The 70,718-nt window shown below is 38.6% G+C and overlaps 5 protein-coding genes and 1 long non-coding RNA gene across 21 annotated transcripts; 2 read left to right on the top strand and 4 right to left on the bottom strand.

Annotated features, from left to right (window-relative positions):
- The first annotated feature begins 24,008 nt into the window (after positions 1–24,008).
- Positions 24,009–32,278, top strand: LOC112196509. The gene is made up of 9 exons (XM_024336870.2): positions 24,009–24,170; positions 24,249–24,370; positions 24,482–24,582; positions 25,530–25,725; positions 25,818–25,910; positions 29,797–29,856; positions 29,944–30,018; positions 30,595–30,675; positions 31,816–32,278. Exons 1-9 carry the CDS (start codon positions 24,020–24,022, stop codon positions 32,173–32,175), a joined length of 1,239 nt encoding a protein of 412 aa, XP_024192638.1. The 5' UTR covers positions 24,009–24,019; the 3' UTR covers positions 32,176–32,278.
- A 610-nt stretch (positions 32,279–32,888) lies between these two features.
- On the bottom strand, positions 32,889–35,370 carry LOC112200750 (L-type lectin-domain containing receptor kinase IV.1). Of its 4 annotated transcripts, none has more exons than XM_024341758.2 (3): positions 34,553–35,370; positions 33,970–34,453; positions 32,889–33,753 (listed from the first exon to the last, which is right to left on the bottom strand). In XM_024341758.2, the coding sequence occupies exons 1-3, from the start codon at positions 35,145–35,147 to the stop codon at positions 32,988–32,990; spliced, it is 1,845 nt and encodes a 614-aa protein (XP_024197526.1). In that variant the 5' UTR covers positions 35,148–35,370; the 3' UTR covers positions 32,889–32,987. The 4 variants fall into 4 exon arrangements, with proteins under 4 accessions (XP_024197526.1, XP_024197528.1, XP_024197525.1 ...); XM_024341760.2 differs by having other exon boundaries at positions 33,970–34,458; positions 34,553–34,691; XM_024341759.2 differs by having other exon boundaries at positions 32,988–33,179; positions 33,281–33,753; positions 33,970–35,370.
- Positions 35,371–41,312: 5,942 nt separating this feature from the next.
- On the bottom strand, positions 41,313–43,613 carry LOC112200365 (L-type lectin-domain containing receptor kinase S.4). Its single transcript, XM_024341390.2, has one exon. It carries the CDS (start codon positions 43,420–43,422, stop codon positions 41,512–41,514), a length of 1,911 nt encoding a protein of 636 aa, XP_024197158.1. The 5' UTR covers positions 43,423–43,613; the 3' UTR covers positions 41,313–41,511.
- Positions 43,614–44,162: 549 nt separating this feature from the next.
- On the bottom strand, positions 44,163–45,784 carry LOC112200366. The gene is made up of 3 exons (XM_040518694.1): positions 45,162–45,784; positions 44,529–44,948; positions 44,163–44,379 (listed from the first exon to the last, which is right to left on the bottom strand). Exons 1-3 carry the CDS (start codon positions 45,782–45,784, stop codon positions 44,163–44,165), a joined length of 1,260 nt encoding a protein of 419 aa, XP_040374628.1.
- A 706-nt stretch (positions 45,785–46,490) lies between these two features.
- On the top strand, positions 46,491–48,884 carry LOC112196831. The gene is made up of 3 exons (XR_002935401.2): positions 46,491–46,577; positions 46,668–46,742; positions 47,313–48,884. It is a non-coding gene; the product is annotated as an uncharacterized LOC112196831 (long non-coding RNA).
- A 5,431-nt stretch (positions 48,885–54,315) lies between these two features.
- On the bottom strand, positions 54,316–58,936 carry LOC112198320. Of its 13 annotated transcripts, none has more exons than XR_005810015.1 (8): positions 58,656–58,935; positions 57,922–58,442; positions 57,666–57,784; positions 56,007–56,057; positions 55,379–55,450; positions 55,024–55,083; positions 54,879–54,918; positions 54,316–54,774 (listed from the first exon to the last, which is right to left on the bottom strand). XR_005810015.1 is itself a non-coding variant. In XM_040518376.1 (8 exons), the coding sequence occupies exons 3-8, from the start codon at positions 57,725–57,727 to the stop codon at positions 54,708–54,710; spliced, it is 300 nt and encodes a 99-aa protein (XP_040374310.1). In that variant the 5' UTR covers positions 57,728–57,784; positions 57,922–58,442; positions 58,656–58,936; the 3' UTR covers positions 54,316–54,707. The 13 variants fall into 13 exon arrangements, 3 of the variants coding, with proteins under 3 accessions (XP_040374310.1, XP_040374309.1, XP_040374308.1); XR_005810017.1 differs by adding an exon at positions 55,278–55,300 and having other exon boundaries at positions 54,316–54,881; positions 55,431–55,450; XR_005810019.1 differs by lacking the exon at positions 54,879–54,918 and adding an exon at positions 55,278–55,300 and having other exon boundaries at positions 55,431–55,450.
- Between the last annotated feature and the right edge of the window lie 11,782 nt (positions 58,937–70,718).

Raw genomic sequence — 70,718 nt, 5'->3', positions numbered from 1 at the left:
TATTTCTATAAATGGCAGATCTGAGCTTTCCATTTCTGGAAAGTTCTCCAAACTGCCCAGAAAAAGGCAGATTCGCTACTAGACTTTCTCGGCCTCGTCAGTGATGATTCCGAGTACCTCAAGCAGTGAGACTGGTCCTATTCTCTTCGTCTTGGAATGAGCTTTCCAACCATATATGCCTTGCACCAATTATTCATTGTACACGACGAATCGAAGAAAAGATTGTACGACCTTTTTCAAATTCCGGCAAACTCCGGCCAAATTGGATGTTGAGACTAACTGAGATTTGTTCGTCTTGCAATGCTCTACAAACCCACCAAGTTTCACATCTCAATTCAACCTGAGGAAGACGAATTTCGAATTTGAACAATTCCGACCACCAAAGTTTTCGAGGTAAATTTCGGCTTCCTCTCTTAGAATTGGACTTTGTGGTAGTTACAAAAGTTGTTGGAAATGTTGTAAGGAAAAATTTGGCATAGGTCTTGGTACCTAATTTGGAAACCGGTTGGCGATGCGTGGGAGCGCGTTTGACTGTTTCTGGTGTTCTTTTTTGGTTTGTAGGGTAAAGCTCATTGTTATGAACATGTAAATATAGTGGTAACCATATGATGAACTTTAGATCGATAGAAATTTCTGAAGTTTCAAAAGTTCGGGTTTCGATTCTGGAGGATCCGACCGTTGGATCAACGCCATTTTTCGTTAGGATATTAGAATCATTGAGTTGACTAGACCCTAGAAGCTTGAACCGTTTCCGATGTGATTTTGGATTTTTGAGCTTTCAAAGAATTATCACTTTAGGGTTTCGTTTCCGATGTCATAGCCGCAAATCAGTGAGTGGACATTTGTTATGCATATTGTAGTATATTTTTCGAATATTAATTTATCGTATTGATTTTACCATTTATAAATAATTTATCTAGATTTCTTGAGTTGTGCTTCGATGATTTATTAATGATTAACGAAATTGTTAGTGATTTTCCTTTCCGCGAGTTTTCTTTAATTATCAAATCGTTTAAATTGTGAGTTATTGAGAGTTTTATTAATTATGTTTGCATAGGAGTAAATCATGGAGTATTTCCAGAGTTCCTGCCAATACTTAAATTATTGGATTCTTGAGAATTTCTTTTCAAAAAGTGGAGATTTAAATATTTGAGTTTGGATAAATTATCGAGATTTCATAAACCTTGTTTTTGAGGTTTTCTTTTGGTAAATTGAGATTTTAATATTATGAGTTGACAAGTTAAATATGAAATGAGAAATTTATAAGTTTGAGATTCAGAGTATATAATTGAGGAGCATGCATGCATTACCTGGTCAGGTAATAGTTTGGTTGGCAGTACCCTGCAGACAATATTCTGGTTGGCAGTACTCTCCAGAATATATATTCAGGTCGACAGTACCATTTGATGGGTCATTTGGTCGGTAGTACCCTCCATATGGCATGAGATAGTTAGTCGGCTGTGATGCCCCGGAAATTCGTATTTATTTTCGGAGGATTTTCTGGAATCTAAATTCTGATTATTGGATGATTTCGTGGCTCGCAGATGGAGCGGAAGTGTTTCGGGAGAATAATTATTCGAAGAATATGGTTTTAGGGGGGTTGCAAAGGTTGACTTTTTATTCGTTGGGATTCTCCAAAAATTTCATTCACGAAAGTTGTAGAGTGCGTCGATACGAGTTCGTGGACATATGGAACACGTCAATTGGAGTTCATATAAGAAAGTTATAAGCGTTTGAAAATTTGGAAAGTTCTATATATAGGGGTTTCCGTTTTCGGAAATTTCCATTTTTATTTTCGGAAGTTTCCAAAACCGGAAACTCAGAAACTCTCCGTTCTCTCTCCTCACCCCGTTTGACCTGACCCGAACCCTGAGATCTGACCCGGCTTTTCCGACCAACTCCGGCAACCTCTACCGGTGAAACTCTCCAGATCGGTTCGCCACCTTGCTCCGGTCGTCCCTCTGGCATCCTCTTGCGGCGATTCTCGGTGGTGGCGGCGATAGAAGGCGGCGAAGTTGGAGGATTTCGGACCCGATCGGTTCTCCTATCCCCGACGAAGGCGGGGCTTCAAGTTTCCTTGGGTGAGTTCAGAGGAGGCTCCTTGATCGATCCTTGGTGGTTGTTTGGATCGATTCACGTGAAACTTGGTTCAACTCGGATTGAACAGTAATCCACGGTTTGTGAGGTAGTTTTCGATCCTTTATGCTTGTTTTCTGACTTCGAGCTAGTTATGAAAATTCACAAGCATGCTTAGGTGAACAGCTTTGATGTTGGGAGTTTTGTGAAATATTGAGTTTTGGCTGGTGGCGGTGCGCCACCACCTATGGAGGCGTTCTAGTGGTTTTCCGGCCATGTAGGGAACTGTTTTTGGTATTAATATGTTCTACTCGTTGATACGAGCATTTCGATATATAATATGCAAATTTTAGAGTTCGAATGGATTTGTTATGATTTTTACGGTTTCATACCGGTTGATTTATTTGATCCGTGAGGATTCGAGCTTCCGATCGACTTGTGGTTTGGACACATCGATCATGGAAGTACTCTGGAGACTTAGGGAGGTCTCGGATGAGGTTTCGCCTCGATTGGCGTTACTCATGGGGATTTAGTTCAAAATGAGGGTTTCGAACTTTAATCACTTTGTGATTCGTACACTGAATCAAAACCCTATGTGTTCAGGTGCTTGTTGGACTTGTTGAACGGATTGCGGCGATTGTTCTTGTTTTGGTTCTCGTGTGAAGACGCAGCGGGATTTAAAGGTGAGTAAATCTCACGATATTTGTTATGAGCATGATCGATATTTGTTATGAGCAAGATTACCGTATTGTCTTGGAATTATTAGGTTAACTACGACTATAGTTGATATTAGTGGCATTCCTGAGTAAATGACTACGTATATATATATATATATATATATATATATATATATATATATTTACGTGAGGATTAATTTCAGTTTACCCCCCTGAGGTTTGGGGGTGTCATCATTTCACCCCCTCTATTTTCAATTTTGAATTTTTACCCCCTAAACTTTCCAATTTCAATAAGCCGTATCCAATTTCTACTATTCCGTCCAAATTGGACGTTAAGTTTGACTTTTGAGGGCTAAAATGGTCATTTCAACATAAAAAAATTAAAAAAATTAAAAAATAAAAAAAATTTCTTTCTGTTTTTTGGTTATTTATTTATTTATTTTTTTTTTTTTTCTGTTTCTTCATTTTTTTATTTATTTTGTCTTCAACCTATACACCACAAGTTATAATAGATTTATAAAAACAAAAAAAATACCCTGTGTGGTTGAAAGCCGCTCGCTGGTCTACGATATTTGTGATGTATCTCTGATAAAGTAAAGAATTTTAGGATATATCCCCAATAAAGTGAAGAAATATTTATAAAAAATAATTTTACACTTTATCTGTAAATAAATATCTGTATATCCCTAATAAAGTGAAGAAATATCTGTGTAAAATTATTTTTAGTCTACAATATTTGTTATATATCTCCAATAAATTGAAGAATTTTATGATATATCCCCAATAAATTGAAGAAATATCTGTAAAAAATGATTTTACACTTTATCTGTAAATATCTATATATCCCCAATAAAGTGAAGAAATATCTGTGTAAAATCATTTTTTACAGATATTTATTTACAGATAAAGTGTAAAATTATTTTTTACAGATATTTCTTCACTTCATTAGGAATATATCCTAAATTCTTCACTTTATCGGAGATATGTCACAAATATCGTAGACCAGCGAGCGGCTTTCAACTACCTAGAGTATGTTTTTGTTTTTATAAACCTATTATAACTTGTGGTGTATAGGTTGAAGACAAAATAAATAAATTTAAAAAAAAATTAGAAACAGAAAGAAAAAAAAAAAAACGAAGAAACTGAAGAAAAAAAAACTAAAAAACAGAAAAAAATAAAAAAAAAATTTATGTTGAAATGACCATTTTAACCCTCAAAAGTCAAACTTAAAGTCCAATTTGGACGGAATAGTAGAAATTGGACAAGGCTGATTGAAATTGGAAAGTTTAGGGGGTAAAAATTCAAAATTGAAAGTAGAGGGGGTGAAATGATGACACCCCCAAACCTCAGGGGGGTAAACTAAAATTAATCCATTACGTGAAATATATATGTATTGATGAATTTTTGTGATGATTGCCATGTAAAGCTTGTGTAGGAATATCTGTGTAATGAATCGTTGAAATCAGTATGATGAATTTTTGTGATGATTGCCATGTAAAGCTTGTGTAGGAATATCTGTATAATGAATTGTTGAAATCAGTATGATGAATCTTTGTGATGATTGCTATCTGTGTGATGACTGGTGAAATCTGTGTGATGATTCGCTGGATCATGGCTATCTGCGTGATGACCGGCAAAATCTATGTGATGATCAGCTGGACACTTGCTATCTATGTGATGATCCTTGAAATCTATGTGATGATCAGGAGGATAATGGCTATCTGCGTGATGACCAGAAAAATCTATGTGTTGATCAGCTGGACACTTGCTATCTATGTGATGATCAGTAGGATGATGAATAACTGCGTGATGACCGGTGAAATTTGTGCGATGATCAGTGTGATGATTGCTCAGTAGCGGAGCTGAATTGTTATTAAGTTAACAATAATTGAGAAGATTGCTGTGATGGCTGAGGCTACCTACAGACGTCAGAGTGTGGGATTACGATGACTACTTTGACTTGAATTGCTTGACTTAATGTGACCTCCTGAACTAAAGTATATGCAGGGTTTACTATGAATTGTTTTGCTTGTTTTGAAATGTGATTGCTTTGTTTCTTCTTGATTGTATTGATTGATAGTTTGATTTATCTTAAGAGCCATAGTGGTGACGAATTGTACTCTATGGTGAGGATAGGAAGGTGATTCATTGATTTTCACCTTTGATGTCATGTTGATGACAAAAGCTCCTGGGGGAATAAGTGTGATTTGGAATTCGCCGTAGTGTGTTAGGATGGCATCAAACATTACTTGAGGAAGTCTTGTTTGACTGAAATTTGTGTAATTGGATGCTAGGATTAAGGATCTGAGCATGAGGCTTTAGTCACCAGTTGACTTACGTAAACACGATATGGAATGATATGGAATTGATGGTCGTAGGTGTGAGATATGTGCATATCATTGTTTAGGTTGAGGTGACTTAAGAAATGTGTTTTGCTTTGTGGTTTTGAGTTTACTCATACAGGCTTGCAAAATCTTACCGGGTTTGTTGTGTGGCAACCCGGTATACTATTCAAACGGTGTAGGGGTAAATCTTGCAGGTCAGGATAATCGGGGCTGAAGCTGAGGTAGAGCCTTTGCAGCTTTACGGTAGAAAGCCATCATTGTGACTTTACCGTTGATAAGAACTTCTGTTGTATAGTTACTCTAAGCAGCATTTACGTTTTATTTTGTTGTTGACAATTTAATTCGTAAGCTTATGTAATATGTGACTCTATGGAGCGGGTCAATATTGTCACAGTGGGTTCATGGCATCAATATGTAATTGGTTTAAAAGGAAAAAAGTTTACAGGTATTTTGTATTGATGTCTGAACGTTCACGCATATATAATTATGGGATTGTATATCGATTTTTATTTGTGTTAAAAATCAGGGGCGTGACATCGGCAGTACTCTCTAACTATCGATTCCCGTTGGCAGTACCCTCTGGTGAATCATTTGGTCAGTAGTGCCCTCTAGATGGCATGGAATAGTTAGTTAGCAGTACCTTCTATCTATTCCAGTCGGCAACACCCTCTGATGCGTCATTTGGTCAGCAGTACCCTCTAAGTGGCATGAGATAGTTAGTCGACAGTACCATCTAACTATCTATTCCGGGATAGTACCTTTCGATGCGTCATTTGGTCGGCAGTACTCTCTAGATGGCATGACATGGTTAGTCGACAGTACTCTCTAGCCATCGCCTCCTCATATTCCAGTCGTAGTACCTTCAATGTGTCACCTGATCGGCAGTACCATCCAAGTGGCATGAGATGACTAGTCAGCAGTTCTCTCTTGTCATTTCATATTTTGTTATGAGAATATTTTAAAGCAAATTTCTGAGATATTTTATCGTGAGAGAGTTTTAGTTGAGATTTTTGAAATGGTTATGAGATATCGTTATCACATGTTTTGAACAAATTTTTAGATGATTTACAGATAATTTAAATTTATTTTGAGATATCAATATATTTTGAGATTTCAATACCAGAGAATATTTAAAAGTATTTTCTTGGATTCTTACTTCGTGGTTGGTTTTTATTTGAAATTAAATTTGGGAAAGCATTAAATTTTATTTGGTTTTCCTTGAAATTATTTATTTTTTCATCCACTCACTATAACGGTTTTTCTAAATATTTTTCACTAGGCTTTTCGGTTTCTCGCGCCCAGTCTGCAGATTGGTTAAGGTCGAGCGTGCGTAGGCATGGAGGCATAGTGGTCACCACCTTCATCTTTATTGTAGGTTACCTGTTTAACCTACTTGTACCTTATTTCATTATTTCATCTAGATAGCTCTGATTACCAACCATTTGTATAACATTGTATTTTGAGTATATTTAAATTTATTGGAATTGTTGGAGAGTTGGTTGTGAATTATGGGTAGCACTTAGTCTCGAGGAGATAAAGATGAATATGATTATTAAGGAGTGTTAAAATATAAGACCCCGAAAATTCGTTATTAATTTCTTGGAATCTCTTTGAATTAAAAAAGTTTTCGTTAGTGCGATTTTGTGGTTTGAGGGTGGAGCGGAAATTATTCCGAACAATTATTCGCTCGAAATGCTTCATCTCAAGGGTTGACGTTTTATATGTTAGGATTCTGTGGAAACTCCCTTTACGGAAATTGTAGAGTGTCACGTTACGAGTTCGTGGACATGCAGAACACGAAAATCGGAGTTCGTATGAAGAAGTTATGGCTATTGGAAAAAGTTTCCGTTTTAGTATGAAGGATGAAATTTTCTGAAATTTGCAAAAAAGGACAAGTTTCCATTTTGGGAAACCCGAGCTCTCTTCTCTCTCCTCCTACCAGAAATCGCCCGATTTCCTTCCACCGACAATATCTCCCTCCTCCGGCCACCTTTGGACGTGAAACCAAGTGCGTTGGCTTCGTCTCTTCCTTGCGCAGCTATTTGTGGTGGCCTTGCTGCCTATCTTCGCCGCTACACGGTGCAACAAATGTCACGCCCCAAAAATTGGAGGTGAAAACTGTACTTTTATTAAGTCGAATTGAAATAAAGAAAAGCTTCGAAATACACTTTAGTTCACTTGAAAAAAAAAAAAAAACTTAAATAATAATAATTAAATAAAAAGGTAACGGAAGCTCCATTCTAAAATTTAGAACAATCTTAATAAATAAACTTGAATTTTACTCTAGGGGACGCCGACCCAACCAGTAGCTGCTACCAAGTCTTCCAAGCATTCAATTCATCTTCGGTACCTGGAACCACAACAAATTACTAATGAGATATAAACTCAGTAAGTAATTATAACACACCACGTATAACAAATAGGAAGGCATTCCATACTTATATGTAATATAGTAAAATGCATGTGCACTCAAAACAAATCAAACTGAACTTTCTAGGTCCCTCTAGACACACCATACCAGTGAGACCCAAATTTATCAGAGGAGGGAGACAGACGTCACCCGTCGATGACAAACCCACTATGTGGGCCATATAACAGACAATGCAGAACCTACAAAGACAAAACAGTGCATAATTTGCACTTACAGAACATTTTTCTCCCTAGACAGCCTACTGGTATTGATATGCCAAGAGAGTACCTAGCAGAAATCTCTTTCAAAACTTATCAAATTTTGCATGATGCACATGTACTGGTATAAGACAAAGCATTCACAATGGAAACAAAAATGGTCCACTCAAAATCCTAAGTGTATAATAATATATATAGTAATGTATCATCAATAATATATTTATCATGGTTCCAGAGTAAACAAAAGTTACTTACCTCAACTAACCAAGCTATACAAGCAACTGGTACAGCGTCCTAAGTTGCGGTTTCTTAGCCTAAAGCAAACAAAAAACTCAAAATGAGACACGAACCAGAACCTTATAACCTGCGGTAAAAGCAATCTGGCAGGGCCTATGTCCTAAGGAAAAATCTCACTTACTACAGTCATTAATCAAATCTCTTGAAAATTTACAACATTAAACTAGACATGCTCATCTACTGTAAAAAATCAAGTCAAAAGAATACTAAAAACTTATCCAAATAATTTTCTAAAACCGACATATGTTGCTGCCAGGAAACGAAACCTTCACCAACAATGACTCTTCCAAAAATTCCACAGGATTCAAGGCTCAATATTTAGCATATAATAAAAATTGGGAGCGAAATCAGTTTTTTCCCAAACCCCAAAAGCTGTCTACAAAACAAAACCCACAATAAGCCTCTCCACCTAAACAGCTCGGTTCAGATGGTTAACGAATTTTATAAAAATAACTACGAAATGATAAATTCATTAAACTTTTACCCCAGAAAGAAGACACAAAGAGAAATGTTTTAGAAAAATATGACGGCTAAAAAAAAGCATTTGGCTCTTCAAACAATGACTGTAACACGTTCCTAACTTCTATCAGCAGAAAACCTGTTTCCTCTATGTCAACTTTGAAAAATCACCATAAATTCGATTCTTAATATTTTTTTGTGAAATCAACTCCAAAATGACCCTTGATAAGTCTAATTTCAAATAATGAAAGAACCATAATCGTTTAAATAAAAATACCTGGTCGAAATTGTAACAAAATCACCTGATCTCAGACTTGGTACTTCGTCTCAAGCCTTTGTGGTCAGCGCAGCCTAACCTATTTTCTTCTTTCTCTATCCTTGCACGCAGTCGTTGTTCTCTCTTCTTTTTCTACCTTAAACATGTCTGAAACACTTTTCTTCTCTCTCAAAACTTATAGGTTCAGTTAACTTATTAGAAAATATCTATTAAGTTTTAGACTAGTTTGAAATTCCTATTTTCCTTTTTACTAAAATAACTAATTAACCTTAAAACTAAGTGTACAAAAAAAAAATAATAATAAAGTCTCATAAAAATATTATATGATCCAACAACAAAATATTTCACAATATCAAAATAAATAAGGTCTGCAAACAACAAGGCCACAAAACAAACTAAGTAAATTGGTGGATATCACAGCAAAGCCAAAACCAATCATGCTTGCTTTTCAAGTCAACGTGATATCTTCCATTTTTGGCCACCATAGCTTGAGCCACTTGACTTTTTGGAATCCCCTGAGGATGGTGATCATGCTTCTCAAGTGGTTTAAACCGATTTGAAGTATGGAGGTTGAAATCAAGCAAATTGGATTCTTAGAGGATTTTCTGATCTACTTTCTTTCGGGGTACTTTCCGACCACTTATGCTTTGATTTAGACTTCATACTAGTTATGAAAGTTGATGTGTATGTTATGGGCAAAGTTTGGCATAGGTCTTGCCGCCAAACTCGGAGGTCGGCGTCGGCTCTGCCACGGTCTGTGGCGGCATTTTCTGGCGGCTTTCGGCCACGTCAGGGCAGTTTCTGCTCCTCATTGCGATCTACTTGTCGATACGAGTATTTTGATATATAGTTTGTAATTTTTGAAAATCGTATGGGCAAGTTATAATTTTTTAGGGTTTTAGGGTTTTCGGTTCAATCGGTGTTTGATCCGTGAGGATTCGGTCGTTCAATCAACATGTAGTTTTGATACATTGACCGTAGAAGTGTTCTGAAGACTTTGGGTGGTCTCAGATGAGGTTTTCCCTCGATTAGCGTCACTTTCGGGTTTTTGGATTGTTTCGAGAGTTTCAGAATTAATTGTTTTTTGTGATTCGTGTACTAAATCGAGGTTGTACTTTCTTTAGGTGATTGACAGTACGTCTGGTAATTTATCTTGACTGTTAGAGAAGATGCAGCAGAATTTAGAGGTGAGTAAATCTCACGTGGTTCATTTATGAACGGATTTACTTATTGTTCGGAATTATGTGATAAATTGTAAATCATTTTCATAAATGAACTTTGTTTTAAATGATATGAACTTGATTGACTACGGTTCATAGGTATGGAAAATGGATTTTTATTATAAAAATGAATTTCTCAGATTTTGGTGCATGTGAACTGTAGTTGGTATTAGTAGGCATTCCTGAGTGGATGACTCTGTGTGTGTGTGTGTGTTTACTTGAAATATATATATCTGGATGGTGTGGCATTGTGATATGTAGACTTTTGGTGATTTCATTCATGTTATTGAATTGAACATTTACTTATACCGGAGGTATATTTGATGATTTATATTGTTGAAAGAGTTATTTGGAGTTATGGTGTGATATTTGTGAGTCATGTGGGATTTCTTTAAATGTCTTGTTCCAAGGGCCAAAAGGTCTGAAGTCCAAAAGTTACAGTGGAAAGTTAGGTGCAAATATATCGCAAGGCTGAACCTCAGCCGAGGTGACAGGTTACGATTTAGTTAGAGCTCTAGTCTGTTGCAAGTGTGCGGTCAAGGTGGTAACTGGGCTACTGCATCATGAGTAAGTAATCTGTTGTATGTGTGTCGTCATGGTGGTAACTGTGTTACTGCATCATGAGTACGTAGTTTTCGGAGAATGTTTCTGATGTTCTTTCTTTAGTTTATACGTGAGATTTAGATTACTATGATTTCTTTTATTTGATTTTAAAGTAATCTCCTGAACTAAACTATATGCAGGGGTTACTGTGATATTTTAGAATGTGTGCTTTTCGGTGATCTCCTTAACTAACCGGTTTTCATTTAGAATGATTTGATTTGTCACGGTTGTGACATATGTGTTCCTAAAAAGAAAAACAAAAGGATTTTGTTGTTGAAATTAATCATTGTGTTGATTGTTATCCTCGAGTAGGAAAGACGTTTTTGTGGTTATTTAGGTTTACTCACATGAGCTTGCATAAGCTTACGGGGTTTGTTGTTTCAACCCGGTGCACTATTCCATGGTGTAGGGGTTATTGTGCAGGTCAGAGTAACAGTTATTGAAGCTGAGGATTGGTTGCTGTTGTAGCTTGGACGTTGTAGTGTACGTTAGTTTTATTCTTCCGTTGTGTAGTGAGTGTGTTTACTTATTAAATTGTTGTTCAGTTTAATTTGTAAACTCTTTGTTATTAATATGTGACTAAAGAACGAGTCCGTATTGATGTTGGTGAGCTTAGTTTGCTTTAGTGCTTAATTTTAATGAGGAATTTAAGTGTTTTTCTTGTGCTTATTAAGTTATCGCATTTTGAATTCAAATTTCTTTATTCAAAATTTGGGACGTGACATAAAATGTTTTTACAAGTTTTGGGTAGTCCACCTTTAGGGAAGTTCTGCCAAATTTTTGGTGGAATTTCTTCTAATTAAGGTGGGCCCTGCAAGCCCACTTCGGATTTCAGAGTGAAATTCAGGGCTAGTGCTATCAACTGTAGTATGCAATCTTTGTGTTTTAAGACTGAAAATACAATATCCTTATATGGAAGATGCAGCCATAGTTCTTAAAAACAACATACAAGCTTTGGTTTGTTCAAGCTTGATAACTTAACAAGAGTGCTAAAGGAAAGAAGTGTAGTGGGACTATATTCCTTAACCTTCCCCTTAAGTCTCAAACAAAAACAATTGATATTTCAAGGTCTTTCATTCAATTTTGTTTTTCGATGACACAAACAAACACAAAACAAAAAAAAAAAAAAAACCTCTATGTACTCCCCCTCCCAGCTAATCCAGATAGAACGCTGGGGACGCAGTTAGGGGTAAAAAAAGAACCAAACAGAATTGTTCTGAGTTGTATGAGCTAGTCAAGCTAAATAGCTTGCAACAAAATTAGTTTCCCAATATATATGCCTGAAGACAATGGAATTGAAATGTTGATATCCTGCACCAAGATTCGAATTCGCCAAGGAACCTCAGATTTACCGAGGAGAGAATCAATGAGTAATTTAGAGTCTCCTTCAACTATAACGTCTTGATACGGATTGATAGGAGCATTTTAATGCGACATTTTAATATTTTACTCCCCATACTTTGCTTAGTTATTTCCTTTACTTAATCATTTTTAATTTAGTTTCTATTTTCTAGGTACATTGGAGAAAAGAGGTAAAAAAAGCATAAATGAGCGTAAATGAAGGATAAGAAAACTTACATAAATAAGGAGGTATTCAAGGAGTTTTCATTTTCATAAATTCTTCTTATTTCATGGAAATAAAAGAGGAGTGTCTATATTCAATATTTATCATAATTATCTTATTTCCTATTGATTATAACTCTAATTAATTTCTGATTTTTCTTGATTATAGGAGTTCATTGTGTGCACAACTCTTGGAAGAAGAAATTACTGCAATTCAAAGGAGGGAAAGGTGGAGTTTGCCGTGCAAAATTCTAGGGAAGTTAAGAGGAAGGAATAAAATCAGAAAATACTATAGAGGAATAAGGGATGTATCGGGTCACTATTCAAGGGAAAAGTGATCAGAAAATTCAAGATTCTGTCATGAGAAAATCAAGGAAATTTGGAGGAGAAATCACCTCTAGATGATTGGCCATGATTGCATCACAAGAGATGAGGATTCCTCTATAAATAGCAGTCATTCTTGACACCACTTCACCGACCAATTCTTTCATTCTTTTCACACACCAAAAATTCTCTCCATTCTCTAGTCTTTAGAAGCTCTGCATCTTAACCAAGGAGGAGAAGAAGTCATGCAATATATCAAGATCCTAGCCGCCATCCACCCTTGTGTCATCCCTAGAAGATTGCATGCTTTCAAGGATCTTCAAGTTCTTCGTCTCAAGGCTTTGGCATTCATCTTTCACGGTGTATTTCGTACTTTCTTTTGTTTTCCTTTGTTTGATTCATAGAGTTATGAATTCTAGTTAACATGACGTTAAGGGCAAAGTTTAAAGCCCGTTTATATGTTTTAAAATAAAGTTGTGATTTCTTTATGTTGATTTCTATGTTGCTTATGTGAGATTGCTTAATTGATTTTGTTTTACAGAAAACTTTTATATGTATGTGTTCTTTGGTGGCCAACTTAGGATATATACATGTAATTGGAGCTAGATTTAGGTAAACAATTCACCTAATAGTTTTGTGAACCTATTTCATAAGTAGTAAACGCTTGGACAAAAGTCGAAATCAATTAAGGAAGATTGCAAATAGAAGAACATTTTCATACTAGGTTGTGCACTTTGGTTGACATCCTTTCTTTGTTCTTCATGCATTGAATGTGTTCTTGAGTAGCTAGCTTTCTAGACTATGATTGCATGCTCAATAAGATTGATTTAGGTGCTTTCACTTAGATTAATTATTCAAGGAAAGTAAAATATGAGAAATCATTTGCTTACTAACGTTTCACATGGTCAACATCTTTCTCATGACATAGAAAATCAACTATAGGAGTTCTGATTGGATTTCATTCATATGGATGTGGTTTTGATCTTTGTTCCTTGTGTTCTACCGTTGTATATATTTTTTACATTTTTATTTTATTTATTTTAATTTTCAATTTTATAATCTTAAAACCCCCTTATTTGTGTTTACTTGTATATATTTCTTTTCTTTGTTTTATTTTTTTAAATAATAGGTTTTTGTCCATTTACCCCATTTCTAGAGATTTTTTTCCCACTTACCCAATTAAGTTTTTTTAATTCCCTCTTACCCAAAAAACTCTAAGGAGGTCTTCCCTAATGCCCCAATAAGATTTTTTTTTTGTTTTTATTTTTTTTAATACCATTTTACCCTCACATTTGTTACTTAGAGAGAGAGAGAGAGAGAGAGAGAATGGAAGAGAGAGAAACCATAGGGGACTTCGCCGGAGCCCTATCGTCGGTTACTGGAATCCGGCCAACTTTCGCAGGATTCCGCCCACCGGACTTTTCTGAAAAACTCACCGGAAAGTTTTATTGCCCCCAATAGACATCTATTGCTCCCCAATAGACGTCTATTACCCCAATAGTCTATTGCCCCCCAATAGAAGATTATCAGCCGTGTATTGCCCCCCAATATACGACTATCAGCCGTGTATTGCTCCCCAATAGACGTTTATTGCCCCCCAATAGGACTTTCAGTCGCTAGAATGAAAACTAATCTCCCTAAATTTAGACAAATAAAACTTTGATTATAGAAAAAAAAACAATGATATTACATCAATTCAAAACAACTATTGCCTCCCAATAGACGTCTATTAGGAGGCAATAGACCTTTAACAGACCTATATTACCCCAATAGAGGTGTTTTCTTTTTTTCATTTTTCTCTCATTCTGGGCCTTGTACCCCATTTTACCAACAGGAAAAAAAATGATTTGGGCGCCCAGAGAAAAGCTCTAGCCACCCGGATTATCATTCTCCACTGCCACCGGCTTGAGTCGAGCGCCAGAGAGATGAGTTGAGCGTTGGAGACGTCCGGGCTCTCCAATCCCAAATGATGACGTTGACCCTGACGACGAATCGGGGACAGAGCTCTTGAGCATCGGCATCCGGTCACCAAAATCGTCTTCCAGCGACGTGGATCATCTTCCTCTGTTACCAGTCACCAAAATCATCTTCGGGTCCCGAATCAAGGCTGGGCCTTGTCAATTGGAATCGGAGGCGTCAAGTTGAGAAGGATGAGAGAGAGAGAGAGACGGCGTCTGGAGAGAGTCGAGTTCAGATAATTTCAGCAAGCCAATTCTTGCCACATGTTTCTCGAACGTGGATTTGGGCAATGACTTAGTAAACAAGTCTACCGCATTGTCCTCAAATCGAATCTGGTTCACTTTGATCTTGAGGAGTTTCTGTTGTTGCTGATTGTAGAAGAATTTGGGCGATATATGCTTGGTATTGTCACTGTTGATGTACCCTTGCTTCATTTGTTCAATGCAAACAGCATTATCCTCATAGATGCTTGTTGGCTCATCTATGGTAGACTTCAGACCACAATTGCTTCGAACATGCGTAACTATGGATCGAAGCCATATACATTCAAGAACTGCTTCGTGAAGAGCAATAATCTCTGCATGATTAGAAGAGGTAGCGACTAAGGTCTATTTTGTAGACCTCCAAGATATCGCGGTCTTTCCCATGTTGAAAACATAACCAGTTTGGGAGTGACATTTGTGTGGGTCAAAGAGGTACCCAGCATCAGCAAAACCTTCCAAAACACTTATATAGTTTTGGGATGGGGAGAGGGGACGTAGTCCACCATTTATGGCGTCTCTAGCATTTGATGGGTCCGAATCCATCTTCTCTCTGTAGGGATAGAACAAGCCCATATCAATCGCACCACTTAGGTATCGAAAGATATCTTTAACACCAGTCCAATGGCGTCGTGTTGGCGCAGAGCTATATCTAGCTAGCAAGTTCACAGCGAATGAGATGTTCGGTCTTGTGCATTGCGCTAAGTACAATAATGCGCCTATTACACTTAAGTATGGCACTTCTACCTCTAGCACTTCTTCATCGTCATCTTTTGGACGGAATGGATCCTTCTTTGGATCAAGACTACGGACGACTATTTGGGTGCTTGAAGGCTTAATCTTGTCAACATTGAAACACCTAAGCATCTTTTAGGTATAAGCTTATTGATGAATCAAGATACCATCTCTATGGTGCTCAAGTTCCAAACCGAGGCAAAGCTGTGTTTTCCCAAGATCTTTCATCTCAAACTTGGATTTCAAGTGTTCAATGGTTTCCCTTAGCTCTTTAAGGGTGCCAATTATATTCATGTCATCGACATAAACCGCTTCTATTGCAAATTCGGAACTTGTCCTTTTTATGAACACACATGGGCATAGTTCATTGTTGACATATCCCTTACCAATCAAGTAGTCACTTAGATGGTTATACCACATCCGTCCGGATTGTTTCAATCCATATAGTAAGCGTTTCAATCTAATTATAAACGCGCTCTGTGGTGTAGAGCCACTTGATTTGGGTAACTGAAGTCCATCTGAGACCTTCATGTATATTTTTGTATCTAGATCCCCATATAGATACGCAGTAACCACATCCATAAGCTGCATGTTCAGTTTTTCAAAAACTACCAAACTGACAAGGTAGCGGAACGTTATTACGTCCATTACGAGAGAATAAGTCTCCTCGTAGTTGATTCTAGGGCATTGTGAGAAGCCTTGCACCACAAGGCGAGCTTTGTACCTTACAATCTCGTTTCTCTCATTACGCTTTCTAACAAATACCCATTTGTGACCAACTGGTTTGGTGTTGGGCGGTATTGGCACAATGGTTCAAATACCTTTCTTTTCTCTAGAGAATCAAGTTATGCCTGGATCGCATCTTTCCATTTTGGCCAATCAGCTCTACATTGGCATTCATCAACAGAGCGTGGTTCGATATCATCGGTCTCAATAATCTCACGCGCCACTGAATACGCGAATACATCATCAATGACGATGGAACTTCTTTCCTACGTCCCATGTACACTAGTGTAATTCATAGAGATCTCTACATTCTCAGGGATAGGTTCTGACATTGAGACGCCCCCTAATGATATCTCTTGGACATAACCATAATCCGGAACATTCTCATGGGACAGATTTTGAGTATCGATGATCAAAGGATTTGTTTGTGCCTCATTTGCTGTCTTTCTAGGGCGAGTATACTTCGAACCAATCGGTCTATTGCGCTTCCTTGTGGGACCTGCGGCCATAGATGCCACATCATTGCCATACTGGGCAATAGCGTCATCTCCTGGTGTCACAGGAGTAGCGTGATGTCTAGTATTCAGGACATCGATCCTTGCAGGCACGTTTACAGCATGTATGTGTGATCTCGTCACTTTGGCAACATAAAAAAAAAAAGCATTAGGCAGAGTATTTGCTACGTTCTGGAGCTCGATTATTCATCACACTTCAAGTTTGGACTGTGCGGTACGGGGATCAAAATGAAACATAGTGGGGACAGACCACGACAATTCCTACCGTTTCTATTGAACATCTATGTTCTTATCTCCCCCTAATGACGGGAAGACTGTCTCATCAAAGTGATAATCTTTAAATCTAGCGGTAAAGAGATCGCATGTCAAGGGTTCAAGGTATCGGACGATAGTTAGAGATTCATAGCTAATATAGATGCTCATTCGTCGTTGTGGACCCATCTTGGTAAGTTGTGGTGGCATAATAGGCACATAAATAGCACATCCAAAAATGCGTAAGTGCAAGATATCAAGCTCGTACCCAGTCACTAGCTGTAACGCAGAGTAAGATTGGGTTGCAGTAGGTCATAGACGAATTAGCGTCACTGCATACAATATTGCATATCCCCAAGAAGAAACAGGGAGATTGGTGCGCATAACCAATGTCCTTGCTATCATCTGTAGTCGTTTGATAGCAGCTTCTGCGAGACCATTTTGGGTATGAACATGGGGAACTAGATGCTCTACATCAATCCCCAGCGACATGCTATATGTAACGTCCCGAACCTAAATTCACCGGTTGATAAGTCATTGGGACGGTAAACGACCTTTACTTTCACTTTTACTTTCGGTTTAGTACTTTTAGCGGCCCTAAAAGTTGACTTTTTGTTCGGGTCAAAATTTGAGGAAATGTTCTTCATGAAAGTTGTAGGGGACGTTAAACCGAGCGCATGCATATGTGGTACGTAAAAATCGGACTTCGTATGTGAGAGTTATGGCCAAAAATGTGAAGTTACTGTTCATGGTAATTTTTGATAAAAATAGGAAGTTACCCCGGGTAGGTTTCCGGAAACCCACCCTTCTTCTTTCTCTCTCCTCCCCCCCCGAGCTCTCTCTTCTCCGGTTCGGCGATTTTTCTCCTCCCATCGATTTCCGGCGATTCCGGCCACCAATCGGCGTGCCACCGGTCACCAGAGGAGCGCCTCCTCCCTCCGAGCACCCTAGCAACCTTGGTGTTCCACGATTTGGCAAGAAAACCACGGATCGAAGCCAAAACCCCTCCGGCTGCAGTTTGGGACTTTTGCCGATTTCCGGCGATTCCGGCCACCTCCGGTCCCCATCTCGCCGTCGAAGGTTCGGTTTTCATCACTGATCATTTTCCCTATGGCCTTGTATCACGATTTGTTGTGTAGATGCCGAATCGACGAATTGAAATTCTAGGGTTCTTGAGGATTTCTGGGTTTTTGTTCATTGATCGATTTCGGCCGTTTTTAATGGTTATTTGGGAATGTTGTAGTTGAGAAGTTGAATCAGTGTGTTGAGTAGGTGCCGCTGTCAAATTTTGGTGTCCATTGGAGTTGGTGGCAGTGGGCGGCGCCGCCACTGTGGGCGGCTGTAACGGCGGCTAGGGTAGCTTTTTAATTTCAATTTCTGGCTAGTTAAATTCTATAATTATCATAGAGCTTGTGTGTGAAGTTTGGTGAATTTTGGAGGAGTTTGGAATTGTTTGAGAATTTCCGAAATTTGGAGTTTTGTGATTTAATTGTGGGAAATCCGGCCGTTGGATCTCCCTCGTTTTTGTTGTGGAATATATAAATTGAGGAATTGGTGTTGTGGAAGAGGTTTGGGGTGAATTTGAGAAGTAATGGAGATAGAGATTTTCGGATTTCGTTTAAGTTCGTAATTATTTTATCGGATTGCCGTTTACGGAAATATAATTGTGTACAGGGCTATATCACGCGCTATGGCAAGGAACTCGTTTGCGTGGTCGCCCAATAGTACTGTGAGTGGACCTTTGATTTTAATTGATGCATGCAAATTATATTCCGCAAGTTTTGAGTTTATCGATTTATCAATTTATTTATCGAGCATTTTATTTTGGTTTTGATTATTGATTTATTTATTTGTTTGAACTTTTGAATTTAGATTCGTTATGCTCGATTTGAGGATTTTGTTTTATGCGGATTCGGAAAATTTATACCATTGATTTTGTATTTATATTCCGCTCTTGGAGCTTTTTAAGAGATTTACGAAATAAGAATTCGAGGAAGCAAAACTTTGTACTTCTTTATACCCTACTTATATTGGAACTTGAGATGATCTTGGCGTGCGGGGTCACGTCTTTATACACTTGGATTCTTATTTCGTGAGATATGTGGGGAAACTATACAGATTTATTGGCTTTCTACGATCTTCTTCCTCACCATACGCGGGTCATGTGAATAGGTCTCCTCCTCACTTACTTTGTGTTTGTGAGTGGCAGTGAGGTAGCTTTCTCCTCCTCACGTGCGTGGTAGTCGAGGTGATATTCTCCTCCTCACACAATCTATGTGTGAATGGAAGTTGAGGTTATTAGTTCTCCTCCTCGCACAATCTATGTGTGAGTGGCAGTCGAGGGTAGGTTGAGCCTGAGGGGCTCCATTCCCGTATGGTGAACCCATTTTCCCCATGTTCTTTTGTTGTTGTTCTTGACTAGCGGGGCTAGTCGGTCCTTTTTTCTTATTGCATGCATCGGGAGTTTTATTGAGATAAATGTGGGAAAGTATAAAACCCTTTTTCTTTCAATTATTTATTTTTGTCCACTCACGCTAACGTTTTTCGTCTACTTTCCCCTGGGCCTTTCGGTTTCTAATGCCCAGTTTGCAGGCGAATTAGTGGAGGTCGGGCGTACATGACATTTGAGGCATAGTTGTCACTACTTCCGCAGTGTAGGATCGCTTGATCCTTTACTCTTCTTTTATATCCCTGTGTATAGTAGTATTGCTCCGATTAACCTTTGGGATTAGTATTTCTGAGTTTTGTGTTTTGTGAAAGTGGAGTTGTTGGTAAATGGGAGCAGGGTGGCTCCAGGAGTATAAGGTTGGTTTGCTTGAAGTGTTTTGTGTGTTTTACAGGTTTTTGAGTAGTCCATTTTAGAGGTAACTCTGCCGAATTTTTGGTAGAGTTATCCCTAAGGTGGGCCCCACAGGGCCACCTCGGATTTCAGGGTGAAATTCGGGGCGGGTCCTGTCACTATAGTCATCGAACGTTTTCAATGTAAACTCCCCAGCATTATCAAGTCGAATTGACTTAATAGGATGGTCAGGGTAGTGAGCCCGTAGACGGATAATCTGGGCGAGGAGTTTAGCATAAGCAGCATTTTGAGTGGACAACAGCGCGACATGTGACCAGCGTGTCGACGCATCAACCAATACCATAAATATTTAAAAGGTCTGCATGATGGTTGAATCGGTCCACAGATATCTCCTTGGATTCTCTGTAAGAACGGAATGAGTATTTTAGGATCCTTTGCGTAGGACATTCTCGGTCCTAATTTCCCGAATGAACAAGCTTTGCAAAATGAGCGAGAGGCCTTAGAGGTAACCAATGAGGATTTTGGTTGGGCCTGAGCGTCTGTAGTGCTATTAGAAGCAAAGTGTGTGACTACATCTCCCATCATGGCGTTGGAGCCATGGGAATTAGGATGTATGGCGTCATGGCCATTGGGAAGAATAACCATGGCGTCATGCTCATGGTACTTGGGTGGCCCTATGGCGTCCCAAGACAGCTGCAGCACCAGATGCTGCGGTGGCTGCTTTCTTACTAAGTCCTGGAATCAATTTTCGATTCTTACTTCTTCTCACTCTGAAGAACGGATGTCCGCGTGAAGTCTTTAGTATACGGAGCATCATATCACAACTAGGATGTCCTAGTCGGTCATGCCAAAGCCAGTATGTGTCAGAATCCAAGAGATCTTCTCTTATTACATTATTGGATTCAATTGGTCGAATTGTAGTGACATAAAGTCCACTAGATTGACACATAAGCTTCTCTAAGATGCGCTTTCGTTCGCAATCATTAGAGGTAATGCAAAGGAACTCTTTTCCGTTTTCATTATGCATTTCAGCATGGAATCTGTTGGCTCTTATATCTTTAAAGCTCAATAAGGTTTGATTTGCCTTAGAAGTGTAGAAAGCTTCTGCGACTTTGATCAAGGTGTCATTTGGCAATAGGAATTGGGCCATTCCATGTCCTTGAACTAAACCTGATGGCCTAGCCATCGTAGTCACAGAGGATTATGTAGGCAACATCTCTAAGAATAATTGCCTATGTTATAGAATGGTGTGCGTAGTCGCACTATCTGCGAGACATTGTAGTTCATCCATTCCTAAAAGAAAAGCTCGTAATTAAAAGGAGTCATAAAGAAAAGAACTCGACTTTTATTAATAAGCCAAATGGAATTACATCATTGTTTCTTTTGACCAAAGAAAATCTAATCCAATAACGAACTAATGCGAAATAATGGTAGTCGTCTAACTCATTTCGGTAATTTCAATGCAAATGTGACCAGGTGAGTAGAGAGATGTCGGTGGAGCAAGGCTCGCTTAAGTACCACTTATCTCAAAACCTTCCTAAACATCACACTTACATTGAGTACGCCTACTTTGAAGAAAGACTAATACCATTGGCATCTACTACAAAAATAATATGGCAATTGCCTACATCTCTTGGAAAATAAAAAAGTCTTAATCAAAATCGCCAGTTTCTGGGTCTTGATTCTTGAAGTCTTCCACCCTTAGATCAAGATCGCCATCTTGATCTTCTTGTTCCATGTAGTTTGCCTCCCTTGCTTTGCGATACCTCCTGTATGCGTCTGCAACATTCTGGGATGTTTTACATGCTTTGGCCCAATGTCCAGTTGATCCACATTTGAGACAAGTATCATTATGGTCAGGTTCCCTTGATCGAGGCGCTTTGAGGATGGTTATTGCCTTTGGTGGCGTCACCACCATAACCGGAGGCTTGGCCTCTCTCTCTCTCTTCACACGTTTTCCTCCACAGTTCCATGTACGCCTATCTTGGCCGTTTCCTTCCTCTTTGGGGCGAGAATATGGACCAGAACGTCCAGAATTATCCCTATGTTTAGGGTTTCACTCCTTGCGTCCTCCCTTGGAGGCGCGACTATAATTAGACTCCGGAATTGACTTGGCTCCCACGGGTCTAGAGTTATAGTTCTTCACAAGTATGTTGTCGTGCTTTTCAGCTACGTTCATGGCACCAATTAGCTTATGAAATCTTGTGTTGCGTCTAGCATTGACATCAATCCGATAGTTTTTGGCTACCATCAATGCAGAGACAGGGAAGGTGGAGAGAGTTTTCTCGATCAACATCGTATCAGTGATTTTCTGTCCACAGAATTCCATCAAAGACTTGATACGAAGTGCTTCTGAATTGTAGTCAAGTACAGACTTGAAATCACAAAAGTGGAGGCTATGCCATCTTACTTCTAAGTCTAGAAGCAGGGAATCATGGACGTTGCCAAAACGCTGCTCGAGTTCTATCCATAGTTTTATTGGGTCTTCCTCATTGAGGTACTCATTTTAGAGTGTGTCATTCATGTGCCTTGTCATGGGAATGATGGCTTTTGCTTCATTAGCCTCTCTCGTAGCTCTATTTGCTTCAAAAGCAGCAGCTTGTTGAGGAGTAAGCACGTCCTAATTTGGCTCTTGGATCGTACTCAGGATCCCATCAGCCTTATCATGCTGGCGCACATCACGGACCCACTTGTGGTATCCTGCGCCTGTTGTCTCTAGTAGAGCGAAGCTCAACTTGTTCAGGTTACTCATCCTGGAAAACAACAAGAAAATAGGGTTAGTTTCGGAGCGAAAAGGGCTACCACTAAAAACTATTAAATTTCTGAACGTAGTCGCTTCCAAGAAATTAGAGATTTTCTGAGTGTAGTCGTTTCCAAGAGAATCTGTTTCCAAGAGGGGTTTTGGATTAAATCGAAACAATGACGTATGTGGTCGATCGTTTTTCTTCTCAACAAACTCTAAGTTTGGAGGACTCTACAAACTCTAAGCTTGGAGTGAGCCTGAACCCCCACAGTTCGGCTTTTGATCTCCCCTATGAAGAAGAAAGGGGGTAGAAGAAGGGAGATTGCAAGTCCCCGAGAAAAGAAGAAAAAGAATGAAAATCTTCAAAAACGGGAACTTTTAGAAAAGTTTACCTTGAAAGTTGCCGGAATCTAGTGGCCAAAAGTGGTGGCTGGGCTGTGCAGGGATGCTGCTAGGTTGCTGCAGGAGCTGTTGCGGGATCACTGTAGGGACGCTGCAGGGATGTCGAGAGGCCGCGAGGGCGGCCCTGGGGGTGTTCAAGTAGAGTAGCCGCACAAGGCCTCCAGTTTTTGAAGGCCTCAGAATTCAATTTTGTAATGGCTTTTGATAAAATATATTCATCAAGAATGTTGAAAGCTATTGAACAGCTGTTCAGTTCAGTTGGCAACTCTACCTTAAGGTAATTGGCTTGGTTGGTCTTAGGTTCAAAACCCATTGGTGCGTAGCTCTGGTTAATTTTTTGTTTGCCTTTTTTCTGATCTTCTCTCTTCTTTTATTACTTTTTTCCTTTTTTCTTTTCATTCCTAAGGCCTCTATACTTTCTTCTTTGATCTTGTGTTATGTTTCTTGACTTTTTTTTTTCTTTCAATTTTTCCTTCCTTGTTTATGTTTTTAGGCCTCCATTATTTTTTTCTTCTATTTATACCAAATTTTTTTTTTTAACTCTTCTAATTGAGATCATGATTAATAAGGTATCATTTAAATTTTCGCACTAGGCCTCTTAATTTTCAAGACCGGCCCTGATCTTATCTATAAAATTTCCGTTAAAACATTAATTCTCAATGTTATCAACCTTATCACATGAACAATTATCGTTTGGTTTTTCGCTCTTCGAGTCTATGGAGTCTCTGTTGGGGTTTTGTTGTGGGTTTTTGAAAACACATTGACCAGAACAGACTTTCCAAAGAATCATCACATGAGTATAATCCATCACTTACTCGGGCAATATCATCACATAATTTTTTAACAGTACTTGGCCGTTCTTAAATGTGCTTGGATCATGTCGGGCCGACCATGTCTTCTTTCAATCACATGAGTATAATCCATCAATTACTCGGGCAATATCATCACATAACTTTTTAACAGTACTTGGCCATTCTTAAATGTGCTTGGATCATGTCGGGCCGACCATGTCTTCTTTCAATCGTGTTTGGATTTGGTCGGGCCGGCATCGTCTATCTTTATTATTTAAAGGAATCGGGCCTGGCTGACCATGCCGGGCTCGGTCCAACCCGGTCCAATTTTGATGTGACCGTGCGACTAGGAACTCTGTTCTGGTCAATGTGTTTTCAAAAACCCACAACAAAACCCCAACAGAGACTCCATAGACTCGACGAGCGAGAAGCCATGGGTTTCGCTACAGAATCCAAATGGTTAAGAGCCACCATAGCCGTCGCACTCGCAGCTCTCTCCGCCTCCACTGCTCTTTCTCGTGTGTTTCTTTCTCACCCTCTCTCACTCTCTTGTTGTGTTTGATTCGTTCCTTATTTGTGTTTTGGGTCTTTAACAGTGTATTTCTTGAAAAGAAAGTCCAAGGATGTGGACTCCAAGATCAGGGAGCTCGAGAAATCCCTCAAGGACTCCTTAAAGCACTGTGCTTCCGAAAGGCAAGGTCGAATTCGGGCTCAGCAGGTAACTCAAACATTCACCATTAACCCTTTTGTGTATGGTAGGTATCTCATCATATGGCATTTGCACATTTCTACTCTAGTTGCTAAATTCTTGACATTTTTATCTATCAAGGCTTTGAGGAAATCGCTGACGGAACCAAAGGTTGATGATTTGGAGCTGACTTCTTACCCCATGGCACCTATTGGTGTCATCCAGTCATGCTTCTCCACCAGGTAGTTATGATGAGCATTGTTTACTATTTCAATGTAAGCATCTTTTGTTTTTCATTCCTTGTCTGCATTGTCATGTATCACCACCCATCATTAAGCGGTAGAAAAAATCTATTCATGCTTGAGGACTTGGAAGTATATAGAGCAGCAGACAGATACTGATGTCACTTGAATATTAGTTTCCAGAGTTGAGAATTTATATAGCTGGAAAAGGCTTAAGGTAGTCTCTTTTTATTTTAAACTTTTTTTTCAGTAGTGTTCAAAAGCTAGCATCTTTCGTTGTTGCATTATATTGTTCAAAAAATCAAATATTTATATTGGTAATATAGGATGGTTTTTAAGCATAGTCGCACCTCCTCCCTATTGATTATAAGGGTGGAGGTTAAGCCCAAAATTCAGTCTTGGTGGGTATGGTTGATGTGCTTCTATGATTTTTCCTCAAAAGAGAATAAAAGTAAAAGCATCGAAGATGTCATATAGATAAACTAAATATCTTGTTTAAATTTAACATAAGAAGGTTCATATTAGAGTTCGGGACGTTAAGTAGTATGCCACACGCTCTTTATATCATTGCATGAATGGGATACCTAGAAAACTTTCTGTTTGCACGTCTTGTTTGGGAATGGTAATAGGCCTTCAAAATTTCCTAGTTTCTCTGTCGTCATCTGTGATTCCTTAAATAAAAAAAATAAAAAAATATTTCCCCACCTTCCTTTGTCAGCATAACCTCTATGGAGACATAAAGGCACCAATGGCGGTCCTTGGTGGGTGAGTCTCTCGATATACCATCATGTGGAACAAATAAATTTCTAAGCTATCCCTTAATTTAATTGACGGTAGTTGTTGCCTTTGTTAAATGTTCAGAACATATCTTTTTTAGTTTCTGAGTGTGTGCATGCATAGTAGTTTATCTATTGCCCATTGTTGATCCTTTACTTATTGATGAACAGGAATGGGACACCCAGGCAACCATTAATTGTACCTCTTTCCAGGGCATGCTTGATCTTTAATTCAGCCCGTGTTCCTCCAGCTTCGCTTGAGGGTCTTGGAGACTACACGCACTGTTGGGTTATCTATGTTTTCCATCTAAATACAAATCTAGAGAAGCTTTGGAAGGATCCAGCAAAATCGAAGTTTAAGGCCAAGGTGCTTGCCTCTACTCATTGGTATAGTGCTTAGTCTTTTCAGTTATTGTGTTATTCTTTTTAACTTTAAAAAATAGGTTGGCTGGATGGTAGGTGAGAGTGCCAAGACTAAAAGGTGAACGCATGGGAGTCTTTGCCACCCGATCACCTCACAGGCCATGCCCCATTGGGCTCACTGTTGCAAAGGTAAGATTATACTAAATAGGTGCATCTTTTACAGTGGCTTGAGAGCAAGCTCAACAACATTCTGCATTAGACTAGTATTGAAGTCTTGGTTATGGGAGTTGAGAAGTGCTTGAGATATCAGAGCTTATCAATTGTGCAGCCCAAATCCATCTAGCTGTTTTTTTTTCTTGCTTTCCTTTTTAATCGCTTTGAATATAATCCTCCATATTTGTTTTCCAAGTCTGAATTAACAATCTCAATTAATTACTTTTGTAAATGAAGGATTCAAAAACGCCTATAGCTTTTTCTGAAGGGAATGTAAACCTCCTGCAATCTTTTTTTATTTGTTGATCTCTTGATCAGCCTTGAATAGTTTGTCAACCTGGTTGAGGAAGATGGCAGAGATCTTTGAATTAAAATGGATTTAGGATTGTTCAGATGGAAACAATATAATCTTTGTTGTTTCCTACATTTATTTGCGTCTTATATTATAAACATTCATTTGTCCCTAAAAGATAGTTGAGTTCCAATTAAGTTCGCATATTAAAATTGGAACATTTCCTATATTCGAATATCTTCCTTAAATAAAAATTGATTAAAGGACAAAGATTAATTTTACTTCATTATTATTAGTATTATTTTCTTACCTCTAGCTGGCTAGCCAGATATTGCGAGCACCAGCAGCTCTAGCCAAAAGCATAATTATATGAGTTGTATATAGGAAATCTGGAGGTTTTTGGGAACAAAATTTAGATTTCAAGTTCTTATAGAGTTATAATTGGTGTGCTAAGGAAACAGGGGAATTGATGGATGCAAATAGAATTACAAAAGAAAGATTGGTCTATGACATCTTTTTTTCACCTATATAATATTTTTTTTTTCTCAGCCTCTTAACTCCCAACACTACTATAATTACCACCACTCTTGTGATGGAAAATGTAAAAAAGAATAATATAAAGGTAAAGAACAGAAAACTTTGCGAATTTTTGTGTGGTTTCTCTAGGGTTATGCATAAATTGACATACCTTATTTGCCAAGCAAACATCTCAGGCCTTGTCCATGTTAGGTATTGGAGGGTACCAACAATGGACCTGGGAGATGACAGACTTAGGAAGTCACCACCTTGCCCATCAGGATATAAAGTTGAGGCAGGGTATGGGAAAGATCTAGCTTCAACAATTGTCGCTTTGCAGAGCAAGTCAAAATACTATTTGGATTAAGAAGAAAGGTTAAGGTCATTTGAGATGGAAATTTCTATGCCAAGAAAGAATCTAAGAGGACCAAGGTCTTCCATTTTAAATTTGGTGCTCAACTGAGCAATGAGAGAGTTACAGTGTACGAGAGCTGCCCGTGAGAATGATATCATCTACGTCGAGATGTATCTATCTGATAAAGAGGGAGGTATTCGAAATGAAGGCTATGAATCCAAGAGAGAGGAGATAATGATAAGGTCATCATATCGACCTGTTTCAGACCAAAATTGATTTATGCATCTCCAGAACCAGGTGGTTGTACCATATACACATTAGCCTGACCATGAAGTTTAGCATTTGAAACATCTAGTTTCTTTGAGGCACGTCGGAGTGCAATAGAGAGAATGAATCTGATTGTTGTTGGTTTAGAGTTTTATAGAAGTATTGCCTGTGTTTTGCTGAAAGCCATTGGCAACAAATCTTGCTTTGTATCTTTCCACAGAACCATCTTGTTTTTGGTTGATTCTGAAGACCCACTTACATCCAATAAGTTGAAATGAGGCTGCTAGTAGGGTACTAAAGACCAGGTTTGGGTATCGTAGTTTGCTCGAACCATTTAGGATCTTTGAGAGTGAAGGTTTTGGAAAAGGTTGTGTTGATGTGGCTGTCGAGAGAGTGAAAGGGATGTTAAATTTGGTATGCCAATTTGCGTTTGAAGATTCCATCTTTTGACCTTGTAGTCATTGGATTAGGTGGAGGGGTGGTTTGTTTATTCTGGTTATTTATTTAGGTGGTTGTGCTGGAAGTGATAGGGAGGTTGGTTGTTGTGGTGGGTCTAAATGATTGATGTCTTGTGGTTCTGTGAGTATATATATCAGGTATACTGGTTCAAGTGGAGGTGGTGAGTTAGGAGGTGGGGAAAGGTGTGGTAGAGGCATGGGATTGTGTATATGTAGGGAAGTAGGTAATTTTGTGGTTCACTCTTCTCTTGCGTGTGAGGCATGAGATTCTGATGGTTAAGTTGGAAAGAGGAGTAAAGAAGTAGGTATTTTTGTGTGGTTTACAGTTTGGTCTTGTGTGTGAGGCTTGGGCATTTTGAACGTGAATGTTGTCTCATCAAACACCACATGTTTAGAAATGTAGACTCTTCCTGTTTGAGGGTAAGGGCATCTACAGCCTTTGTATTTTATGCACATGTTTTACTCCTAAAATCATGTTTATTGGTAATCAGGGTATCAATGAGAAAATTTTGAAGAAGGCTAATGTTTTGAATGGCCTCTGAAGGTAACTTATTGACTAATATTAAGCAGATAGCAGTGTGCACTATTAAGCAGTGTGCACTAATGTTTTGAATGGTCTCTGAGGGTAACTTATTGACTAATATTAAGCAGATAGCAGTGTGCACTATTTAGCCCAACATTGATGAGGGAGGCCCAGTTGAGAGAACAAGACTCTAGAGAGTTTAATGATGTGTGTGCTTTCTTCAAGCTAGACCATTTTGCTCTAGAGTGTGGACAAGAGAATTGGTGAAAATTGCCATTGGAAACAAGAACATTGGTAAATTCATTGTTGGTGTATTCAATTCCATTGTCAGTTCTAGAGATTTTGTGGATAGATCATATTGTTTCTCTACTTTTGTTTTTGATGTGTTTAAAAACAATAAACACAGTAGCTTTGAAGTAAATGGGGACATGCAAGTGTACTGTGACAAATCATCCATGAAAGCGACAAACTGTTCTTAGAGATTTTGTAGATAGATCATATTGTTTCTCTACTTTTGTTTTTGATGTGTTTGAAAACAATAAACACGGTAGCTTTGAAGTAAATGGGGAAATCCAAGTGTACCGTGACAAATCATCCATGAAAGCGACAAATTACTTAAACTTACTTTTAGACATTGCGGGTCCCCCAAAGATCCGTGCATTAGTTGAAGGGAGCAGTTTTGTTAAATGGCAACCTAGATCTCTTAGCTAATTAACGACCAGAAAAAAGGGGGGCAAGGGAAGTGAAGAAATGGTGGTGGATAAGAGGAGAAGGTTATCTGGAAGAAAATTGCTGAACTTGTGATAGTAATAAAGATGAATGCTTTAGAAAAATGATTCCAGATTTTTCAGAGGTTGAATTTAAACAAAGGACTATGAAGACAGGGGGCCATTAGACTATGGCTGTGGGTATATTGATGAAAAATATAAAAAGAAAGAAACATAATGTAAAAATATGACTGAGAGAGAAATTTTTCTGTGTTTTTCTGTATGTCATTCAATCAGTAACATTGCTCATGTAGATGTGTACTGCTATTGAACCGTAACGTCTGCTATACAGCTAAAGGGGAACTTCTACAGTGATCTCTATACGGTAGTGATCAAGATGTTGTCTTGGTACATGGACTCCTGTGGAAGGACTAACTTAGCCTAATCTTTATCATGTCTTAAGTGCCGCTGTATTCACAACACCTAGAGAACTAGTACAAACAATGATATGCATATTTTGAAGTTTTGCCTTGTGAAGTACAATATTTATCACTTCTCCTTTTTGTTGTCAATTATCGCAACCATTCTTTGTCCAAAAGTCTTCAGATTTCTCTCGCTACATTAAACCTAATACATGCTATTCTGTATTTGTTTATATCTGAAGTTAGATTTTGATCTTGAACAAACAATATATGCCAATGAAAATGGAAGTGTTGAGTCTTATATATATTCTGTTTACTGTAGGTGGAGGCTGTAAAAGGGAATATACTTCTACTCTCTGGTGTGGATTTGGTTGATGGGACGGTAAGTTTTACATTTTTTTTCTCCCACATGTCTTGTGTTTTTTTTTTTTTAATTTAGAAATCACACTTATTTAAATTTTATCAACAGCCTGTACTTGATGTCAAACCGTATCTTCCTTACTGTGACAGCATCCAAGAAGCAGGAGTGCCAAAGTGGTTAACGGTATTATTTCCATGGTCTTTCAGGAAGTTGTTAATACCTCTATTTCTCCATGATATAAAAGATTTAACTTTTAATGATAAGAGGATCATCTTCCTTTATAATCCAATAACTTTGGGCTTTCAAGGTGGAGGTTGAAAGCCACATGGGTCTAGTCATGACCTGGTGATTAGACTACACATACTGCTGATACAAATTCTTAACTTCATTGGAGAATATACTATGCAGTATGGATTCTGTTTGGGGATTAAAGGTGCTCAGTGAAAGTAGATGACGAATACATGTGTTTAGTCATGACCTGGTGATTAGACTACATATACTGGTGATACAAATTCTTTACTTCATTGGCGAATATAGTATGCACTATGCAGTATGGATTGTGTGAAAGTAGATGATCAATACATGTGTGTGTGTGTTGGTCGTAGTCTTGTGGATAGTTTTGTCCTTGATTATTGCATTTCAGAGATTGCGAAAATTGGTCTACAATATTGTGCTGAACAAAGAAAATTTTGCATTGTGATTTTAAACGAAGCATTATCATGCCTCCTTGTTTTGAAATGATATCTGTCTTTGCTGCAGGTAGACAGGTCATTTTCAGTGGCTTCTATTAGTTTCTCTGAGGGCTTCACTTCAACACTTGCTCAATGTTGGGCCATAACAGTGAGTGATCTATCTTTTTGAAAATAACACGTGCCATTCTTAAGGGGATTTTTTTCAATTTTATTTCTCTTTCCAAGTGTTCGTTTGTGGTTACAAATTTCTTAATACCTTGGTTTCTACCATTTTATTGTAAAAGCCAAACTCTTCATCACAGAAACAACAATGAGGCTTTTATGGATGCAATGATTAAGCGCAGAAACAAAATTGGGCTTGTCTCAAAAGTAAATAAATAAACAAATAGCAAGGACGATATAATTGTTCACCTATAGATCATTCTTTTCAGAAACAGGAAACTTAAACATCAAATTATGAACCTGAGGAATTTGAGATACACTATGAAACTGACTCCTGTTGACTTTTACATGTGCCCCAGAGTCAATGAGTTTATCTTAAAATTACTGTACATTTTGTTGTTTTATGTGCAAGTCCATTGACAACTATTAGGTCTAATCTTTCTTAGTTATCAAACAAACCATTTAGGTTTTGTAGAGCCTGGGTTCTCTACTCTCAATCTGACGGAGGATAACTTATTCAACAAATTATGGTCCACTGTGATCTGCAGTTTGGCCTTTGTCTGTTGTACTTTTGATTAGAAAGCCCGACAACTTGGTAAATGCTATACCATTTGTCAGATCTCATTCTGTAGAATAGGGCAGCCAGGGGACCTGGGGTTAATCATTAAGACTGTTTATAGTCACCAATGTATTTGCTGAACCTGCAGGTTTCCTCCCAAAATCCCCAGGTCAGTTTAGCAGAGCATACATAAATGGGTTGTTATCTGTCACTTAATTCGCTCACTCTATAGTATCCTATCTTCTCTGTTTTAGTTCTCCAAAATTGTCAATGGTATGCATGAACAATGACACACAATGGTGGATTGATGTATGCATAGCTAAACTTGCAAGTTTCAGTTAGTTTATGAAGACAGAATAACTACCCCAGGAAGAAATATATCAACCATGGAAAACATGTACTTTTCCACTAACATGCTTGAAAACTCAACCACATTAACTGGAGATAGTGTTATACTCTCATTGTGAAGCACCAATCGCTGTGTTTGTGTTGTGTTCCAATAAGATTGCATTCTTGAACAAAAATCCATTTTTAGACTGATTTCATCTTATGATTTGGTTATTTCAGGGTAAGAATTCACTGTACGCATCACCAGATGAGTTCCAAAACTTGTTAGAGCAGGTGCTGTCATGGGATATTCGATCAGTATCTCAGCGAACACGTCCTCATGAGTCCTTCATCACATCCCAAAATGGTAACCACTCGAATGATCTCTCAGATGACAACCAAGACGAAGAAGCTTCTAGCCCCGGAAACGAGCAGCCTCCGCAATCATCTGGCGACATAATTTATCACCTAATTCTAGAAGGATTGGATGTTTGGTACAGGCTCTGTGATGGGAATGTTGTTGTTGAGAAAGTGACAGAAGCATCAACCGTCATTAAAAGTGATCAAAAGCGGTGTAATTATTCTATATGGAGAGACTGACTTGTGTTCTTTGTGACCTGATATTGTTTTTTTTTATTTAATTGTTGTGACCTGATATTGTTGTGTTTTTTGTTTTGTTATAAATTTTGTTTCTATTGGATTAGTAATATGAGTTAATTACTTGAATTTAATTTTGTTTATTGCTGTGTATTTCGATCGATCGAGGACTAAAAAAAACATGTGAAATATGAAGCATAGAACTATTATTCCCTAGCCGAAATAAGAAGCATGTGGAAGTTGGGTTGGAATTGAATACTCGTCTTTTTCTCATTTGGCTTTTCGTCTTTGACTCTTTGTTTCCTTGCCCGCCAGTACCTTTCCCTCGTTTGTCATTTCCCATATTTGCCCCTATCCTTTTGTTTATCAACGAAATTGCCACTGTTTTTAACGTAGCAAGTAGACTTTGACTAAAGAAGAAACTGCAGTCTAGTTGCCTAGAAGGTCAGGAGTAAAGTAGAGCAGACCAGATTGGCCATTTTCCTACATATACAAAATAAATAGAGAGCATCAGATGCTCTTATGCTCTTATAAATAAATAAGACAAAATATAGTCAAATTTTGACCAAGACAAAAGATTCGCTCCGTATGGCCCTATATTTTAGTGATAGGTTTTATAGGAATTAGACATACGTTGCTTTTGTACAAAACCATATAAATAACGTGTTTAGGTACTGGTGCACGCTCATAAGTACTTTCCAAAAAGAAAAAAAAAATGAAAATTGAGTAGTACATACAGTCAAATGATTCAAAGGTGCACAAGCAATAAGCATAAGTTGTGTTCGGCTGTGAACGTTAATATACTTGATTTGGATTCAGCGACCACCTGATAGGAGAGTCGACTCTGGAACATATGAACACTGATACGCCAGTTCAACATCATCAGAACCTTCATCATTCACAAATGCTAAACCACTTGAATAGAGCCGAAGAAGTGACAACTCCGGAAGAGCAATATCACCCTCCAAATACTGCATCACTTGTCGCATGCTTGGCCTGGTTGCTGGCTGCGAACAAGAGCACAACAATGCAAGCTTCAGCACCAATTCCACTTCCTCAACAACAAAATCGTTACCCAAGTTTTGATCTCTTGCCTCTAGAATATTACCTCTATTCCAACACGAAAAAACCCGATGAGCCAAAACAATATCCTCCTCTGGTCCTTGTGTCTCTATTGGCCTTCTTCCACAAGCAACTTCGAGCAAAAATGCCCCAAAAGCAAACACGTCTGTGCTCATGGTGGCCCGACCTGTTCTTGCATGCTCCGGGGCTAAATACCCAAGTGTACCAGCTACATGAGTAGTTTGAGGGTCTGTTCCATGGGCACATAATCTTGCAAGTCCAAAATCTCCCAGTCTTCCATTCAAATCCTGGTCTAGTAGCACATTGCTAGCCTTCACATCTCTGTGAATTACTACTTGTTCCCACTCCTCATGAAGATAACACAACCCTGAAGCCACACCTTTGATGACTTTAAATCTCTGACTCCAGTTGAGAGTCACCTTCGGTTGGTTGTAGAGGTACTTGTCCAAGCTACCATTAGGCATGTAGTAATACACCAAAAGTAGTTCACCATTTCGCCTGCAAGCAAAGTAATAAATTTGATGTTAAAATAAAATATACAAATATATAAATATCAAAAGAACTTGGGGATTGAAAAATTGACACATTTTTTTAACAAACCGCACATGTGCATAGAGCGGGGCGTGACATGAACTCTTCCCTGAAAAGTTAAAAAGAAAACGCTCTAACCATGCTTCCTACTACACTCCTAAAATGTTATGTGAGCCTTATTACCTGCAATAGCCCAAGAGTTGTACTAAATTCCGGTGACGGAGCCGGCCAAGGCTAACAATTTCTGCAACAAATTCCTTCATTCCCTGCCTTGATTTATGCGAAACCCTCTTCACAGCAATGTCAAGCTTAGAGCTGGGTAATATACCTCTATAGACCTCACCAAATCCCCCAACACCCAAGAGCGCTTGCTTTCCAAACCCTTTAGTGGCTCTATACAATTCTTCGTATTTAAACCTTTGAGGCCCATACTCGAGCTCCCAATCTTCAAGTAGTTCTGCGTACTTCTTCCTTCTCATGACAAAAACCACAAGAGAAATCGCTAGCATAACTAAACTCACAGCCATCACAGGCACACCAAAGGTCAGAAGTTTAGACACTTCTTTGTCTCCTATCCTAGGCAATTTGGGAAGCAGTGAAGGAACAAGTTCTTGAGCTTGGCGATTCATCTGAAAGCTCCAGCCCAAAATATAATGGAATGTAATGACTGAGCTGGAGGATGCGGAGAAGCCAATATACATAGTTTCGTTAAAGACTGGGGAAAGGTCATATTTCAAAGACAAGAGTGGAATTTGTGGTTTCTTACCAACATCAATTGGAGCCAAAAAAACATTAATTCGCTTCCGGCCACCATCATACTCCACCCAAACTGTCATTGGATTACCACTGGTGAGGTTCAATTTCCTTCGGTGCCTTGGGTCGTTGTTAACGTAGTATCCTGCTGTTGCTGACTTCAAAGAGTCGAATCCATTGATGTCGATCCCAACATGATTGTCATCGATGTCAACGGAATCTTTGCTGTGAATCGTGTCGAGCTCCACAGCAAAAACATGATTGCTCATATTCCGATTGTCGGAGCCACTGAAAAGGATGTGCTGGTCTGGAAAGATAACAAAGGCGAGTCCATGGTCTCTGAGAGTTTTGTATTCTGATCTGATAGCGAAGACGAAAGTGGTAGAGAAGGAGGAAACTTCTGAACCGGATGATGAGTCCTTTTTGAAGGTTACTGGCTCGGGGTAGAAGATATCCCCTTGATCTAATCTCAATAAACCATCAACCATGACTCCGCTCCATGAGTCGTTTTGGAAGGTTACTGACTCGAAACCATTGTAGGTGAAGCCGAAACCTTCAGCTGCTTCTACGACAAGTACTAGGAGAATTATTACAAGCTTGAAATACATGGCTATACTGATAATGTTCTTGAATCCATCTCACTGCCGTCTTTTTGAAGTTTCAGAACTTTCATTTCAAGTCTTTGCATTTGCTGATCGAGTCATCAGATTCAATACCCACCACCCAAAAACAGTAATGCAGCCAACATTACTTCGAGAAGAACTTATCGAGTAGATACGATTAACACTTGGAGTCAACCGTTGACCGTCGTTGTCACCCCCTACTAAAGTTACCTAAGAGCACATGGAGCGGAGTATCTATTGGAGGACCAATTGGAGAATTATAGGTTTCCTTAGCTAATGTTGCCGACTGATTGGAGGGGGCCACATGCCCAAGCAGTTCGATGACTGATGATTGGCAATCGTGTTACACGACCGCTGGTGGTGGGTCCATGGGCTTGATTGGAGGGGGCCACATGTCCGGGCAGTTCAATGACTGATACTTAGTAATCGTTTTGCACGACCGCTGGTGGCGGGTCCATGGCAGGGCATGCTGCCGACAGGCTTTTTTTTTTTTTTTTGCCCTTTTTCGACTGATCTTATTTGATAACAGTCACTTAATTTCAACCACCGGATCGAATGATCTAACGGCTGCAATTAAATGATAATGGTAATTTTTTTGTACTAAAAATTAATCCATTAAAAAAAAAATCTCAAATTTATTTTCAAAAATTCTATAAATTCCAATTCCCTCACGTTAATTTCTCACACCAAAATTTCTAAAAATTTTACCTCTTTATTTTCTTCCTCCATCAATTCATGAATAGTGGATTATTCAAATTTGAAGTGGGAATAGTGGATTGGCAAGCAAATTGTCTTTCATTGGTGCATTGTGTAAGCTAGTGGCAATTGTCAATTTGGAATGAATAGTGGATTGGCAATACCTTTTTAGTTGGCAAATTAGCAATTGTCTTTGATTCATGGATGCATTTGCTCTAAGAAAATTGACTGAGATAAAACTCCAGAATAGCACATTTCAAAGAAATAAAAAAAACAAGATGCGCATTCAGAAATATCAATCAACTTAAACTAAATTCCTTAATCACGGATGACCTTCATTCAAAACCCGAATTCCCTAAACAATTACTATTGCAATTCCCATATTAAAAGTTTAAAACTAATGAAAAATAAATTGATGACGTGGTTGATGTTATGTTAAGTTCGGTCATTTGTCATTAACATGTTAGAAATGTTGTAAATATGTGAAAAGTATTATAGTATCATGTGAAGTCTGCACATAATAAGCACATCCATGTGTTACATACTCAAGTCCAAAAAGAGACTGATTTATCAAATGTTAGTATGCAAAATAATTATGTTTCTATTAAGTTTTAACAATCAAGTGTTAGTGACAGGACCTGCCCCGAATTTCCCCTTGAAATCCGAAGTGGCCCTGCGGGGCCCACCTTAGAGGAAAATTCTACCAAAAATTTAACAGAACTTCCCATAAAAATGGACTACCCAAAACCTGTAGAAATGAAATTTACACTTCTAAATCACTCATCCTTATTCTCCTGGAGCCACCCTGCTCCCCAAATCACAAAATCGTCCAATTCAAATAACACAAAACACAACTTGAATAACATTAATCCCACAGGTAATCAGAGCAATTCTAATAGAAAGGTAAACAAGGAAAACCTTATTCTCCTGGAGCCACCCTGCTCCCTAAATCACAAAATCGTCCAATTCAAATAACACAAAACACAACTTGAATAACATTAATCCCACAGGTAATCAGAGCAATTCTAATAGAAAGGTAAACAAGGAAAACCTAATTCAAAGGCAAACGCGGAAGCCATGCTGTTGACTATGCCTCAACTCCATGTACACCCGACCTCAACTAATTTCGCCTGCAAAATGGGCATTTAAAACCGAAGGGCCTAGGGGAAAGTACATAAAAATTTTAGCGTGAGTGGACAAAAATAAATAATTGAAAAGAAAAAGGATTTTATACTTTCTCACATTTATTTCTTTAAAAACCCGATACATGCAACAATTAAGGAAAAAAAATAAACTGACTGATGTTCAGCTCAAAAAATCGGACTAGCCCTGCTAGTCAAAAATAATATAAAAATAGGGGAAGAAGATAGTCATACGAATGAGCCTCCCAGGCTCGGGTGATAGCATCCCAGGCTAAAGTACTCCCCTATACTCTCGTTATATACCCACACGCCACTAAGTGTAGCGATTAGGATACTGGGCTTCAGCATTACTGTCACAAAGACGATAACCAGTGCCACAAAGGCGGACGGGCTTCGGTGATCCCATCACCTCACCACAAAGGCGGACATCAATGCTAGCATAATAATAGTCACCCAAAGTATGACAAAAGAAAATCCGTAAACCACATAAATCCATAAAGCTTCCCCAAATTCTCACAGTAAGTCAAAAATATCATCGACATGTCCCACACACCAAAAGTATCTCAAATCAATAGCAGAAAGGCGAGATCAAATTATAAATTGTAAATCAGAAACAAAACCAAATCCAAAATCATCACTAAGGCATTCCCAATGCAAAAACCAAAAGTCGATAAATAAATAAGAATAACAATAAATCAACGGCGTGTCCCACACGCCAAAATATTCTCGGGTCAATGATGAATAAGCAAGGAAGTTCAATAATGAACTAATATTCCATTTTGGAAAAATATCATGGAAAATACTTTGTTGAAAAACAACATAAATCAAAGTTTTGAATCCCAGCATAACAAAATTAATATCCGAAATTCACAACCGGAATAAATCATAATCACTTCATGAAAATCATCATTGAAAGTAATTCCACGAGATGAATCGAAATCAAAATCCGAAAACAATCATATGCTCGAAAGGTAATATGATAATTAAATAAAGCACTAATTCAAGAATTAAATGCATGCATCATTGTTTAAAACAAAAGTCCACTCACAGTACTATTTAGGCGATCACGCGTACGAGTTCTTTCGTCGAGCAATAGCTCGGTACGTCGCCCTGTAAACAATTATATTCCGTAAATAACAATCCGGCAATTAAATACGATTCCAAAATCCTACCCTCATAAATTAATATCTGAGAAAAATTCAGGTACCGTTCCCAAACTATTATGCCAAGTCCAAAATGATATCCGAACTCTCAAAAGTATCAATGTGATACCCAAAGACTTATATTGGCATCAACGTGATACCTCCGTCAAAAATCTCTAACGTCTCCGTTTGTTTAGTAACTTGGCAAGCACGTGGACCCCAAAGAGAAGGGCATAATGGACTTTTTACGTAATAGTGAACCCTAATCGAACAAAACCACATTTCCGTCATTTTCGATACTTTCCTCTTCTCAGTCTTCTGAACTTGATCCAAAACATACCCAATCCCTCCCAAAATAAAGATTTGACCTTTATCTCCAAAAAATTTGAAAAGTGAGAATTCCACAGTAACAGTCTGATCAAAGCAGGTCACGGACTTGATTCTCGAATCTACGATAGTGGAGGATCACTATCATGGCAAAGATGTGGGGCATATTTAGGGAGTATGGACCACCAGCCGAAAGTGAGTCCTCCAATCTATATCTTCTGTTCTATATTCGTACCCTATGTAAACGCACTTTGTCCAAAAGTTGAAAACGAGTTTGTCTCTATTCTGGCTTTCACTGATGAACATATTAAAATTGGTTTCATTGTGCTAGTTTAATAAAGAAAAGAGAAGATTTGTCTGTTCTTAGTTTTTAAACAGTGCTTTGGACTGTAGTTGAATCATCATTGAACATAAACTGTTGAAATCCCCATCTGTTTTCCAGAAAATTAAATGTTGAATATTTTAAGTTATCTGAAATTTGAGTTGAAAGCACATGAAATTGCATCTCCATAGTCTGTTTTGTTGCGTGATGAAGTCATCCTTGAACATGTGACTGATGATTGAACAATGGGTTTCGAAAACTGAAGATAGGTGATGACTTTTGTTCTTGTTTTTTTTTTTTTTTTTTTTTTCCAGTTCCAGAAAACTTGTATACAATGGAGATTTTTCATGGTGGTTATTTTGACAAGAAGTCGGATGGCACATGGAAGTATAAGGTTCCCAGGTTTAACAAGTTGGAGGGGAAGACATGGAAGAAAATCAAGCAAACTGTGGAGAGTACTTCGGGTCCTAATGTTGGTGCCTCAACATCACAATCAAATCCGCAGCCTCCCACTCAAAGTAGCCAGAATTCGGCAGCTGGGAGTGCTCAATGGAAAGCATCAGAGCCTATGTAACCAAGCCAAGCTTCATCTGAATATGCAGCATTTTAATCCAATTTGAACTATCTGTTTTTGTTATTGCTTAACGCTTACATTTTGCTAAACTACCAGTGAACATTAAGCACTTGTTGCTTATGCATTTTGCTAGACAAATTATGTATGAGTCATTTGTCAATGGATGATTCAATTCTTATGATCTTTTTCATATTAAAGTGATTGATTGAATTAGCTTTTATGTTCATATTTGTTGTTGCTTGTTCAATTTGAATTTATGTATACTGATCTTGATGGACATGGAAATAGATGGTGTGAAATGAGTTTGTTATAATGATCAACATCGAGTCAAATTAGGTATAGTCATTTTGCTTCAATTTGGAGGCAAAACTGTTAAGGAACAGAAAAAAATAGAGGGAAGAGGCATGGGACCGGTCAAATAGGGAGGCAAAGGTACAGTTGACCGAACTGAGGCTTGTTTCTGGTATTTGCCCTTTTCTTTGGGGCCCACGTGCTTGCCACGTCAGTAAACAAACGGAGATGTCAGAGATTTTTGACGGAAATATCACGTTGATGCCAATATAAGTCTTTGGGTATCACATTGATACTTTTGAGAGTTCGGGTATCATTTTGGCCTTGGCAGAACAGTTTGGGGACGGTACATGAATTTTTCTCTTAATATTTCTATTTCTTCTCCGATTTAACCCAAACTTCACAATTAACACCAATTTATTACTTTAAAGGTTCTAGGGCAGAACCGAGAGAAATCCGATGTTCCGATTCTAGTAATTCAATAACCGAAATCCCCAAACTCCGAAATTTCACAATCGATAACCAAAACAACTCCAAACTTCACCAAACTTTATATATATATATATATATATATATATAAGCTCTAGATCAAACATAGGATTAACTAGCTAAAAACCGAAGCCAAAAACCTGCTCTACACGCCTCCACGCGCTACCTACAGTAGCGGCGCGTGGGGTTCACGCGCCACCGGCCACCACCTCCGATGGCCACCAAATTTTGGTAGCAGCACCTACTCAACAGACCCAACAACTTTCTCAACTGAGACAAAGTCAGAAAATGAGTAAAAGTACCTCAACAATTAAGAAGAAGGTTGAACCCGGTTCGTGAATAGTGACCCAAAATTTCAAACCTTTGATTCTTCCTCCACACTTCAAATCGCTGCAAAATACTTGGGGAGCATCATCTACGTCTCAAGGCGCTTCCAAAGGACTAAGGTTTGTCGTCTGTGGTGGCCGGAATCGGGAGAAACCGGCGTTGACCTCAATATGCTACAATGACCGTCCTCTTCTTCTCGTTGCTGCACCTTCCACAGTTCAAATTAAGCTACCAAACAAACCCGGAAATGAAGAGAAGGAAGAAAGCTTTCCAATGACACCTTATGCGTCAAAATCCATCGCCGGATGGAGGAGTTATGGCCGGAAGAAGGTGAAGAGGTCGGAGGGGAAGAGAGAATCAGGGAGAGAGAAAGAGGGAGACTCGGTAAATTTCCGAGCACAGTAACTAGGCCTTTTATAGAAAATTATCATGAACAGTAATTTTAGTATTTTGACCATAATTTTCGTATACGAACTCCGATATTTACGTGCCACATATGTACAGACTCGGTTTAACGTCCTCTACGACTTTCCAGAAGAAAATTTTCTCAAATTTTGACCCGAACAAAAAGTCAACTTTTAGGACCACTAAAAGTATCGAAACAAAGTGAAAAGTGAAAATAATTGTCGTTTACCGTCCAAACCAAATGATTAGTAAACCGGTAAAGTGAGATACGGGACTTAACAGTTAGGGTCCTAATCCTAGGAGAAATGGAAAAACTAAGGATATAGAAAAGCAATAGGAAATGCAATTCAATTCTCAGATCATTCTTTACAATGCGACTAGACTCCAGCTATATAGTCGAAATAAACGACAACGTTTACATATTTGGACCTAATATGAGCTTACACAACCAAAAAATCTATTCTGAGCCTGGATACAAGTTTGAGCTTGGAGGGAAATCTGAATTCTATCTAGTTTGCCCATGAAGAAGATAGAGAGGAGAAGTAGAAACTAGAAAGAGAAGCAAAACTAGCATCCATCTCTCTATTAGAGTAGCAACTCATCCTATCAAACGAAGACGACGACACAAACGAGCTCACAAGTCATCAAACCCGGTCACATGGGACCCAGTTGGTGGTCTCAGTTCCTCCGGAATCTCAACCTCCCCATCCAAACACCTCACCACCAGCCTCATATTGGGCCTGGCTCTCGGCCCATGGGCCGAGCACATCAACCCCAACTTCACCACCATCACCACTTCCCGCTCATCATAAACCCCATCAAGCCTCCGATCCACCACCCCAAGTATCTTCCCCTCTTTATACCTATTCCAAACCCAGTCCACCAAAACCAACTCCTCGGGCATCACTTTGGGCTCAATGGGCCTCCGCCCGCATACCACCTCCAGCAAAAGCGCGCCGAACGCATACACATCCGAACCTGTACTCGCCTTCCCGGTTGTGGGCAACTCCGGAGCCAAATACCCGAGCGTACCCGCGACCCTAGTCGTATTCGAGTTCGACCCATGTTCATGCAGCCTCGCCAACCCAAAATCCCCAAGCCTTCCATTCATTTCGCTATCCAGCAACACATTGCTGGCCTTGACATCTCTGTGAAGCACAACCTGCTCAAACCCGTCGTGTAGGTAATGAAGCGCGGAAGCAATCCCCTTTATGATCTGAAATCTCTGTTCCCAACTCAACACCGATTTCGGCTCATCAAACAAATAAGTATCCAAGCTTCCATTTTCCATGTAATCATAGACCAGCATTAGGTCGCCTCTTCGGCGACACCATCCCAATAATTGGACTAGATTTCTATGCCGGAGCCTACCTATGCTTGCGATTTCAGCCACGAATTCCCTTAGACCCTGTTTCGAATCGTTCGAGATTCGCTTGACGGCTACTTGGGTTTTGGAACTGGGGAGTGTTCCTTTGAACACTTGGCCGAACCCGCCTTCGCCGAGGAGCTCTTTTCCTCTGAACCTTTTTGTGGCTTTTTTCAGTTCTTGGTAGGAGTATCTGTGTGGGCCGAGCTCGAGCTCCCATGACTCGATTGGCTCGGCGTTCTTGAGCTTCCTGATGAATATGTAGATGGATATGGAGATTACAGATAGAGCAAGAATAACGGCGGCCACTGAGACTCCGATTTTCAGAGCTGAGTGATCTTTTCTGGGTATTGGAATTTTAGGAAGAGAGGCCAGATGAAGGGGTTGGGGCTGTCCATCAATCTTGAAGCTCCAGCCCAGAATGTAGTGGGAGCTGGTAATCAGACCTGTTGAAGCCGAGAACCCAACATACATGAACTCTTCGAAAATCAGGGAGAGATCTACATGGAAAGAAATAAGTGGGGTTTTGGGTTTGGAAGAGAGTGGTGAGATTGTGACATTGATTACATTTTGAGCTGAATCATAGTCTATCCAGGCTTGAATTGCTTTCCCACTCTTGAGTTTTAAGTTTTGTTTGGTTGTAGCATCTGTGTAATATGCAGCTTCAGCTGAGGCATTTGATATCAAGCTGTTCAGGTCGATCCCTACATGATTGTCATTGATATCTCCAAATTCAAAGTCTTGAACAGTGTCGAATTCGATTGCAAAGATGTGTGTGGAGGAGTTGCCAATATCACTGCTATTGAAGAGACCTAGATATCGACCAGGCAGAGAAATGAGATCCTTAGATGGGGCGATTGTGAAAGCAAAGCCATGGCCGCCGAGCTTTGGATACTCAGGAACTATAGTGAAAGCAAATGAGGTGGAGAAAGAGAAGGCCTTGCCATTTGTGGAGTTTTTGAATCGAATTGGTGAAGTGTAAAAGGCACTACCCTGCCATCTAATGTTGTCATGGGTCAATTTGAGAATGCCAAGATCTTTTGCGATATCTGCTATTCCTTTCAAGGTTATGTTAGTGCCCACATGTTTAAAACCAGGAAAGAAGAGCTCACTGACCTGAGATGAAACTGGTATTGAGAGCAGAAGAAGAGCAGAAAACAATATCAGAGGATCTGCCATGTTAGGTGCAATCTTCAAAGCATTTGGATCCACACAAACTAAGGAAGGGTTTGAATGAGATTGGTGGGATTGGAATTCTGGGCTGTCCTATGAGAAGTCTAAGGTTTAGATGGTTTTGTTGAATCTGAAAGAGGCAAATGAAGAAAGAGGTCCGGTCGAGCTTCTTTCTCCTGCAGGCCAGAATTTATAGTTCTCTAAGAGCATCTCCCATGGTAGGCTATAATCCTATTTATAGCCTACCCCTTACTCCCACCGTAAGCCATATCCCAAAGACCAAGAAAATTTTTTAGCCTTCTCAAATTTGCTAGGCCAAATTTGGCTGCAGATTTGGTAAGCCAAATTGTGGGCTCCGCTGCTTTTTTTTTTTTTTTCATTAAGAACATAAATTTTACATTTAAGAAAAATCATGTTTCCTATATACATGGGTTATTTATAATGTTACTAAATATTAAAATTACATCATTGTAAATATCTTGTTGAGATCTTTAATATGAGCCCAATATTTGATATGTTTAGAATTTTTAAAATAAATGTGTAACCATTAATTTTTATGATATACTTATTTTCATTTAACCAAATCGACTAGTTTTATTGATAGCCTCGTCAAAACCATACTCGGAAATATATTCTGAGCTGGGAAAAAGAGTACTAGAATGTGAAATACTAAAACATAAACAACAACATAAAGTAAAACAACGAAACTAACAATTATTGAATTACACATAAAAAACTAAAATTAGCTAGTATTCCGGTAGATTAGCATCACTTCCTCCATAACCATCGCTTGTTCCGAATCCACCACTTTCATTGTACTGAGGCACTCCTCCACCGCTACTTGTTCCAAACCCACTACTTCCTCCAGCATGTGGTACTCCTCCACTCCCACCACTTCCTCCGAATCCACTTGAAAATTGTAAAGGACTACCAAATGTAAGTAATAAATGTAACACACGAGAACTAAGAGAAATAGACAACATTAAAAGAAAATTAACGCAAAAGAAAACATTAATCAACTACTTCAAGCTTCATCTCTGCCATGACGATCCCATAGATGATCAATCAATGCATCCCGAAGTTCAAAATGAGCCGTCTTGTCTTTGATTTGCCTATTTCGAGCAAGAAACTGATTAAATCGTGCATCTTCATCAACGACCATCTCAACAGTAGGGGCTGGCGCCTGATTAAATTCTCTAATCGGAGCTGTCAAATCACGCTCATCCTCAATGATCATATTGTGCATAATGATGCATGTAGTCATTATATCATGTAAAACACGTTTATCCCAAAAACGTGCTGCACCCTTAACAATTGCCCAACGTGATTGAAGTACTCCAAAAGCACGTTCAACATCTTTCCTACATGATTCTTGCTTTGTGGCAAAAAATTGTTTTTTTCGTCCTTGAGGATCATGAATTGTTTGAACAAGTGTGGACCACTTGGGATATATGCCATCAGCTAAGTAATAACCGACATCATAAGCCTTATCCTTAATAAAATAATGACATGGAGGTGATTTACCTGCAGCAAGCTCCGCAAATAAGTAGGATGCTTCCAAAACAATGATGTCATTGTTGGAGCCTGGTAAACCAAAATATGCATGCCATATCCAAAGATCATAATCAGCAACTGCTTCTAAAATAATTGTTGGCGATCCACTACGCCCTGCATACGCACCTGCCCAAGCTGCTGGACAATTTTTCCACCTCCAGTGCATGCAGTCTAAGCTTCCTAACATTCCTGGAAACCCACGTTCTTCACCAATATGAAGGAGTCTTGCAACATCAATAGCTGTTGGTTTTCTGAGATATTGCTCTCCAAATATTTCTACAATAGCCCGACAAAACTTTTTCATGCATCTAATTGCTGTGGACTCACCAATTTTTAAGTATTCATCGAGAGAATCAGCTGGTACACCATATGCAAGCATTCGAAAAACAGCTGTGATTTTTACAAAGGATGACAATCCGAGCCTACCAATTCCATCGCGTTGTTGCATAAAGAAATTGTCATGATTTTTGACCGCATCAGCAATCCGATAAAATAAACTTTTACTCATTCGAAAACGTCTGCGAAATTTTTGCTCACCAAATCGGGGGACCTCCGCAAAATAATCTGTAAACAAATTGTGTGCAGCAGCTTCTCGATCACGATAAACAACTATGTGACCAGGAATTGCACCTCTCCGGCATGATTGAGCATCATCTTCTTCGCCGTCGAGATTTTCTGCTAAGAGGAGATTGTTGTTAGCACACATACGAAGTAACAAATCTTGTTCCAGATCAAATGCGGCCAAGACAGAATTGCAATACTCAACGGTTCCATTTGAAGAAAGAGAGGATGATGATATTTGGGATGAATCCATTGTAGTGACTAATTTGAGAGAGAGAGAGAGAGATTGAAGAAAGTTGAGTGAAAACTGTTGTGATGAAAACAATAATAATGTCCAAGTTTTTATAGAAATTTTTGTTGGTAGGCTAAAAAAGCATATTATAGGGAATATTCTGTTTTTGGTAGGCTAAAACCATTTGGCTTATAGCCTACCATGGGAGATGCTCTAATGGAGTTTAAACGATTAGGGACAGGAAGATTATAAAATCATACTCACAAGAAGATTCCAAGAGGGAGAAGTATTCTATGCACCGACGGTGTACTATACACTGCGTTTTGACCGTTGACTGGTGGGCCATGGAGGGCCCCGCTGGTTTGTCCGTCACAAAGCCGTGAAGCTTCTGTTTGTTGTAAATTTAAATGCAGAAGGTAGAAAAGGATGAGTTAAGGTGAATTGAGTTTAGGGTTGGGTAAATACTAATCTTTATGCCGCGGTGTTCACGACACCTAGAGAACTAGTACAAACAATGATATGCATATTTTGAAGTTTTACCTTGTGAAGTACAATATTTATCACTTCTCCATTTTGTTGTCATTATCGCAGCCATTCTTTGTCCAAAAGTCTTCAGATTTCTCTCGCTACATTAAACCTAATACATGCTATTCTGTATTTGCTTCTATCTGAAGTTAGATTTTGATCTTGAACAAACAATATATGCCAATGAAAATGGAATTGTTGAGTCTTATATATATTCTGTTTACTGTAGGTGGAGGCTGTAAAAGGGAATATACTTCTACTCTCTGGTGTGGATTTGGTTGATGGGACGGTAAGTTTTACATTTTTTTCTCCCACATGTCTTGTGTTTTTTTTAAAATTTTTAATTTAGAAATCACACTTATTTAAATTTTATCAACAGCCTGTACTTGATGTCAAACCGTATCTTCCTTACTGTGACAGCATCCAAGAAGCAGGAGTGCCAAAGTGGTTAACGGTATTATTTCCATGGTCTTTCAGGAAGTTGTTAATACCTTTATTTCTCCATGATATAAAAGATTTAACTTTTAATGATAGGAGGATCATCTTCCTTTATAATCCAAGAACCAAAACGTTCAAGGTGGAGGTTGAAAGCCACATGGGTCTAGTCATGACCTGGTGATTAGACTACACATACTGCTGATACAAATTCTTAACTTCGTTGGAGAATATGCTATGCAGTATGGATTCTGTTTGGGGATTAAAGGTGCTCAGTGAAAGTAGATTACGAATACATGTGTTTAGTCATGACCTGGTGATTAGACTACATATACTGCTGATACAAATTCTTTACTTCATTGGAGAATATAGTATGCAGTATGGATTCTGTGTGAAAGTAGATGATCAATACATGTGTGTGTGTGTTGGTCGTAGTCTTGTGGATAGTTTTGTCCTTGATTATTGCATTTCAGAGATTGCGAAAATTGGTCTACAGTATTGTGCTGAACAAAGACAATTTTGCATTGTGATTTTAAACGAAGCATTATCATGCCTCCTTGTGTTGAAATGATATCCGTCTTTGCTGCAGGTAGACAGGTCATTTTCAGTGGCTTCTTTTAGTTTCTCTGAGGGCTTCACTTCAACACTTGCTCAATGCTGGGCCATAACAGTGAGTGATCTATCTTTTTGAAAATAACACGTGCCATTCTTAAGGGGATTTTTTTCAATTTTATTTCTCTTTCCAAGTGTTCGTTTGTGGTTACAAATTTCTTAATACCTTGGTTTCTACCATTTTATTGTAAAAGCCAAACTCTTCATCAAAGAAACAGCAATGAGGCTTTTATGGATGCAATGATTAAGCGCAGAAACAAAATTGGGCTTGTCTCAAAAGTAAATAAATAAACAAATAGCAAGGACGATATAATTGTTCACATATAGATCATTCTTTTCAGAAACAGGAAACTTAAACATCAAATTATGCGAAGATTCTGCTATCCACCTAGGTGAGGGTCACCTGGTGACGTGGCAGAACGACAGCCGCCGATCGGTTGGTCCAGGCCATATGTCAGGCTGGTCAGACCCAATTTGACTAACGTGGAACTCTCCGTTACCGTCTTCTTAGAAACGGGTTTGAAGAAAAAAAAAATTGCAACTTTGATTCAGAGACAGAGAGAGAGAGAACGGGTAAAAAGTGGGTAAAATCCCAATAATAAAGAATGACATCTCTGGAGCTATTGTTCTTCTTCTTCTTCTTCACCGCCCCCGTGCTCGGATACAAGCTCCCCAAACCCGAAAATTCATCTCTATGATTGAGGTAGAAACGAGGGGGCAAAAGCCTCAGTTCATTGAGGTAGAAAGAAGGCGAGGTACCTCCCTCTGGTACCCTCCCCAAAGCCATATCACCGATCATGGGATCGGTTAATCCCATTCTCGCCTCCGCCGAAAAACCAAGAATTTCGAAGAAGAACTGGTGCAGATTAAAGAATCAGCCCCTCCGACTTATCATTCAAGGCATTCGACGATCCCTCTCCCTTTGCATGTTGAAGACCGCTTCCAAGCTTGGAGCTGATTCCAAGCAGAAATCTGTTCAAACTGTCACAAAAACTGAGGTACCCATCTTAAATTTTGATTGCTTTTTACCTTGAATTTGTGTTCTTTGATTGGTTTTCCAATTGGGTCAATCGGGTTTCTGAGTTGCTGCAATAAACAAGATTAGTTGATATAGGATTAGGGATATCTCGAAAAAGTTGGTGTATTTGATTTTGGTTCTGGTTCTGGATGAACAGAATCGTGTGTAGCACGGGAAAATCCATACAGGTTGAATGGTTGGTTGACTGGGTTGAGATGTATTGCTTGTCGGCAAGGTTTCGTGGCCATAGGAGGTTAATATGCAGATACTTGATGTGAGGTGAAAGATCGGATCGGAGTTGGATGACAGGTGGTGGTTTGGATCGAGGATTGGTGGCCATCGTCAGTTTCGGTGGTTCTGCGTTCCTTGCAGAACTCGAAATGGGCCTGGACTTGGTGGTTCGAAATGGGCCTGGACGTTCGAAGGGCCTGGACGTTTGCCATGGGCTTTTGGGGTTTTTTATTGTTTTTATTTATTTTGTATGTATTTTTATTTTTTATGAATAAATAAACTACACTTTGTTATCTCAAATTTGTCCGTGACATAAAACTAAAATGGCAAAAAAAAAAATGGAGAAATTGTATAATTAAAGATCTCCAAGTGGACGTCGAACGGTTTTAGGAATTATTTTTTTCTATATTTTGTACACAAGTCACAAAGCAATTATTTTTTCTAGATTTTGTACACAAGTCACAAAGCTAGAGCTTATGCAAGATGGTCGTGAACAAAGTCTACTGATAGATTGGAAAATTGTGTGTTTTTGTTAGTTATATTAAAGTTATTATGGTTGATTGAGTTGATGGATTTTGAAATGAAGCCAAAAGCCGTTAATATTTTTACTATGTGTCTCTAAGGGGAGCGGCACCATGTCAGGATAAACGTTTTGGAATTTTGACATCTATAAGTAGACCCCCTGCCCATGAGAGTGTGGGAGCTGAAAGATGTAAAAAAATTAATTGGCAAGGACCGATTACGAGCATATTTGTTTTATGTTCTATTTAGGGTATCGAGTTGACCGGGTAGATTAAGGTCCAACCGAAGGCAGAAATCGCCGAAATTTCTACCACCTTCATATATTTGTATGCGGACAACATCCGACGGCAAAAAAAATTTCATTTCCTCCCCCATTTTGCTCATGGAGGGTAACAAGCCTAATAAACTAGTTATACTACAGTACTAGGCATATAAGGATTATATGCAATCAAAAATTTGTGAAATGGAAATTGATCGATCTGAAAATTCCCATATGTTTATACAATAGTGATAGGTATTGTCTGAAAAAATTAGACCGATCCGCTGTAAATAAGGCACCCAACGGAGCGGTCAACTCTTTACACACACAAGCTTCCCTAAGGGGAGCGGCATCATGCGCGGACAAACATTCCATAATTTTTACATCCGTAAGTAGACTCCCTACCCACGAGAGTGTGGGAGCTGAAAGACCAAAAAAAATGAATTAGCAAGGACCAACTACGAGCATATCTGTTTTATGTTCTATTTAGGGTATCGAGTTGACCGGCTAGATCTAGGCCAAACCGAAGAAGGAAATGGCTGAAATTTCTGGCACTACCATTTATTCATATGCCGACAACATCCGACGGTGCATTTTTAAAAATTCCATTTCGTCCTCCATGTTGCTCGTGGAGGGTAACAAACCTAATAAACTAGTTATACTACATTAGTAGGCATATAAGGATTATGTGCGGTCCAAAAAAACTGAAATGGAAATCGATCAATCTGAAAATTCTGATATATTTATACAACAGTGATAGGTATTTTCTGAAAAAATTAGGCCGATCCGCCTTCAATAAGGCACTCAACGGAGCGGTCAACGCTTTGCACACTCAAAATTCCCTAAGGGGAGCGGCACCTTGCGCGGACAAGCATCCCGAAATTTTTACATCCGTAAGTAGACCCCCTACCCACGAGAGTGTGGGAGCTGAAAGATCGGAAAAATGAATTGGCAAGGACCGGTTACTAGCATATTTGTTTTATGTTCTATTTAGGGTATCGAGTTGACCGGGTAGATCGAGGCCGAAACGAAGGTGGAAATGGCTGGAATTTCTGCCACAACCATATATTCATATGCCGACAACATCTGACGGTGTATTTTTAAAAATTTCATTTCGTCCTCCAGTTTGCTCATGGAGGGTAACAAGCCTAGTTTTAAGTAATACTACATTACTAGGCATATAAGAATTATGTGCGGTCCAAAAAATCTGAAATGGAAATCGATCAATATGAAAATTCTCATATGTTTATACAACAGTGATAGGTATTGTGTAAAAAAATTAGGCCGATCCGCCATGAATAGGTCACCCAACGGAGCGGTCAACGCTTTGCACAAGCAAACTTCCCAAAGCGGAGCGGCACCATGCCACGACAAACGTTATGGAATTTTGACATCCGTAAGTAGATCACCTACCCACGAGAGTGGGAGCTGAAAGTTCGAAAAAAGTGACTTGTCAAGGACCGGTTACGAGCATATTTGTTTTATGTTTTATTTAGGGTATCGAGTTGACCGGGCAGATCGGGGCCCAACCGAAGGTGGAAATCGCTGAAATTTCTACCACTACCATATATTCTTATGCGGACAACATCTGACGATGCATTTTAAAACATTCCATTTCCTCCCCCATTTTGCTCATGGAGGGTAATAAGCTTAATAAACAAGTTATACTACATGACTAGGCATATAAGGATTATGTGCGATCCAAAAATTCTAAAATGGAAATCGATCAATCCAAAAATTTCCATATGTTTATACAACAGTGATAGGTATTGTGTAAAAAAATTAGGCCAATCCGCCTTGAATAAGGCACTCAACGGAGCAGTCAACGCTTGCACAAGCAAACTTCCCCAAGGGGAGCGGCACCATGCTAGGACAAACGTTCTAGAATTTTGACATCCGTAAGTAGACCCCCTACCCACGAGAGTGTGGGAGCTGAAAGATCGAAAAAAGTGAATTGCCAAGGACCGGTTACAAGCATATTTGTTTTATGTTCTATTTAGGGTATCGAGTTGACCAGGCAGATTGGGGCCCAACCAAAGACGGAAATCGCTGAAATTTCTACCACTACCATATATTCTTATGCGGACAACATCCAACGGTGAATTTTTTAAAATTCCATTTCCTCCCCCATTTTGCTCATGGAGAGTTTTAGTTTTGAATAACCCTAATAAACAAATTATATTTAAATTGCTGAAAATGTTTGAGATGTACCATATCTTTATTTATAGTTTTGTTAATTTATATCGTTAGTAGTAAATTGGTATGACATGAATAAATTGTCGAATTTCTATTCGATTGTGGACACAAACCGTGCATTATTTTATAGTAATTAATGAATTAAATAAAAATGTTGATATTAATTTCTTAAAAAAAAAATGTTAAATCAGCGGCATTTTTCAATTTTCAATGTTCATTCTTTCCCTCCACGGGACCAATTTCACCTTTACGTCCACTAGTATTTATAGAAACTAACCCTAGAAACTCAACACAATCTCTCTCTCTTCATCGGCCGCACACCTAATTCTCTCCTCTCTCCTTTCCACTTCTCTCTGCCATCATCGGAGACCACCGTTTCCGGCCACCCATTCAAAACACGCCACAGCCAATCGATTCTGGACCCGATTGTGATCAAAACCCAAGAAGATCACTGCCATCCACGCCGCCTGCCTCATCACACGACCATCAAAGTCGCGACGGCGCTGCTCCCTAGCTCTCATCAAGTTTCGGTCATTTCCTCAACACACCCCCGCCATCAGCGTGCTCAGAGGAAGCCGGACATCAAAATCCAGAAGCCTCGCCGCCAGCCGTACCTCGAAGGACCCCGCACGTTCCATCACCGGAATCCTAGACCCTGGGTTTCTCCGGTCTTCCTTCTCCAAATTGAATCGAGCTCCAATACCTCCAAGAATAGAGTCAGTGCCTCTCCTTTTATCAAAACCAATGGCCCGACTTCTGATTTCAACTAGAGCCGCCGCGGACGCCGCCGGATTATTCTCTTCGTTCTGGTATCCCATTCTCCCAAGCCTCTCATACGTTAATAGGCTGAGTTAGTGAGTTTCAATTTCACTCTAACGGAGTTATTAATGTTCAGTTCTTTTGATTGTTGTTCTTGAATTTCGTTCTTGGAGGAAACAGGGGAAATTGAAATGTAAAGGGGAGCTTCTGGTCTTGATTTCGATTGATTTTTAAAGGGATGATGAGGAACTAAGGAGGACTGCATGAAGTCTCGGCAGAAATGGTACAAGGTAAGAATTCCAAGCCTTTGCGTTGTGAATGTGTTTCTGTTGGGATATTGAGATTAATTATATCTGTAATTTTGTGGTGGAGATGGATATACAGAATTGATGTATAAAAGCATTAGATTGATTGAATTTGGGATGTCTATGAATTTTATTAATACGGAATTGAAATGCTTCTGCAATTTGTTTTGGGTTTACGGGAGTTTAACTAAAATTTGCAGTCTTTCTTTATGTCTAAATAGCTGCAAAGGGAACTGACAGAAAAGAAGATGGGTATTCATAATCCAGTAGTGATGAAGCAGTTTCAATTGACAATGGAGGAAGGTAGAGTTTGAACAACTCATTTCAATTATGTAAATGGATCATCCTTTTGTTTGATCTGAAATTTGATCTCTGTTTTTTGTTCGTCTTTTTTGGCTTTTTAACTTCATAGTTGATGAGCTGCTGAAGAACATATTTGAGGTTAGACCTTATTTCTCTTTCAAGTTTGCTCGATCTGGGCTCTTAAAGTTTTGAACTTTGTGATATGCAGCACCAGATAATGAAACCCTTTACTCATTACAGTTTAATCATTTAGCTTTGCTTTTCTTTTGGAAATTACTTACTGCTGAATCTTAAATCAGTTTTATGGACTTGATCTGGGTCTCTGATGCATTGCATTTTGGGCTTTTCCTCATATTTTGGGTTGTTAGATTGATTAGCATGAAGTTCATCTTCTATGTTTCGAAGAGACTTGCTGTATTTAATAATTAATACTCAATCAATTTTCTGGCACTCTTCCTTCTGAGCTTGGTTATCTGGTCAACTTGCTGACCTTGTAAGCTCATCAAATCCTCCTTTTCTCAGAGTCTCTTCTGTGGATAAATGCATGCTGCATGTTGCTAATGCAAAAACTTGTTCTATTTTCAGGCTTTGTAGTAAGTGCAATGAAACATTCAAAAGACTGGAGGGGAAAGATCAGAAATGCTCAAGCGTCAATCAAATGTTGTACGAGCACTTAAATGCAGCTCAAGACGTAATTTCTACTTTCTGAATTTATATGAAACTATCAAAACCCTAGTATTTTTTCCAGAAAGTGTAGAATCAAATGACATTAACTTTGAAGCATGGATGGTTGAAATGAAAGGCACAACCTATCACAACAGCAAACATGGTAATCAGACTACAGTTAAAAACTGTAGTTTGATTAATTTGTTGGCCTAGTGCGGTCACGTTTCCGAATTTGTTATGTGTTTGACTCTAAACAAAACCCCAAACTCCAAATTTCTGTTATGTTTAAGTTGTATTATTGTTGTTCCACTCTGATTGTAAAGAATTGCTCTTGGGCTTCACATATGATAGTCGCCATAATTCTGTCTTAATTCTAGGTTTTCCATGTTGTGGTGCCCAGTCCTGTGATGTATATTCTGAGTTAAATATTGACAATTGAATGGTGCTACAGATAAATATTAGACGTACAAGCTCTAGATCTGTACGCTTGTTTATTGAGAAATCCGTGAGGAGGAAGACTGAGAAATCCATGTTTTTGTAAAATCATAATTAACTAGGCAAACAATTAAGAATTTTGGTATGGTAATATCAGCAAGGGTTCTCGGGGTTCCAATTAGGTCTATTAAGGTAATTAGTTTAGGTATCCCAGTATCAATGCAAAGGACTATCCTTAATAGGCAAAGGATTCATCAAAATGAAGAGGAACTTGGGGCACAAAGAGGAATACAAATACAAGAATGAACCAATCTTGACCATCATTCCAGAGATGAGTACATATTTTCAAAAGGAAATCCAAAATTTTTACTGCTCTGAATAAAGAAATGTGTGATTATGTTGCAATAAGAACACCCTCTATTACACTGTAAAATTTGTGTTACTAAACCTATAAAGCTATACCGACCGCCTTCTCTAGGCATAGTTTGTTGAAATCCCTTCTTTCCTATCTGCAGTGTACTGTAATGGGAACAAAGCTACTTCACCTACGGTAAGATTCTTGGAATAAATTCTCAATCACAGCTATGATTTTTCCTCAATCTTCATACTCTACAGTCTACATTGTGCAGGCTGCAAACATCTCATGGATATTGGATTCATGTCTTTTAAACCATCTCCCTACATCTGGTTTAACTTTGATCCACCACCACAAAGCAAATAAATCATACACCAGCACAAATGGCTTCTGTAACAAAAAACACCTTAAGAAGTAAATCAACTGAATCGGCACGGGCTGGCACCAAATTTTATATAGTAACTTGTGTATATGTGTGAGGGAGAGAGACAGACCTCCTGTCCAAGAGAACCACGTAAGAAATATAAACAAAAGCTTCACCCCAAGTTTGGTTAAGAAAACAGACTTTTCAGCATAACATCTTCAATTAAGAGTTCATATAGAAACCCAGATGCATCTACATACAGACATAGTACTCACCAATTACATCAATTCTTTTTTGTAGTGCTTGTACCTTGATGAAACTAATGATGATAGGAGCTGTAGACAAATAAATGAAGACAAGTTTTAGTGAAGAGAAGAGAAAGAAAACAAAACTAAAAACAAATCTTTCTAACAAACAACACAAAATGGTTCAACTTCTAAACATGCATTCCAAAAATACTATCAGTCATTGACAAAACATAAACCTGATACGAAAATTTGGCTAATAGGAACTCAGCAGAACAACTCACCAGAATTCAAGTTAGTTAGTGCTCTGCACAGTGATAAATGAAGGAACCAGTTTATCGGAAAGAATTCAGACAAAAACTAGTTTAGCAGAAGGCAGACTCACCAATTTATTCAAACAAATTTGGCCAGACCTTGAGAAATGACATACATCTCACCTGAAGCATGGCAAAAATATCTGTTGGATGCAGAAACTTAATTTCAGTATAACATCTTCAAGATTTGGCATGAAATGCATGGCTGTAAATCTGTGACTCATACCATTAGTTTAGGCATATTTTATGTCAAGATGTGACTATTATATGTAGTTGGCAGGATCACCGAAGATTTAACAAACCAAGAGTGGTTCCTGAACTTGATAAAATTTTGTCGGTTGTTCTTGCTATGAGAATACAGAAAACAGATATGTATAAAACTATCTAAAATGGAATGAATGTGCATAAACCTCCAAGAGCTTGCATATCTCATGAAGCTATGTAAAATAAAACCTATTCCCAAGCAAATTTACAAAGACTATTTTTTCAGAAACTGCACATCTTCGAACTGATACATCGGATGTTCTACTAATCTACTCAACAAGATGTAACTAATAATTTATAGCTTTAATGAATTACAGAACTGAATTGCTCCCATTAATTAAACATTTGATTATAATTCTTTGATAAGAAGTCACAAGTAATCAGGATATAATCTACTTTCAATTAAATGATGAAATAAGTTGAAGTACAACTTACGATTTTATATCACCAAACTTCCACCATTCTGGTTCATACCACTTTTGACTCCTGTCAAAATACCAGCAAGCAGTAATATGAGACATAAAAAGATCATGAAATTCTTAAGACTGTTAACACTTGTTTCTGAAGTTCTAGACTATACTCATGGCTCAGAGAAAACTTTAGCCATGCCAAAAACGCTGATAGGCTGCACATATATAATACTGTATGAAAAATGATTTCAAAATTACGCACTTGATCTAAATCTCAGAACAAAGCAAGGTTACTTTTATTCATTTCACACACAAATCGTATATATAATAGCAGCAACAATTGCGACGACCCAAGAAGCTTAAAGGTCTGGAATTTGAATTGAATAGAGAATAAGGGAAAAGATTAAAGGGGACTGTGATGTATTATCCCCATTCAGTTTGATAAAGCCAAACTAGATTTGTTTTGAGTATTCAAAGAACAAATTGAGTACAGCCTATTTTACAAAACCATTGTTCAGATTCTCAAGCATTTGGTGAAGCAAGTGAAGCCAACCATTGGCATCCACAGCAATCAATTCTTGAACAAATGCTACTGATGACTCACATCAACCAGGTCAAGGAGAATTCGGATATCATTTGATGTTCTAACTTGCCAGAGTCTGATTGTTACTTTATGTACTTTTTGTTTCTTTAGGGCCTCTCTAGTATACCTCCATTTTAAAGCTTGTTATGTGCTAGAGGTACACATATTTCCTACATCTGCTTGTATTCAGTTCTGCTCTATCAGCAAAGACTGAGCCCATAATACCCTGCTTAATGTCTGATAAAGGGGAACTATTTCTCTTGAATTGTTTTTGTACTTCAAAATGTTGTGAGACAAGTATATTCATTTGTAACAAGCTTTAAATAATTTCAATTGCATTTTTCAACTGAAACTATAATTCGCAATTCTTAGAGGAATGTATTCATTTTGAAGATAATAATAGTATACGGCTTATATGATATCCAAATGAACAGAAGCTAACGCAAGAATGTTTTTTAATATCGAATAATATATCAGAGTATGCTTAATCAGAAATTCAAGTAACAGAAACCAAGAAAAGTACTCTATAGCCAGAAAATCCACAATTCTGAGATAGAAGGGATTGTATCAGAAAATAGGACAGACATACATGAGTTGCTATCACTGAGAAATTATTGGAATCCTACGGCAGCATACAGAAGTGGCACTTATTATCTGCTTATAACATAATTCATTCTTTTAAGGGATACAAAGGTGGGGATTCTAGAAAAACGTCGTCAATTTAGAAAATTCTAAAATAGAAACAATCAATGTCACCCCCACTCGTTAGAATAATGAGCTGTCAATTGACCTCCAGAATTGATGGAACTCCAAATGGTTTTGCCTTTAGTTTTCTACGTTTTTTCATGAACCACGTAATAATGAAAAGAAGAATGACATCCCCGGCCAATGGCAGTAAAGATTTCATTGAGAAATCTGTTCCAATATAAACCCACCAAGCAAGGAAATGTTTTGCAACAACAGAAAGGAGAAATTTAATTTGCAATAAATCTGAGCTAAAAAAACAGTGAAAATATACTTGCAAATCATAAGTTTAGCATCCATAACACATCTACTATAGGATCATCCAATCATAGGACAAAAGCATGAACAAACCACTACCTTGATTCTTCAGCAGCAATCCAGTTCCAGTATCGCCAATCCTCAATCCCTGTTATAGCCATGGCCTTTGCAGAAATCGACGTGCAAACCCTTCCGGTCACCCTGTCCAACCACAATAGCTGCAAAACCGCACCAAATTCAATAAATTTCCACCAAACCCAAAACCCTAATTTGCAAAATAAACCACCAAAAAACGCAAAAACAAACCCAATCCCTCAACTCCACCAACCCAAAACCCTAATTCAAGAGCCCCTACCTTATTGCCATCGTCACCTTGCCTGCTAGTCTGCTACACAAACTGTCGGATAGAAATTGAAGGGGGCTATGGCAGATCTGCGGTCTTCTGATGGACGCCGATGGCCGACCCTAGACGATCTCACCTTTTTCTATTCACCTATGCAACGTTCATTTGGAGTGCAATTATTCACATAAATTAGCGACAAATATATATACAATCACCACTGCCATACAAGTCGCCACTTGAATATCATTTAATCCTACATATATTTACCACAGCCATCCAAATCTCCACTTGAATAATTACAAATTACTTATACGCAATTCACTTGGGCAGCGACCCCTCGTCTGGGATTCGGTGACATCTCGATTTCGACCTCTTCCCAAAGGCCATGTTTAATTTCGGGTTTCGTTTCTCAAGCCCGGTCCGTTTTCCTTCTTCAGCGCCGCCTCCTCCCCAAACAATCGGATCGAAATTGACGGGGGGTTTGTCAGAAAAGCGGTATTCCGATGGAAGGGATTTGTGGAACTCTACCAATTCTGTTAGCAAAACAACCAGCAGATATAGATTAAGTTTCATGTTTCACAACCAGAATCACACAGTTGTATATTAATAACCGAAGATGCATTAAATCCTGCCCAGATTAAACCATGATTAACAAATCTAAATATGATGAGACATGCTATAGTGAAGGGCACGAGTGACCTGGGAAACGTTATCAAATCCCCTACCTCTTCTACGTTTACACATACCTCGATTTCGATTTCGGGTTTCGTTTCTCAAGCCCAGTCCTTCTTCATTCTTCAGCGCCGCCTCCTAACCAAACAATCGGATCCAAATTGACGGGGGCTTTCTCAGAAAAGCGGTATTCCAATGGAGGGGATTTGTGGAACTCTACTCTTGCTGTGGACGAAGATCTACTCTTGCTGCCGTCTGTTATTGGCTTAATGATCGGTTTCGCTTTGCAGTTTGGAGCCGTGGCTGGATGGTGACTGCGAATGAAAACTGAAAACGAAAACGGAGAGTCTCCTATAAACTCAAAACAGCCCTAATGTAATTTTTTTTTTTTAATTGCAACGACCGGTAAAAAAAAGAAGAGGTTTTTTGGTTTCAGCACTGTACCGTCAGCGCGTGTACTGCACGTGATGTTAAGGGACGGCAGGTGACCCTCACCTAGGTGGATAGCAGAAGCTCCGCAAATTATGAACCTGAGGAATTTGAGATACACTGTGAAACTGACTCCTGTTGACTTTTACATGTGCCCCAGAGTCAATGAGTTTATCTTAAAATTACTGTACATTTTGTTGTTTTATGTGCAAGTCCATTGACAACTATGAGGTCTAATCTTTCTTAGTTATCAAACAAACTATCTAGGTATTGTAGAGCCTGGGTTCTCTACTCTCTATCTGACGGAGGATAACTTATTCAACAAATTATGGTCCACTGTGATCTGCAGTTTGGCCTTTGTCTTTTGTACTTTTGATTAGAAAGCCCTGCAACTTAGTAAATGCTATACCATTTGTCAGATCTCATTCTGTAGAATAGGGCGGCCAGGGGACCTGGGGTTAATCATTAAGACTGTTTATAGACACCAATCTATTTGCTGAACCTGCAGGTTTCCTCCCAAAATCCCCAGGTCAGTTTAGCAGAGCATACATAAATGGGTTGTTATCTGTCACTTAATTCTCTCACTCTATAGTATCCTATCTTCTCTGTTTTAGTTCTCCAAAAATTGTCAATGGTATGCATGAACAATGACATACGATGGTGGATTGCTGTATGCATAGCCAAACTTGCAAGTTTCAGTTAGTTTATGAAGACAGAATAACTACCCCTGGAAGAAATATATCAACCATGGAAAACATGTACTTTTCCACTAACATACTTGAAAACTCAACCACATTAACTGGAGATAATGTTATACTCTCATTGTGAAGCACCAATCGCTGTGTTCGTTTTGTGTTCCAATAAGATTGCATTCTTTAACAAAAATTAGACTGATTTCATCTTATGATTTGGTTATTTCAGGGTAAGAATTCACTGTATGCATCACCAGATGAGTTCCAAAACTTGTTAGAGCAGGTGTTGTCATGGGACATTCGATCAGTATCTCAGCGAACACGTCCTCATGAGTCCTTCATCACATCCCAAAATGGTAACCACTCGAATGATCTCTCAGATGACTACCAAGACGAAGAAGCTTCTAGCCCCGGAAATAGGGATGGCATTTGTACCCATTGGGTATTACCCTCTGGGTATTACCCACCTAATAATAATTCGCGGGTAATACCCATCAAATAATTAGTGGGTGTGGGTATTTACCCACCCATTTTTAAATGGATAAAACTCATACCCACCCATTTACCCAATTTTAATATGGGCAGTTTTTTTTTTTTTAAATACTTGCTACTATTTTTTTTTTGACCAATACTTATTACTACTTTATTGTTTTTCTTTAATTTTAATATTTCTAATTTTCTACCACTACAAACATTCACCCGTTTTCAATATGGGCAATCTTTTTTCTTTATACTTGCTACAAACATCTACCACTACATTATTGTTTTTTTTTTTAATCTGAATATTTCTACTTTAGTGATAAGTTAGTAAATAAAATTAAATTTATTTTTCAACACCGACTTAGATAATGAAAACGATGATCCAACGGTCAGATTCTCATGGATCGCCTTTTGGAATCGTCTTTTCACAATTATACGATGATCTAACGGTCAGATTCTCACGGATCGCCTTTTTAAATCGTCTTTTCACAATTATACGATTATCCAAATGTCGGATTCTCACGGATCGCCTTTTGGAATCGTCTTTTCACAATTATACGATGATCCAACGGTCAGATTCTCACGGATCGCCTTTTGGAATCGTCTTTTCACAATTATACTATGATCCAACGGTCGGATTTTCACGGATCGCCTTTTGGAATCGTCTTTTCACAATTATATCATGATCCAACGGTCAGATCCTCACGAATCGCTCTTAAGATCATCCTCTCAAAATTATACAATGATCCAACGGTCGGATCCTGATAGATCGCCTTTAGAATCATCCTCACAAACTTATACAACGATCCAACGGTCGGATCCTCAGGGATCGTACTTAGGATCATCCTCTCAAAATTATACCATGATCCAACAGTCGGATCGTCCCAGATCGCATGTAGAATCATCCTTTCAAAATTATATGAAGATCCAACGGTTGGATCATCCCAGATCGCCTTTAGAATCATCCTCACAAAATTATACTTCGATCCAACGGTCGGATCCTCACGGATCTCCCTTAGGATCATCCTTTCAAAATTATACTAAGATCCAACGGTCGGATCCTCACGGATCGCCCTTAGGATCATCCTTTCAAAATTATATGAAGATCCAACGGTTGGATCGTCCTAGATCGCCTTTAGAATCATCCTCACAAAATTATACAATGATCCAACAGTCATATTCTCACGGATAGCCGTTAGGATCATCCTCTCAAAATTATATGAAGATCCAACCGTTGGATCGTCCCGGATCACCTGTAGAATCATCCTCACAAAATTATACTACGATCCAACGGGCGGATCCTCATGGACAACCTTTTGAATCGTCTTTTAACAATTATATGATGATCAAACGGTCGGATCACATGTGATAATACGATCAATATATCAAATCTACAAGTCGATCGGACGGCTTGATCCTCACAGATCAAACCCCATTTATGCCAATATATCGAAACTACATTTCGTAACAATTGAAACTACATATTGAAATCCACCACGTTCTTAACCCTCCGACCAGATAGCTGGATTGAAAGGAGAGAGAAGAATCAGAGAGAGAGCAAAGAAGAATCGGAGAGAGAAGAGAAGTGAATAGAGTTTGGGTATTGGGTAAATTTTATGTACCTGTGGGTATACCCATACCCACCCATTTCTATAATGGGTATTTTATAAAATACCCATACCCACCCAAATTTCATAAATGGGTACCCATACCCATAAAAAAATACCCATATGGAATAAATACCCACGGGTACCCATACCCATGGGTTAAAATGCCATCCCTACCCGGAAACGAGCAACCTCCGCAATCATCTGGCGACATAATTTATTACCTAATTCTAGAAGGATTGGATGTTTGGTACAGGCTCTGTGATGGGAATGTTGTTGTTGAGAAAGTGACAGAAACATCAACCGTCATTAAAAGTAATCAAAAGCGGTGTAATTACTCTATATGGAGAGACTGACTTGTCTTCTTTGTGACCTGATATTGTTTTTTTTTTTTTTATAATTGTTGTGACCTGATATTGTTGTGTTTTTTGTTTTGTTATAAATTCTGTTTCTATTGGATTAGTAATTTGAGTTAATTACTTGAATTTAATTTTGTTTATTGCTCTGTATGGTTCCAAAAGAAATTCATTAAAAGCAGGTTGTTGCCACTTTGCCTTGTGTGGGTTGTTATCATGAATTATTATTTTTCTTTTTGAGAATGAATTGTTCTCGTTGTCACAAGTCACAACATGTGAAATATTTCGATCGATCGAGGACTAAAAAAACATGTGAAATATGAAGCATAGAACTATTATTCCCTAGCCGAAATAAGAAGCATGTGGAAGTTGGGTTGCACATGGTTAATTACAAGATTGCATCTGCCATCTGGTTTTGTTGAATAATCTTATCTTCAGAGACAAACCCTAGCATGTGTTGTTTGTAGCAATCAGAGTTTTAAACTCAAGAACAGAGAGGTTGATATGAATGTTAATTATGAAAATGTTGATAGACTGCCTTCATCTCTCGCAACATGCATGTACTGCTGTAGTCTACAGAAGAAGAAGATGGGGGGAGTTGCATGTATTGACTGATTCCAATTAACCCGAGTGATTTCATCACTTTTTTATTTTTTTTTATTTTTTGAAAAGAAGTGATTTCATCACTTTAATTAATAAAAACAAGAGAAAAGAGCAGAGCAGTCAATTCAGAGAACGACGTCGTCAACACGCAGCCGAACACCATTTTAATTTTGGAATTGAATACTCGTCTTTTTCTCATTTGGCTTTTCGTCTCTGTTTCCTTGCCCGCCAATTCCTTTCCCTCGTTTGTCATTTCCCATATTTGCCCCTATCCTTTTGTTTATCAACGAAATTGCCACTCTGTTGTTAACGTAGCAAGTAGACTTTTACTAAAGAAGAAACTGCAGTCTAGTTGCCTAGAAGGTCAGGAGTAAAGTAGAGCAGACCAGATTGGCCATTTTCCTACTTTTCTTCCATTCTAGTGCGGTCAACACACCAATTGGACTTCAAAGTCTAATTCCTCACTCTTCTTTTTTTGGTCGCCTATATTACGTCTTGTTATATATTTCTAATTATAATATTATCAGTTATTTATTTACAATATTATTACATAGGGAGATGCTTTAATGATGACTTTTAAAATGAGACTTTATGAGGCCAGTTTTTTTAATTGCCGGTGGTGAGATTCGCTTTTCGATTATAATTTAGCAAATAGATGTTTAAAACTGTGTATTTATTTTCAGCCGTCAGATTCACTTGTCCCTCACAATCCTTTAGGTGAGCAGACATTTTGATATTATGGGTTAATGCTCATACACCCTGATTTTAGTAAAATACTTCCCAAAAACCCCAACAAAATACTTTTGTTCCTCTCTACCCAGACTCCTGTCCTTTTCCTTCCTTATCACCCAACTTGTCCATTTCTCTCCCATCAGTACCCTTCTGATAGATTTTTGCATAGTATGTTTTATTTTTCTTTTCTGATGAAACGTGGTGGGCCCATTTTTTATTTGTTTAAATAGAAGCATGATAAATTCATCCTCTATCTTAAAGGTAAACAGTACGCTTTACTATTCATAATTTCGATCGTCGACAGACTTGAATTAGTTGCTATCTGTAGAAATACTAGCAAAGAATTACAAAAAGAGAGAGAAAAATTGAGAAAGTTGAAAGCCTATAGAGATAGTCTTGATAGAGAATCACCTAACTATTAGGACATTATTTATAGACTTCAGACTAGAATCTATAAAATAGAACAAGAGATTGATAATCTCTTATATGTTCTGGAAGAGGAACAAAAACCTCTTGATTATTTGAGCATTGGTTAGATCCGCACATCACTGGTATCAGAGCTTGTAAAATAGCTCAAGGAGAACCCCTCCTTAATGGGGACAATGTCAGAATTGTTATTAGAGAAAATAAATTCTCTACTGAAATCTTCTGATGAGAAATATCAGAAGCTGTTACTAGAAGTATCTAGATGTCAGTCGACTTTAGAAAAATTACCTGCTATAATCCACCAATTAGAAAGATTGGAAAACAAACTGGATTATATCAAGGATCTTCCAAAAACGGAAGAAGAAAAACTAACGAGTGTTAGTAGAAAAATCAAAGAACAGCAAAAAACGCTGGATTCAATACTGAAGGACAAGAAAGTGCCTACAGTAAAAAAGAAAACTAACGGATTCAAACCGTTAGAAAAACCAGACACAAATCGTGTTCCAAACATGATTTTTCTAGAACCATCTACTAGTCAGACTAGTATCCGGTATGAAAATTCGGAAAAAAGAGAAATGAAGATGTTAAGCATCTTTGGAAAAAAGAAAGGAGTACAACTCCTAAATGTTGAAGAATTCGAATTCAGTGAAATCGAACAAGAGGCAAAAAACGCCTCCATTCCAAAATTAGATTTTAAACAAATCTACAGAAAAGGAAAGTTTGATTTGATGGATAGCCATCATTTTAAACTACTGAAGATTACAACCCCAGCAACAGCAGGTGGAGAGACCGATCTTCTACTGATCACTCCAGCAGAAGTCGCCAGAGCACAAGCAAAGAAGTACCAATTTATGCATATTGGAGCAGTCCAAGTAGGCATAAATCTGCTTGCTCGTGAAGGTATAAACTGTTCAGTCCTATGTGTTCTACAGGACAACAGGTTAACAGACTTCCAAGCTAGTCTGTTTGGGACACTTGAAGCATCCTTGTGCGATCAAATAACATATTTCAACTGCTTCCCCAACTTCACCACCAGCCTGAAAGATGCAGCTCACTGTCTCCGACTGAGAGTCAAGACAGATGGGATATCCATGAAGGAAGATATGCAAGAACTTGCTATAGTATACAGAATATACTATAAATTAATGAGTACTACAGTAGCCCCTAAGACAAGGATAACAAATATCCCAGGTCTTACTATTGGATTCCTTACCGATCAGAAGAACCATTCCCAGCAGCTCCATAAAGTTACTTGGAATGAAGTGACTTTTCCGCTTGAATGGAAATTATCCGGTCCCAAAAAGCAACCGGAAAGAGCAAAAGCAAAGATCTACGAGAGTAGAAGAACTGGAGAAATCAGCCTTAACTTTGACAATCACAGAAAAAGTGATGTCTGTCCTGAGAACCTCAGGATAAACAGCAGTCTTCTGAGAAGAAGCTACAGCACTAGAGAAGCTAGTGTCAGTGGTACAAAACCCACTATTGAAGAGCCAATATCAGAAGAAGATCTAGAAGCTGATCTAAGTAGATCAGTCCATATGCTTAGAACTGAGAGACTCTATGATCTTTATCAAGAAGCTGAGAATTGTGAAAATCCTGAACGATTAGAAAAACTAATCGAAGAAATGAAAGAATTCAAAATCAGAAAGACGAGAAAAGTCTTTCCTTATCAAGATCTTGAAATGGAAGATGGAGAAACCTCCAGAACTTTCATAAGCAGAGAAAAAGGGAAAGTAAAACTCCCATTACAGAAAGCCCCCACGGGTAAAAAAGGGGAAAGAAATTCCCAAAGATTTGTCCCAGAAGACAATCTGCCAAGAGTGCCAATCACGAACTACGGCATCTGGTTGAATCTAGACAAGAGTCTAGATAAAAGAAAAACCATTGACCAATGGGTAGATAGCCTGATGATGGCTTCTGCACTTACCCTCGACAAATTTGAAGCACCAGATTTGCAGGTGTACTATGAGACTACTCTCACTGGAGTGGCAAAAAAGTACTACCTATCCTTCAAAGAAACTGCCAGAGGAAGAGACTAGCTTGAAGAGATCAAAAATTCAAAGTCTCCGTATGATTTTGCAGTACCCCTGTACGATCAGTTCTGTGGAGATCTCTCAAATCTGAGTAAGAAAGCCAAAGAAACGGCAAAGTCGAATATCTATGCGCTCAAGATCTGCGACATGAGATACTTCGAAGAATACCTGAATGAATTTCAGGAATATTACTGTACAATTGGTGAACTAGAGAATACTGATCTAGTTAATCTGTTGCACAGAAAGCTCCCTGAACCATGGAGAACAGCTGTGAGAGAAAGCATATCTGAGAAGCCAATTGAAAGATTTTCAGTTGGAGGAATTACCGACAGAATCCGGCAACTACTGAAGGAGCAATGTAAAGCCAATCTTAGAGCTAAGATAGCCAAGAAGCAACTCAAAGGAGTTGAGAATTTCTGCTATGGTATACTGGATATGCCCACAAACTGGGGATGTCATGAATCCAAGTTCCACGGAAAAAAGAAAAAAAAATATTAATCCAAAAAAGTCAAAAAGAGTAATCGGAAGAAGGATTGGAAATTCAAGAGAAGTTCCAATTACAAGAAACAGCAGGATGAAGATCCTAAAAAGAAATTCTTCAAGAAAAAGAAGAATACTCATCAGCATAAACAACAGAGCAAGAAAGCTTGCAGATGTTGGCTATGTAAAGCTGAAGGGCACTATGCCAATGAATGCCCAGAAAAGGGTAAAAGATCTACTAAAGCTCTCTTTGAAGAATATGAGCAAATAGTAGAGGTAGCAAATATGAAAGGCTACGAAATAGCCTATTCTAATGATGAAGATGATGACAGGTCAGTTTACTCTGCCTGGTCTGAAGAAAAAGAAACTTCATCAGAAGAGTCTGAGATACATTCTGAAGTAGAGTACTTCGAATCCAGACAAATGAATGTCCTGAGAATCAAAAATTGGGAAGAAAGTAAGACAAAATCCTTCATGTCTTCTTATCAGGTAAACCCTGGTACATTCGTTTGTGACTACTGCTTATGTCACGAAAAGAATGGTCTCCCTATGTTTTGTGAAGAGTCTAAGAAGACTTATCACAAAGAATGCTTCATAGCTGAAGCAAGAAGAAAAACCAAGAATGGTCTTGTCAGCCAATTGGTTGAGCAAGAATATGAACAGTATTTCGCTGAGCAAAAGGCGAAAGAAGTCAAAACTCTGTTCCAGGAAACCATGGAACCATCTTCCTCGAAAAAGGAAGAAATCATCGATGAAGAAAAAATCGATGAAGATATTGAACTGGTTGAAATACCAGAAAATGTAGAACTGGTAAAACCACCAGAAACTGTTCATCTCTTAGAACGACAAGAGGATACTGAAACATGGGATCTACTTGGTCAACCATCTGGCAAGTTTGATTATAAAGTCAGATATGACCCTCCGTCATGGTTCAGTGATCCAGACATCAAAGAGATAATTCCTACCGACTGGGATGATACAAAATCACCTTCTAGTTTTGATAAATCACCTTCTAGTTTTGATAAATCACCCACTCAGGAAAATGTTCCAGAAGAATGTAAACCATTCATTCCAAAGGAACAAGCTCAAGAAAATGAGCTTCATCAATCGAAAGTCGTCTCTACAAGTAAATACAGCAACTACATAGAGATTGGACTCAAGTTCCCTGATCACAGGAAATATCATCTACATGCTTTTGTAGATAATGGATCAAGTTTTACTGTTGCAAAGAGATTTGCAATTCCAGAAGAACTCTGGAAAGAAGATAAGAAAAAATCTGCTACTGGTGTTACATTTGATGGAAGCCATCTCACCATGAAAAAAGTAGCAAAAAATGTTCATATCACCATTGGTGGAGGAACATTTATCATCCAGAATGTTTGGCAATCTGAAGGCCAATGATCTGATTTCTTATTGGGAAATGATTTTATTCTCCAACAACGATTCATTCAGGATGAAGAAGCGATTGGCTTCAGAAAAGGAGAACGGGTGTTCTGGGCAGATCGACTCACACAAGAAAAAAGTGTGGTAGGTCCTAGTTTTACTACTCAATATCAGAGATCGCAATAGAATAGTGGTGATCTTACCCCCTACAAACCCAAATTTGAGCCCATACTCCAAATCAAACAACAAGAAGAATTGCTTGTTGAAGAATCTTCAGAGGAAGAAGAAGAAACTAGTGAAGATGAAGAAGCTAGTTTCATCCATGAGCATAACCTCAAGCACTTTCAGAACAAGCTTGAGTCTCAACAAATTCCCACTCTTGAAAAAATCAAGAAACTACTCGAGCAGAATGTGGATACAAATCCTCAGAAGTTTTGGGAAAAAGACCCAGTGGTCTGTGAATTGAGATTGCACGACATGAACGCTATCTGCCATGTCAAAGCCATTCCTCAGTACAAAGAGGAAGATCAGAAAGAATTCAGAAGTGATATTGAAGATCTCCTGAAGAAGAGATTAATTCAACCTTCCACTAGCCCTCATCATGCTCCAGCATTCTACGTGAGAAATCATGCAGAGAATCTACGAGGAAAAGCTAGAATGTTATTGACTACAGAGATGTCAATAAGAAGACTGTCAAAGACGGCTATCAGATCGCTCAAGTAAGAGTACTGATCAATCAGCTCAGAGGAGCCAAAGTCTTTTCGAAATTCGATGCAAAATCGGGTTTCTGGCAGGTCAAGATGCATCCTGAGAGCATACCTCTCACTGCATTTGGAACACCACAAGGCCATTACGAATGGTTAGTAATGCCTTTTGGTCTCAAGCAAGCTCCCTCAATCTTCCAAAGAAAGATGGACAACATCTTTAAGCATGTGGCGGAGTTCTGCGTCGTCTACATAAATGACATCCTGGTCTTCTCCAAAAACAGAGAAGAACACATGAAACACCTCCATGAGGTAGTAAAGCTGATAGTTCAGCATGGAATTATCCTAGGCGAGAAGAAAATCTTCTTTATCCTTGATGAAGTGGATTTCCTAGGGATAAACATCAAGAATGGAGTCATAAAGCTCCAACCCCACATTCTTGAAAAGATCTGAAAATTCCCAAACAAAATTCCTGACGTTAAGAGTCTAGAGAGATTCCTTGGTGTCATAAATTATGGGAGAGATTTCATCCCTAAAATCTCAGGGTTAACAGCAATGTTATCTCCTAAGACAAGTTCCAAAAGAAAATGGAACTTCTCAGAAGATGATGAAAAGATCGTGAAGCAGATAAAAAATCTCTGCAAAAACCTCCCTCCTCTTCAACAACCAGAAGAGAATGATGAAATTATCCTCCAGACAAATGCGAGTGATAATTACTGGTCCGATGTTGTTCTGGGGAGAGCTCCTGGAACTAACATTGAAAAGATCTGCAAATTTTGTAGTGGCAAGTTCAGCCCTACAGAACTGAATTATCCCACAGGGGAGAAAGAAATTTTGGCTGTCAAGAAAACGATTTTAAATTCTCCAGCTTATCTTAGAAAACCCTTTACCGTCAGCACCGATTGTGCTAGAGTAAAGAATTTTAAAAATTTTAAACTTGACAAAGCTGCTGATAGAGGAAGATTAGCAAACTGGCAATTGTTTCTTAACCAATATGATTATACTGTTGAATTAATTGCAGGAAACAAAAACTATCTTCCAGACACATTGACCAGAGAAATGGCAATGTTCAGCCAAAGACAAGAAGACGAAGGTCGTAATCCCAGAAGCAGAAGGACTGGGAAAGAACAGGAACCTGAAGAGGATCCAAAAGAAACCAAAGAAAAAATTCTTAAAAGGTTTCTGCTAAGCTCAAAAGGCTTGGCCCCAACTGATCAATCCCAGGGTAAAGGATTGGCTAGCCTGTCTCAAACGGCAGACGGTAAAGGCTCATCAAGACCGTTAACGGCTGCTGCTTTGCCAAAAAGCAGACCGACTCCTAGTGGAGTTATAAATGTTTTTAATTATGAATTAAGAACTTTTGATACTCCTGTGTTCAGAACTGGCAGGAGACTGGCTTATCACCAGAAGGCAATCCTGGATAATCTCCTATTTGCCTTCCAGGAAAGAAGCAGTGGTCTAATGTTCCCTGCACTCTTTGCTCTAGCTGAAGAACTTTATGAGAATGCCAGACCACAGACTGAAGAAATTCATATACAGCAGAGTGTTGTAAGGAAAGAAAAAATTTCCTTCCTTGAAAGTCCAGAAAGTGCTAGGGTCCCTATCATGGCACTTAATGAATCAGATTGGCATGAATTCCACAATCTGATAGGAAGGCACAATTCAGAAGACTTAGTTCCTCCAACCCTCTTCATTGTCGCAGGACCATATGTTGGAAGATACCTGGTAAATGTTCAGAGTGAACATCCCCAAGAACACAAGCTCTGGCTTGTTGAAAATGGTTTTGTCCATAATCTGTGGACTAAAACTAATGATGATCTGAAAGGTTTGCTGCCCATTATTGTCAACACAGTCAAAAACACCAGGAAAAACGACTGTACACTTCGTCTGAAGTTTAGATCCACCCCTCCAAAATGGAGCCAGAAGGCAAACGGTGAAGTTGAATATATTCCTCCATATCATTATGTTAGAATCATTCAAAGGAAATATCTTCAATCAGCCTGTGTCGGGTACAATGGTCAACCAAACTCAAGCATTCCCTGGATGAAGGCCATGGCCCTAGAATACATTAAAAAGATCATCTCTGAAGATATCAGCAATACCTTCCTGGCAGCAGGAGAAAAGATCATTATTACTGCCTACGATCATCCTGACGTAGTCAGCAGTGACCTATTCCTATCTCTCACCATAAAAGAGATAGATTCGACTATGG

Source organism: Rosa chinensis, chromosome 4 (assembly GCF_002994745.2).
Source record: "Rosa chinensis cultivar Old Blush chromosome 4, RchiOBHm-V2, whole genome shotgun sequence".
Taxonomy (NCBI): Eukaryota; Viridiplantae; Streptophyta; class Magnoliopsida; order Rosales; family Rosaceae; genus Rosa; species Rosa chinensis.
The sequence above is the reverse complement of the archived record's forward strand: the minus strand, read 5'-3'. Positions and strand labels throughout refer to the sequence as shown.

What these genes read in the sequence shown, in the direction of transcription:
- LOC112200365 (XM_024341390.2), bottom strand. Translation starts at nt 43,422, where the DNA reads ATGGCAGATCCTCTGATATTGTTTTCTGCTCTTCTTCTGCTCTCAATA.
- LOC112198320 (XM_040518374.1), bottom strand. Translation starts at nt 57,727, where the DNA reads ATGGCTATAACAGGGATTGAGGATTGGCGATACTGGAACTGGATTGCT. An exon ending in ATTGCTGCTGAAGAATCAAG is followed by an intron (nt 56,058 to 57,665) that starts GTAGTGGTTTGT and finishes GTATTTTGACAG; the next exon opens with GAGTCAAAAGTGGTATGAAC. An exon ending in ATATTTTTGCCATGCTTCAG is followed by an intron (nt 55,084 to 55,430) that starts GTGAGATGTATG and finishes ATTTGTCTACAG; the next exon opens with CTCCTATCATCATTAGTTTC.
- LOC112200750 (XM_024341757.2), bottom strand. Translation starts at nt 35,147, where the DNA reads ATGTATTTCAAGCTTGTAATAATTCTCCTAGTACTTGTCGTAGAAGCA. An exon ending in CAACTCTTGGGCTATTGCAG is followed by an intron (nt 33,754 to 33,969) that starts GTAATAAGGCTC and finishes CTTTGCTTGCAG; the next exon opens with GCGAAATGGTGAACTACTTT.
- LOC112200366 (XM_040518694.1), bottom strand. Translation starts at nt 45,784, where the DNA reads ATGGATTCATCCCAAATATCATCATCCTCTCTTTCTTCAAATGGAACC. An exon ending in GGTGAAGAACGTGGGTTTCC is followed by an intron (nt 44,949 to 45,161) that starts AGGAATGTTAGG and finishes ATTTGCGGAGCT; the next exon opens with TGCTGCAGGTAAATCACCTC. An exon ending in CAGTTTCTTGCTCGAAATAG is followed by an intron (nt 44,380 to 44,528) that starts GCAAATCAAAGA and finishes TATTTCTCTTAG; the next exon opens with TTCTCGTGTGTTACATTTAT.
- LOC112196509 (XM_024336870.2), top strand. Translation starts at nt 24,020, where the DNA reads ATGTGTTTTCAAAAACCCACAACAAAACCCCAACAGAGACTCCATAGA. An exon ending in GTCGAATTCGGGCTCAGCAG is followed by an intron (nt 24,371 to 24,481) that starts GTAACTCAAACA and finishes TTATCTATCAAG; the next exon opens with GCTTTGAGGAAATCGCTGAC. An exon ending in TGGATTTGGTTGATGGGACG is followed by an intron (nt 29,857 to 29,943) that starts GTAAGTTTTACA and finishes TTTTATCAACAG; the next exon opens with CCTGTACTTGATGTCAAACC.